Below are 72,089 nucleotides of genomic sequence, written 5' to 3' on the forward strand. Positions count from 1 at the left end.
GCAAATTAAAGGCCTGAGCAACAAAAGAATTGCATGGGCCATGCAGCCCATGCAAACTAAAAGAAGGGCAACCGTAGAAGTTTTGTACGCAGCATATAAAATAGGAGGAGTTGCAGCAAGAAAGGGAGGGCAGCAACAGCCGGAGGAGGAAAAGAAGCACCTTACGCGCAGCAAAGAACAGACACAAGAGGACAGCTGCTGGAAAAGAGAGAGGCAGCAAGGAGGCACAGCCATGCACCATCTCCCTCACACACAGCACACCCAGCCGTGCACCATCTCCCTCACACACCGCACACACTCTCCGCAGCCAACACAGCTCCAGCCCCAGCCCCACGGCCAGCCACCCTCTTCCTCCTCCAGTCCACGCAACACCCAGCTGTGCACCATCTCCTCCACGGCCACACCGGCAGCTCCCCTCCCTCACGGCTTTCCTGCACAGCCACACCAGCCACTCCACTAGCCACAGCCCCTCTCCAACCTCAAAGGTCGTATTTTTATGGTACTTTTAGTATTGGGTTGTTTTTTTTTTTATTTATTATTATTAGGTTTTTGTCATATTATTGTATTCTCTTGTTTAATATTTTTATGTTATTAATTGTGTTCTATGTTATGGTGTATATTACTATTAGGGTTTTTATTATTGTTTATATTTATAATATATTATTTTTAGGGTTTGATTATTCCCATATTATTATTATACATCATTTTTAGGGTTTTGATTATTTCCATGTTATTATTGTTTGATTATTGTATATTATAAGGGTTTTGACTATTCCCATGTTATTATTGTTTTATTATTGTATATTATTTTTAGGGTTTTGATTTGTTTCCATGTTATTATTGTATATTATTTTTAGTGTTTGATTATTTCCATATTATTATTGTATATCATTTTTAGGGTTTGATTATTCCCACGTTATTATTGTTATATATATTGCATATTATTTTTAGGGTTTGATTATTCCCATGTTATTATTGTTATAAATATTGCATATTATTTTTCAGGTTTGATTATTTCCATGTTATTATTGTATATTATTTTTAGGGTTTGATTATTTCCATATTATTATTTTATATCATTTTTAGGGTTTTGATTATTCCCATGTTATTATTGTTTGATTAGTGTATATTATTACGTTTTTTACTATTCCCATGTTATTATTGTTTGACCATTGTATATTATTTTTAGGGTTTTGATTTGTTTCCATGTTACTTTTGTATATTATCTTTAGGGTTTGATTATTTCCATGTTATTATTATGTGATATTATTATTAAGATTTTTTATTTTTAGCATGTTATTTTTATTGTATTTATTAGGGTTGTGATTATTATGTGATATTATGTTTAGGGTTTTGATTATTTGCATGTATTTTTATTGTAGTTATGTGATATTTTTAGGGTCGTAATTATTGTCATATTATGGTATTATTATTATTACATAGTTTATTATTACGGTATAATTATTATGTATATTATGGTAATTTAATATTATGATAGTTTTCATTATGGTAGTTTATTATGAATTATGGTATTTTAGTATTTTTAATATATCTAGTATTACTCATTAAGGTATTTTAGTATTTTTAGTATTTTTAGTATTACTTATTATGATATTTTTAGTATTTTAATATACATAGTATTACTTATTATAATATATTTAATATTACATATTATAGAATATTTAGTATTACTTATTAGGGTATTCAAGTATTCTAATATATGTGGTATTATCTATTATGGTATTTTAAAGTATTTTTAGTATTGTAAGTATATACATGGTATTATTTAGTATGGTATTTTTGGTAGTTTTAGAATTTAAATATATTTAGTATTAGTATTATGGTATTTTTTTATATTTATATATATAGTATTACTTATTATGGTATTTTTAGTATTTTTGTGTGTGTGTGTGTGTATATATGTGTGTGTGTGTGTGTGTGTGTGTGTGTGTGTGTGTGATATAGTGTATTATAGAATATATTGATTATTGTTATTATTACGTATTTTTAGCATTCTAGTTCATGTTGAAAGTACGGTGTAATCTCAAGAGAGGAGTGAATTGGGTATTTAAAATTTTATTATGCGGAAGCTTGATTTATTTTAGACCTTTCTAACAGTCTCAATCACCACACAAAAACTAATTAACGAACAACTATACCAATAAGCAATCCTAGCTATATATGAAATTAAAAAACACAATCTGAATTTTACCTTCAACATATTTAAATATCCAATCTGAATTTAGACAATGAACAACTATTTATTTAAAACGAGATTCAACAATATAACTCAAGCAAGTAGCCTTCTTACGCTTGAACAATCAACCAACAAAAATAACTTTACCTCAGCCAATCAAATTCAATTCGGAGTTTCAACAATCCTAATTTTCATCTAGAAATTTAAACCATACAAAGCATTCACAAACCGATTTAATTACTCAAAGTGATCCCAATTAAATCTCAAAATTCAACAGATTTTCCCAATAAATTTAAAACATACACAGCAGTTAATTAGTGCAGAAATTAAAGAGAGTTTGGGAAAGAAAATAAACACAAAGATTTTTTACAAGGTCCGACTTCCTGCCTACGTCCTTACCCTAAGCAACTTGCTGTGAGGATTTTCCTTACTTTCTCCTTTCAATAGGTGGAGTAGTCTCTCTCTGTTGGAAGGTGGAGACCCCTCTCTAGCAAGAACACCCTCTCGCTAGGCAACACCTCTATCCCCGAGTCGTCAGTTTGCAAAAACAGCAATACAATTGTGCGTACAATAAAATAACTCTCATAGTAGAGCAGATTTTGTACAATGTTAAAACACTATATACTCTAAACACCATTTTGCAATGAAGCTCACAAAGAAATTAAAAGTTTTCTAATTTGTGGTATGAGAATTTCTGAAGATTGAATTAGAAATCTATTTAGGGCTTGAGGAATGCGCACAACAGCTTTTCAGAGTGTAAATCAAAGAATAATCAATGTGTATTCATGAGTATTGGTTCCCTAATGCACATATAATAACCCTTATATAGTTTAGGAAAAAATCTTACCATTTTACCCAAGTTTGGAAACAATATCTCTCAAAATAGGAAAGAAATTAGCGCAGTTCGTAAGTTTGAAACATGAACTTCAGTCACTTGAACCACACGTTCAGTCACCTAAACCATTTAAAACATGCGCTCTAGAACTGTCAATAGCAATTCAGTTGCCTAAACGCGTGAGTTCAGTCACCTAACCTTACTTGGGTGACCTAAATTTACTTCAGTCGCCTATACCAACTCTGTTTTGATTTCTTCACACTAATAATAGCAGTTCAGTCAACTGAGTATTTTTCCTCAGGCGCCTAAGCACTCTGTAACTCAGTGTTTTTCCATATTTTTTTATTCCAAAACTTGTTAGTATTACTTTGAAAAGAATTTTGGACTTGTAAAAATATTTTCCAAATTTGTAAGTAGGTCTCTAAGTCCAATACTTATTCCTAAGAGTTTTATAAACAAATTTGAAGTTTAAGAGTACTTACATGAGACTTTCAAAATATCTAAACAATAATAAATCCTTAGTCTTCATGTGTAGAAGCTTTAACTTTGTCCAAACTTTGTCAATACTTCAACGTACTTGTTTTCTTCATGACTTATGAATTTAAGTTGAACTTCATCCAATCTTTACCAAGTCTAACCATTGTGCTTGTGAGAAATATAATACCTGAAATTTAACTTGAAAGCACAATTAGAATCCTTAGTTTGTTATCATCAAAACGAGATTAAGCCTTATTAGGCCAACAATCTCCCCATTTTTGATGATGTTGGTCTAACATGGTTTTCAAATTAATCTTATTTTGATGATAACAAATCAAGGTAAATTTAACAAGTTGTGGTTTAAGTAATGATGTTTCAGGAAATCAAGTATATGAAGTTCAAAAGTTCAAGTATTAAGAGTCCAAGATCACAAGTGATTATTAAAAGCTTATACTCCAACAACAAGTGAACAAAAGGAAGCTTAAAAGGTCAAAGACAGACAAATCTTATGGCAGCTTCAAGGATATTGAAGCTCAAGACAAAATGGACTCAAAGCAAACATATACATGAAGACTTCAAGTTTAGAAAGTTTTAAAATCTTAAGGAAGTCTTGTGTAAGTACTTCAATTAAATATCAAAATGAATGCTTTGAAACTCATTAGGGTTAATCGTGGACCTAGAGACCTTATTTTGAAAACCCTTGAAAATATCTTTCAAAAGTATCAAAACAAGTTGGCAATAGTTTTTGGAAACAAGGTTAAAAAAAACAATGTTTTAACTGCCTAGGCGACTGACCCTTGTCTGGTCAAGCGACTGACAATTTTGCTGAATTAAAATGGGAGGGTAGTATAGGCCCAGGCGACTGACCCCTGTGAGTTCAGGCGCCTAACCCTGTTCTGACTCTAATAATATGATGTATTTAAAGTCTAGGTGACTGGCCCCGATGAGTTCAAGCAACTGACCTTCATAACGGTTATTTTAAAACAACTTTTAAATGTTTCCAAATTAAGTTGCTTGTGCCCCAAACTTTATAAAAACTTGGGAAACACTTCAAGTAACTTGGGCAACACGAGAATATGACTTTTTAAACCTATAAATACATGATTTCACAAATAAAATCTTACCAAGAATTCATAACAGCAGTCAAGCATACAACTTTCATACTCTTCCAAAAGCTCTCTTACTCACATACTTGCTGGAGTTTTACTAAGATTTGCTGGGCTATTTTTCATTGATTTTTTAGCATAAAACTCTGAGTTTGATTAATCCAAAGAAAGATCTCTCTGATATAATCTATGAGCTTCAATTCTATTCTTCATTTATATTTAAATTGAAGTATTCTTAGTTGTGCTATAATTAACTTGTACTAATCTGCTCTTTTTGAGAGTAATCTTGTACGCAAGAAGTTCTTTTTTGTTTTTTTTTATTTTTTATTTTTTATTTTCTTAATGGTTCAGGGTTGTTGAATCATTGTCTCAAGCGTGGGGTATCGCTTGGAGAGGAAGGCTCCAACCTATTGAAGGAGTGTTGTAAGCAGGTTACTCCAACCCGTAAAGGAGTGGTATAGTGGAATCCTTAGGTGTGTTGCCTAAGGCGAGGACGTAGGCGGGTATAGCTGAACCTCATAAAAAAACTCAGTCTCACTCTCTTCCCTACTCTTTAATTTTCTGCATATATAAATTGTGTGGATGTTTATTTAAGTGCTGGAAATTAAATTGAGATTGAGATTGAGGAAAAATTTTAATTAAAGGGAGTACGTTGATTGATCTTTAGCGGAACCCTTAAAGGGAGTACGTTGATTAATCATTTGCGGAAACCTTGATTAAAGGAAGAACATTGATCAAGAAACCTAATTGATATCAAAGTTTGAATCTTGAAAGCACTGTTGCAATTCATATATTATTTAAGTAACTTGTGGATTGTGTTGGCTTATTGATTGATTGATTGATTGGGTGTGGATTTAAATTGCTACAAGATCAAGTTAATATACTTTCTAATTAAGATTTAAAAGTAAATTTAGTTTTCAGCTAATATTGTAATTGAAATTCATACTTCATTTAATTGACTAACTTGTGAATTGAGATTGGCTTATTATTTGGGTATTAAGTTAAAATTGCTGCAAGATAAATATACTTATTCATAAATTTTTAAAAGTAAATATTGATTCCTAGCTAATATTGTAATTCAAATCATCCTTGTGTGATTACTAAACTTACAATAAGTTGGAAATTTATAAAAGTTCAAAGAAATTTTTAAAAAACCCAATTCATCCCCCCCCCCCCCCCTCTCGAGACTACACCTTACTTTTCAAATGATGACAAATAAGAAGCAAAATAAGGTAGCCTTCATAAGAGTCCCCCTCACAATAAGCATTAAACACAAAATATAATCAATAAATGCATAATTGTTCAAGCTTAACCATGATTTGGTGTTTCTCCTTTTCATAAAGATTGTCCTCAACAAGTCATTTATAAAATGTATTAACCAAGAATAACAGGAATAACCAATTTAGCTTGCAAGTATAACATCAACTTAGCTTGTAAGTATAACATGTATAACCAACTTAGCTCTCAGCTTGCAAGTACAACATGTATTCAGCATATATCATGTATTCCAAAATTTTGACATAGCTTACACATGTATTAGCTTACGCATGTATTCCACTTACACACATGTATTCAGAATTTCAATCATAGCTTATTCTCCCCCTTAATATCATATTTTCATAAAATCAGCAATCAGCATATCAGCATTTACTACTTATCATTTTGCTTAATCTTCTCCCCCTTTTTACTTCAACAAAAAGGAATGCAACAGAAAAATTCAGCATGCAAGTCTCAATATGATCAATCAGCATACAGTTCACAATTTATAGGTCCAATAGTCAGCATTCAATTCTCAAACAATATATCCATCAATATTTCCAACAACAAGTCCATCAAATAGTATGCAAAGTATAATCAATAAGATCCTTTTCCAACATGCATTACACAATGTTCTGAATATTGGAGCAGGAGAAAATAGCATTGACATTCATAACAAGAAAATAAGTAAGAGTTCAAAGAACAAATAAACTGCTGACTTTTTGAGTCCTATCCCACTTTTGATTATGACAAAAATAGCATCTCATGGTTGTGCTTAGTTTTGAACAGGTTAAATCCTAAAAAAGCACAGATGATGTTATAATATGGAAGCCTTGAAAAGCTCTTACATGATCGTATTCTCAGGTGTATTCCATGGACACCAGAGAGCAAAGACAAAAGACTTATATAATTTTTGTGTTGTAATAGTAATTAGGGTTTGGATGTGCATGCATTTCACCTGCTTTAGATTGAAGCTCATAAAGACCATAGATTGACCTTAGGAACCCCAAAATTCATAAAAAAAACCTTTTTACTCAAAGTTGAATATTTTTTCCCCAAAACGTTTAAAGCATTTTTGAAAGTGAGACAAGGGCAAAAACTCATATTTATGAAGGCCCGGTCGACCAGCCTTTCGCACTATATTTGGCTCAGCCGACCGGAACATTTAAAGTGGCTGATTTTATAAAAGCTCGATAGACCAACCTTCACACGAACGCTTTAGCCCAGCAGATCGATGAGTAAGTAAGGGCACAAATTTCTTTTACATAGGCTCAGCAGATCAACCCCTTTACAAGGTGTTAAGCCCATTCGACCAACTATTAGGAATTTATACTGAAAGACATGCTTTATGTAATCGGTTTTAGTATTTATTAATAACTTCAATTATTCCATTTTAATGAGAATCTTTGTAAGCAATGTTTGCCTCACTTTATTTATTTAATGATTATGCATGTGTGTCTTTTATTCTATATAGTAGGTGATCTAGTGTGTAGAGTACGACTTATACATAGAAGATTAGATCATCAGTTCTTGTAGAATATAAGTTTATTGTTCACAATCTTAAATGAAATTGTACACACCATTGGTAGGATTGTAGCATAAGGTTTTAATAGATCTGTCTTGACTATTGAATGGTATAGTTCCAACTCCTTATGCTAGTACACTTTGTGTGTATTAAATAGGATCGTCTTGGGGTAATTGTTTTTATACTGACTATATAAAACAATTAATACCTTATGGTTATTATGAGTGCTTATGCTCTTAATCCTGATATGATTATTGGACACGTGTATATAGTGTTTATTACTTTGATTCATAGAAGAGTGAGATTCTTTATGGGTCAAAAAAACTTAGTGAGTTGGGTGATGACATTATGTTTATAGTGAACATTAATTATTGATGGAATCCACGTCCCAGTATCGGCATTAATGATACCCCATTGAGGAAGCTTATAAGTTTTGACTGTGTCAAACCCTGCAGATGGATTTTGAATCCAACACATCAAATAAGTTAAGTGGAAGGTCTCAGGGAATTAATATGTCAATAATTTAATTTAATAGACAGGTATCTATAATCTTTACATGGGGATATAAATAAGCTTTTAATAATAGGAGCTCGAAATTTAATTTTGAATATGACAGGGAGTGCAATTATAATTCTTTAGTGGTATGAATTATAATTAACGTAATTAAGGATGAATTCGGGTCAGATTAGGAAATCTTAATTACATGGACAGCCCTAACCATATTTGCCTAGAGGTCCCTACTGTAGCCTATATACTCGCACTCCATTCGGCAGTTAGGATGAGACGAATGAACTCTCACAGAGGCAGACATTTTTCGTGAGAGAAGAAAACCCTAGAAGCCGCTTACGAGCCCACTCTCTCGGGAGTAAGGCGTGTTCAAGGAATACAATAGAAGATTCTTGATCCTCTTCAAGAGCTTGTTTTCGTACTTGCATATTCGGGATCAAACCAGACAGATCTCCTAGGTATAATCCTAATCACGCAATTAGGGTTTGCATGATCAGATTATTTTTTTTATTATCTGTATGCACTATAGTCGGATCTTAGGGCTACTCCGCAAGTCTTTTCAATTGGTATCAGAGCCGCAATTGATATTGTATATGGATAATAATACCATGTTCTTCGAAAATTGAACCAATGCATACTTAGGGTAGAATGTGTGTATGCACTAACCTCTATTTTGCAACGTTTTGTCTGACAATTATGGTCACACGAATGTATGTTTTGTGATTGCGATTGTTTATTACAAGATTCATAACATGTGAACTCTGGTTATGGAGGCATAGGATTTTGTAATCTGATGCAGCTTCATCCGAGAATGAGGCACAGTTGCAGCGTGTGAATAGTGGTCAAAGACTGGGTGAAACCCTAGTTACGGAATAATGATTAGATGGTCAGTAGCGGCACATAGTAGTGCGAAAAATAGGAAAAACCTTAAAACAGTGATGCAGTTTTTCATCTAGGTTTCGGGGGCACCGCCCCCTAGACCCCTGCGACCTAATGGGATATTTTTTATATCATATTTCTTACATATATATGTGACTCACTCTAAAAATGAGCAGCTCAGACCAAGTATGGGAGTTTATTCATGTAATAATTAGCCCAAGGACCATATCGTCTCCTCAAGGAATGCAATTTAATTCCAAATTTTGTGTAATTCCAAAAGAATTAAGAAAAGGAAAATTTATAGAACACAGTTCAAATTCTGGAATTTTTGAGATTTTGCAACGAAGTTAAAACAACGTGAAATTTAATTTATGAACCTAACACGCACTAAATTAACGACAAGAAACAGAAAACGGACACAATGAAATAGACGATGACAAAATTAAATATCAAACACAATCCTATGTTTAATCATTCAGGTAAGAAATAAATCTCACGTTTGAAACTTTGGACAAAAAGCCTAATGATGATAACTTTACTACGTAACTTGAGCACACAACTCTAAAAACCTCAATCAAACACCCCAAAAAAAAAAAAAACACTAAACTAAACTTTAACATAATCAAGAACTTAAGTGACGATTAAACCAGATCCAACAAAAGACAATAACTTGACTCTTTAACAACTTAAACAATAAACTAAAACATAATAAAAATTCAGACTTTAAATAAACTGAACTTAAGATAAATAAAACCTAATAAAATTTAAATCTTAAAGAAGATTTTTTTTTAAGAGATCAACTCAAACTTTAATAGTGAAAAATAATTCAAAAAAAATTAACTCTAATAATGATAGTAAATAAGAAGAGTAAAAAAATAAATTGACTTTAATAATAATAACCCAACAGAAATTTAAAAGTTCAAAACTTTAATTAAAATTTAACTGAAAATTAACAATGATTAATCAAGTATTTAAATGCAAGAAAAAAAAAACTAGAGAGCAAGAGAAGAAGGAAAAAGAAAGGGAGAGAGAGAGAGAGAGAGAGAGAGAGAGATGCTTGCTACTAAACGGATTCCCCAAGCTGCTACGTAGCAGCTTATTCTCCAAAAGCCTAGCTAAAAGCTTGCTAATTACCCTAGCTCCCTTCCAATTAAATACCCCCAGACTCCCGTTTAATTCCAACTCAGTGCCCCCAGCAAAGACCCAGTGCATGCCCTTGGGTCTCTTTTTTTTTTTTTTTTTTTCCCTTTGCATGATCCAAGATCCTTCATTTTTTTAAACCCAGCTACCTCATGAACCCAACGGAGTTTTTTCCCGGATTATCTTTTTCTTTTTAAAATATATTACATAATATCTCTTTCTGGGAATATTTCCCACAATGACTCTAACGTAATCTCGCTACTCCAAGTAGCGAGATTTTGCCATGTGCATTAAGGCTAGGAATTGTAAATTACAAATTGTAAATTAAGCAAATCTCACTACTTGGAGTAGCGAGATTTCGCTGCCATGCACCTCCACAAGAATAGGGCCTCACCTTTAAATATCGCTACTTGGAGTAGCGAGATTTGCTTAATTTACAATTTTGTGATTTAGTTAAAATGTAATATATAACAATCATGCACTACAAATATACATTAACTATATTTAATTAAATAGGAAAATCTTTATATATTTTATTATTGAGTAGGAAATATTTAAATGTTATGTTCCATTTATTACCGTTATCTGTAGCACAAAGAGAGTCGATAATCCATCAATTTATCATACTGTTTTTTTGATCGAAAAGTAAATATATTGATCAAAATGAGTATTTACATGGAACACTGGGCAGATATAGGGGGGGAAATGAGCCCCATCAAAATTACAAGCAATAAAGTTAACACTCAAGATCTTAAGAGAGCCTGAGCAAATCTAGGGACCTTTTGGCCTAGTACTGTGTATATATGTTTCTGAATGGTCACAATCAACTCCATTGGGGATATGAATTTTCCTTCAAACCTTTTCCTATTTCTGGCATTGCATATGAGATAAACAGTAGAGGCCAGACCAACTCTCTTACCAACCAAAAGGAACAATACAGGTTTCCTTCAAACCCAATAAGCCTATCACAAGTAGGTAGTTTCCTTATAATTCCCAGCGAAAGGGTGAAAGCATGTATAGGGGTACTTCCACTCTTCCAAACTACCATGGACCAAGGAACTGTAGTTCCTTTAGTTATCCAGAAGTTATAGCAAATGAAAAAGCTAGAATGATCGAGGTCCCATTCCTCAAAAAGCTGAAGCAATGCATCCAGGTGGTTCGCACATCTTCACATAATCTGATTCTTAATTCTAATGAGCTTTTTGTATAGTGAGAATTCATCATTTGTTATCCTGGACTCCCACAGACTTGAACCTTTCAGGTAGATTTGATTGACGCATTTGGACCAGACAAAGTCTTTTTTAGAGTGGATATTCCAGAGTGTTTTTGTAAGCAAGGAAAGATTCCAAGCTTTCAGATCCAGCACACCCAGACCACCTATCATTTCACATTCCCTCTCCTTTCCCATCTATCATTTCACAGTCCCTCTCCTTTCATTCAGTAGTAGTTGCAGGTCACCATCCGAGGGATTGACGTGCAGTTTTTGTTGGGAGAAATGGGATGCATTAAAAGCCTTTACAGGTTTTTTCAGGCCCTAAAGTCTCCTCACCAATTTAAATTGGTCAAAGCCCTGGACCTACGCATCCCAACCTTGTTTGATAATGTCGAGAAATTTATGGTTTAGAGTCCACATGTTGAAAATTTTTAAAAATCGTCTTCCCAGAAACCCCTCTTCAAATAGGGAAATTAGGCACAACGAGTGATTAGAGAGAATCCTAGGGAAAAGGAATTCAACCTTAGCCCTCAGATCCCCCAGCATCCATCTCTGATTAGCAATCACCCTGGCCAATTTGCTCCAAACCGTACCATTTGTCCAAGTAAGGGAACACCCTGATGATCTCATATAAGATAAACTAGTCATTACTCGTCCAATGACTACTACAATTATACTTATCGAGTCTTCTGCTCATTTCAAAACTTATTGTTCTTGATGTTGGGAATTAACATGAAATTCCCCAAGTGCCAGCGAGGAAGAAAGTATCAAAGGCTACAGCACAGAAAAGTCGTTAACTGTTATAGAGATATCTGATGGAGAAGATGAAAACGATGATTTCAGAGATGAAGATTTTAAGGTGGATGTGGTAGCTGCTGGCCCAGAATTTGGAAAGAATGGGGGTAGAAGAAAACAAGCAGCAAAAAATGCCAAATCGGCAGCAACAGCTGCATGAAAGAAAAGAGGACAAGATAATAAGCGGCAGCCTCAGCTAGTAGGCCAGAAGCTGCTGACGGAAATTTTGAAGCCTGCAGAGAATCCATGGATTTCACCAAAGAAGAAGAGTAGTTCAGTGTTCGGCAGGGTAGGTGGTAATGAAGAGAAGGCAGTGAGTAGCTGAGAGAAGCTGAATTCTGATTCTGCTTCTCCTTCAGACGACAATCCCCCTTTGGATTGTCTTTACATTTCCGAATGTTAAAACGGTTTCACCCTTCATGAATCCTACAAAATTTAGAGATTTGTAAATTATTTCCTTCTTCTATGTTATTAACATGTTCTAGCATATAGATTTGGGACAACACTGTCCTGCATTTAATGTTTTTTAACTTTGACTTCTTCATCATATATGTATCCATGATCGATAGGAGTTAATAGAACTTCCTCCTTTACAGATCATAGGTTATTATTTCCGTCTGGCTCATGTTTAACTTTCTACATTTTGGATTGTCATTACATTTCTGATTTAATGATTGGTTCTATTGTGCCTTTGCTTGGCATTTGGTTTGTGCATTCAATGATTCCAAAGTATTCCAATGTTTTCCCTCATTTAGTTCAAATTCCATTATCGAGAATAAAGATTTTTCATTGAAGCTGTTCGTTCATATCTAAATTCGCAACTTGGTATTAATTAAAAAAAAATCTTAATTTATATTTAAAAAAATAAGACATACCCTCCTTTCCATATCAATCTTATTATGAACAAAAGATTAATGCTCCATGCCAAAGAATCTATTAGCAATATGTTTGTGGTCAAAACATTAAAATTCTTATGTTCATGAAAATTTTGTATCTTGAGTAACACAATTCTGAAGCATCTGAAAGTGGAAGGATACAATGATGCCACGAACCAAATGTTGTAGAAATACAAATGGCTCGGTATACACTTTTTAGGATTTTATTTTTTTTTTGGTAGTTCTAAAGATAAATCATCATATCATACAGCTCTTTTACTGAGTATACATTTCAACCCTATTCAAGTTGAATTGGACCTAATTGAATTCTTTCCTTTTTCCTTGGGCGCCCGTTTGGTGTTACTTTCAATATTGTGAAAATAAAAGTAGAAATAAAACCTAAGAAGCATACATAAAGAGACTAAATTATATTTCACAACGTTACCTTCACCAGATTCGTATACATTCAACCTATCAAAACACTGTACTAATTTTGGCAGAGTCCTGTTCAGAAATTGAGCATATCCATCCACGCACCTGTGCAAAGAAAACATTATTCAAATACAATTGATACTAGTATGTTCACAACGTTACATGAGATTCGTATACATTGAACCTATCAAAATACTATACTAATTTCGGCAGAGTCCTGCTTACAAATTGACCATATCCATCCACGCACCTGTGCAAAGAAAACATTATTCAAATACAATTGATACCAGTATATTCACAACGTTACATTCACGAGATTCGTATACATTCAACCTATCAAATTACTATACTAATTTCGGCAGAGTCCTGTTTACAAATTGAGCATATCCATCGACGCACCTGTGCAAAGAAAGCATTATTCAAATACAATTGATACCAGTATGTTCACAACGTTACATTCACGAGATTCGTATACATTGAACCTATCAAAATACTATACTAATTTCGGCAGAGTCCTGTTTACAAATTGACCATATCCATCCACGCACCTATGCAAAGAAAACATTATTCAAATACAATTGATACTAGTATGTTCACAACGTTACATTTATAAGATTCGTATACATCCAACATATCAAATTACTACACTAAATGATACCTGCTTGGCACTTTCCTAGTGCTGCTCTATAGATTCAAAATTAAGAAAATTACATTATGTACAAATGATACTCCAAACAATTACATTATGTACAAATGATACTCCAAACAAATACATTATGTACAAATGATATATTCTATATAAATAGATGATGTACAAATGAAGTCATGAATAAATACATTATGCCCAAATGAATAATGAATAAATACATTATGTACAAATGAAGTTGTAAACATATATCCGATGTACAAATGAAAGTATGAACTAATTAACAAATACATATATAGCCTACTCTCGGTACTGCATGGAGGTCGTCTCCGGTGTCAGGGTGGCTGCCGTCTGCGTCTGCCCTCACCTGGCTGCTCGTCCGCGTCTGGCATCCGGTCATGTTGAGGGGCTACATGTCTATCGTCTCTGCCCATACGTACTGGATAATCCATCTCTAGGTAAAGCGGACGAGGAGCTATGTCGTATGTAGTCTCTGGACGAGTCCAAGCTGGCAACCCGGGTGCGTCCACCTTCTCCGCATCAAGAGGGTCGTCTAGTAAGTACGACATCGACGGGGTCGCGGCAGAGTCAAATCGATAATCCACCGGTCCACTGGAGGGTCCCGTAAAATCAGCAACTGTCGATGGGGTATACGGTGCGGACGGCCCAAACACATACTTCTCATGTACAATGGGTGGTAAGAAGGTCGGACTTGATGGACGGCTGGAGGTAGCTGCTCGACCCCCTCGTACTAGAGCTTCTCGACCACCTCGTGGGGCCGAGGGCCAGGGTGGGGTAGGGATCCGTCTCCCGTCCTCGTAGACAATGTCCAAACCAGCTCTCGCTAAATCGCTCACAGCGGGGTCTGATGATAGCGAGTCGACCTGGTGTAATACGTCAGCCTGTAGCATACGAAAATAGTGCTTACAACATTGAACTACTAATGTAAACAGTAAAAAATTAGGTATACATTTGAGTAAGTGTACGAGGCTCATGTAGACCGCCGCAGTCCTATCTACGAAGCGACGTATGATCGACCTGTACCACGTGTAATACGGATCCTCCAGACGCATCGGGCCATCTGCCCGCACTCCCTCCACGATGTACTCCCGCCTATTTCCCCACATACTCACGTACATCGTGTGCTCCGCAACCCAATCTGTGTTCCCCCGACCGCGACCATCAATCTCGTGCAAGTCCTCCCCACGTATATCGACCCCCGAAGTACAGAAGCGACTAGGGATGCCCTATCGAAACCCAAACTGGCGCATCACTCGGTCTGGGAGATGCCACTCGACAATATGAAAACATATGAGTGGCACTCAGGCAACCCAGAGGTCCGACCCAACTGCATAGCCAGTCGGTAGGTCGGCAACAATGTCATCAGTGTAGGGCACCCATACGAACTGCGCGTATACATATAGTAAATGTAAGAGGTGGGATGGGAATATATGCAAATATTGAAAAATACTATCAATACACATAACCGAGACTACCTCGTGCTCCTAGTGCATGTCTAGCTCCAATCTATGCCACGGCAGCATGTGTTACACAACATTAGGCACCAACAACTGATCCTCCACCTCTACACAATGAAACGTAAGTTAACAAGGTGTAACCACTAGTACGTAGTACAACTGAAGGAAATGATTGTAAGTGGAGTTACTAACCTCCACGAGAGTGGAACTGGGTCAATCGGCCGTCCGTCCTCGTCCCTCTGAATAAGACGCCGGAGACTGCGGCGCATAGGAGATAACGACGTGAATCTCTCCCACGCCCAAACCTGCACTAAGTGGAGTGCTCCTCTGATTTTTGAGTGCAAAACGTCAGCAGTACGGCACATCTCTCGGTACAGCCAGGCTAACGTCGCAGAGCCCCAACTACAATGGCGTATCTCTGCTCGCTCTGCGAGCAGTGGAAGGAACATCAAGTGTCCGTAACTCCCCGATAGGTCACAAAACAGCGTCCCACATATCAATCGCAGCATGTGGGCACGTGCGTGACACGCTATAGTGTGATCATCGGCATCAGCCGGAAGCTGGCGAAACATCTCCCCCTCTAGAAACCGTATGCGAATGCAGGCACCAACAAGCTCACCATTTGGAGGTACCACTCCTAACAATCTCTCGCATATGCGGCGAAGTCCTCCCCCCTGACCGGCGCCTCCATCCTGTACTGGTCCAGCTGTACGACCAGTGATGGGCAACCCATCAATCGGTAGCCTGAACAACACTGCAACATCCTGTAATGTGATAGTCGCCTCCCCATGCGGCAAGTGGAAAGTGTGTGTCTCTGGCCTCCATCGCTCCACCAACGCGGTCACAAGATGCCAATCCAACTGGATATGGCCAATCTGATATATCCCATTAAAACTGTTGACCTTATAGGTCACACCCTGGTTTTGATAATGACAAATTCAATTGTATTTAATAAATATCCAGTTCATGTGCAGGTTTATACTAACATACATTCAAGGGCACGTGAAAGCTTGAAGACAATTTCATATTCCCAATTGTAATATCTATAAGTGAATTTTGTCTGTAATAGTAATTAGGCTGTCTGTAATAGTAATTAGGGTACTAGTTTGTAATAAGCTCACACACATCACATGAATGATTTACTTTGTAAGCTCAAACCGAACCATAGAAAGACTTTAGAGTGTACCTTCGGGCAACCGAAGGTCGACCGACACCGGACTTTTTCGGTGTCTTCAAAATTGGACCCCAAGTGGCCTTAGGACACACACATATGCACATATGTTTATTAGGCACTTAAAATTGATTGAGTTGGGTCAATTCGGGACCGAAATGCACACTTGGTGCACTTTCGGTCGACCGAGCCAAACAGTTCAAATTGGCCCGGTCGACCGAAATCAATCCGGGTCAACTATTTGACCCAGTCCCGGTCGACCGACCCCTTACAGGTCATTTGACCTCGGTCGACCGAACCACCTGGGAGTCAACTATTTGACCCCCCGGTCGACCGACCACTTTTGTACTCCAACAACTCGATTGACCGAAGCGCCTCGGGAGAATTCCCAACTACTCGGTCGACCGAGCCGTGCAGTTCAAAAAGGTCTCGGTCGACCGAAACTCGGAGATTTCAAAAATCGCCTTTACCCGGTCGACCGACCCCTTAGTTCAAAATGCCCTCGGTCGACCGAGCTACTTGAGTCCCGGTCGACCGAGCTACTTTTGGTCGACCGGACCTCTCGGGTTGCCCTGATTTTTTTTACCGCGATTAAATTTTTTTTAACAGGGTTAAATTTTCTTAAGTGTCATTAATCTTTTCTGAAAATTCCTAATAAGTCCCCAACGGTCAAAATTCTTGGTATGTCTATATATACTCCTTCATTTTGTGGATTAAGCACGGATTAGCAAATAAATTAAGAAAAATTTTCTCTCAAGCCAAATACTCATATTTGCCTCCTACTACTTACATTACTTTGAAAACCTACTCAAGCTTACACTCTTCATCTATCCAAATCATTTGTAAGTGTATTGAGTCTTTTATTTTTGGTTAGCTCTTCATATTGCTGTGTATTTGAATCGATTTTTGAGAGCATAACCTAAGTTTTCCTAGGAGGCTTTGCCAATAAGCCTGCCCTAAGAAAGACTCTTTGTGACATCCCAAGTATTGCACTCTAGTTGCAATATCTTAGGAAATTCATTTTTGTTTGGAGATTGCAAAAATACTTTCAAACATATTTGAATATCTTGTGGTGTTCATATTGATATATTTGGGAAAGGATATTCGTGTGTGTGTGATATATATAAGTCTTTGTGGTATTGTTTGTACAAGTTTTATAAATATATATCATTTACCGAAAACAAAGATTATCTACTTTGCAATACAAGCACATACGCATTCTATTGATTGATAATATTGAGGCTTGCTTGGTATTCTGTGTGAACACTCTTGACTGAATATTTTGAAGTGCACAGATTATTATTGACACTCTCACGTACGTGTTACACTGATAGAAAACATAGTTGAGAGATTGACATATTTAGACCACACAGAGCTTACATTTTAAATCACTTGTGGTGTTTGTGTTTGTGCGCATTTGTGGTACATATCTGCTTTACTTGAAAGCACAAGTGTATTGTACCTTTGATTGTATATCTGAGAGATTCCAGGCGTGGCCTGAGGGGGCGGTAATCCAGCCCGGTAAGGATTGGTGTAAAGGTTGAGGTCAGCCCCGCTAATTGACCTGGTTAAGGTTGAGGTCAGCCCTGTGGTAATTTGACCTGGTTTGTATAGGTGACGCTCCACCCGTTTAAGTGAGCAAGGTATTGTGATAATCCTTGTGCTGGTTAGCCAAGGCGGGGACGTAGGCGGTTGGCCGAACCTCGATAACATATCCGCGTGTCATCTTCTCTTTACTGCTTTCTGATACTTGTGTGATTGTTTAAACTGCTTCATCTGATCTCTGGCACATTTACATCATTTGCACTAGATTGACCCTAGGCTTGTGAACATACTGCTGCTAGGAGGAATACTTAGAAGGTAAAATTTAAAAATACCAATTCACCCCCCCTCTTGGGATCACGGTAAAGCTAACAAAAACCCATGTCACGTATCCAATCAATAATGCGAGGGTCTGTGCCTATCCTATCCTGTACACTCTGACTGCCTCCTCGGCAATATAACACGTCAGCATGCGAATCAATCCACACTCGACTAGATCGGTGTCGATCACCCTTACTCAGTACACTAGTATCAGACGGCCCTGGATCGATCCTGCAAACAAGCCAGAATATTGAAAGCATTAACATAGAAATCATCAGAATTGAGTATCTGTCACAGGTGCTTTGTATGATGGAACCGAACAAAATCTCAGGGTTTATCCTATATGTGTACAAATGAAAATATCTCACCAAGTTTTCATCTGAACATGCACTATTCTCAATTGATGAACACAGTGACTCAATTGCTCAGAGCCAAATTGAGCATGGAGCATTCGCGTGCTCACCAAAAAATGAAAGCGGTCTGAGGATCTTACATTTGGAATATAGGAAAAAGGCTCTCCTGACCCATGCCCAAGTTCATGAATCTTCACGTAGATGGATGCGGCTGACTTATTTACAATCGCCCTGTTCAGAAGGAGGGAGTAAAATGGCAGTTGAAAACTTGTCGTAACGCGAGGAATACGAGTACGCAAATCGCGTTAACCTATAAGTTATAGGTCAGTGCGAAGATCCAGCTGCATCCCAGGTTGTGTCCTTCTCGGACATCTTGTGCGGTTATGTCCTTCTTGACGGCATATACTACACGTGATATGTTTCCGACCTTCCCGAGCATCCATCTCGTTATGTATATGTGAGCTCCTAGGTCGACCTTAATGTCGAGCGTATGCAGGATTTGCCTGCAATTTTGGCAACAAGCAAGTTGGCCAATATGCTTCATGCATAATTGGATAAAATTCGGCAGCATATGTTGCATAGTGCTCGGCAGTGCTCCAATATGACTCAACATACTGGTTCTTATTTAGCCATGTCTTGGCACAGGTTGCAAGAAGGTGAGAGCAGGGATAGTGTAAAGATTGCCACTTCCCGCAGGAGCATTTGCGCCTCTAGATGCTCAAAGTTTGGACATTGTTTCCTTTATGGGGTCCCTGCTGCGCGATCATGATGTTAAAAGTACCCTTAGATCGATTGAACATCGTGACTCGTTTTCCGGTTGCCTTCAGCTTCCTTCTTTCCATCGCTAGCAATATATGCGGACTGAACGTATTTCATCCAGATATTGCGTTATGAGCAGCCTCCTGTCTACTATTAAAGTAATGTGCAACGCGATAAAATGTTAGTTGAATGAGAGCCATTATGGGAAGGCTACGTGCACCTTTTAGGACGGCGTTGAAACATTCGACCAGGTTGGTGGTTATGTTTCCATACCTCTTTCCACCATCGTGGCACTGAGTCCACATATGAGGAGGGATCTGATCGAACAACGACAGGGCTAGCTCTCCACCCTCATCGAATATCCTCTCCATCCACTTGTCAAATTTTCTCACCTGATGCTCCCTTCCCGCTCGCACAGCCATTCGCTTCATATTGACACTCTGCACTTTCGTATTAAAGTTGCTTATGACATGTCGAAGGCAGAATCGGTGGTGCGCACGTGGTGGTTGCCAATTAGGATTGTGCTGCACCGCAGCGATAATCCCTGGATGCCGATCTGATATGAGGCAAATGTCGTCCCTGTCGGTAATCAAACGCAGAGAACATAGAAACCAATTCCATATGTTGAGGCTTTCCTCTTACACAATAGCGAATGTAAGGGGAAATATTTTCCTATTTGCATCGGGGCACGTCGCAATAAGGAGTTTACCCTTGTACTTACCGTACAAGTGTGTCCCGTCCACACATATAACGGGAGGGCAGTGACGAAAACCCTGAATAGATGCTGCAAATGACCAAAATACAGATACAAAGGTTGCGCTGTTAGTGCTACCTGGAACGGGAGTTGACCTCCACCTGACTATAGTCCCAGGATTGTACGCGCGCATCGCTTCCATCCACTTCGGTAACGTTTCATACGATTTCTCCCAATCACCGAAGACTTGGTCTATTGCCTTCTATTTGCCCAACCAAACCTTCTTATAAGAGATTGAATACCCGAATCGATGATCAATGAACTCCTTCAATGTAGCGATCGACGTCGACGCATCTCCCCTGATCATATTCACTATCTCCCCAGCAATGAGGGACGACGTGATTTGGTTATGGTCTTGCGATATAAGTTCATTCAGACGCGTATGCGGACCACCATATTGGGTGATTTCAAAAAAATGGTGTATTATTCGATACATGGCATGCAATCTCCATGCGCAATCGTGGTCCTTACACCTAGCAACCCACAACTCAGGAGTAGATCGCACCATGTGGAAGTCATGGTGGGTGCGAGCGTGATATATTCGCACTGCGGCGATCAGCTGATCTTTCGATCCGAAAAGCATCCCCTTACTCAACTCAGAGGATTCTTCCCAACAAGTGACGCATATAGGAAGCTCATTGACCGCAATTAAATCTACAGCGGCTAGGTCAATATGACCATACATCGGAAGCTCGCCCATGAATTGCGCGTCAAACGTTGCGTCATCCATGTCATGGCGAGGTAAGTTCACATCATCGGGGACATCATTTAACCCTTCACCCATTTCCTGCTCGTGCATGTGTTCGTCTTCAATATGAACATCGTTCGTAATGTTCATGCCCTCGTCCAATGCGTCGTTTGCAATGGCGAGCAACGATGCTAGTCCCGCACTCGGGACGTCTTCGCAACCTCCCTGCTGAAACGTGTAAGGAACAAGTGCTTCGTACTCCGACGGCTGGAATGACAATCCCGGATATTCGTTAAACTCAACCGTGGACATAGCACGAACCTCCCCACCAACATCGACCTGATGTGTTTGTTCGGTGTCTTCACCGACTTCATCCAATTGTTCCGCGGGCGCGTCTGGCTACCTAACTGTGATTACACCCACTTGAGGAATGGTCTCGACATACAATTGCATCGTTAAATATGTCTCACCGACACAGTGTGCGTCCAATACAATGCGCAGCCCATAATCATCTGACATGGGAACAGCCTCGTAGAAGGCTGTATTATTTAACTCTCACGCAGGGTATCTTGCCGTCACCCGCAATGCATATTGATCTAGATCAATATGCAAATATTTATATATCTTCGTATATAATTTACTTAATTTACACCTACGGCTAATTCGAATAAGTCGAACTGGCCGACTACTATACCTAACACCATCTAATGCGGTTATAATGTTCCCCCCTATATATAAAAATACCGTCACCAGATCACTGCTTGAGCTTCCTGCCATTTAGATCGGCGATCAGGAAATAAAAAAAACCTACGCAAGACAAAATTGTATGTATAAGTGATATGTGTAAATGAGACGAAATAACTAATGACTATAAACCAAATAGATGTATACAAATTCTAATGAATGAATGAACTTAGAGTTTGGATCTAACTTTCCCACCAAGAAAATAAATAGATGAATTCAACGTCTATGAATAAACAAACTCTAGAGTTTGGAGCTAAGTTCAATTTCCACCAACAAAGCAAAATTATTATGAACAAAAGTGTAATGAATAAACTGTTAAAACATGAATATGTATTGATTTTCCCCATATAACATATACTTCGGATTTTCCCAAAATGGTAATTCAACTTAGAATCCAAAGAACTATGAAATGGTGCTCTTAAGAGTAATTTTTCCAAAATGGTACTTCATACTCTACCTCATTATGGGTTGGGTTGCCCCTTAATTTGAAGTTCAATTTTGTTCAGTAGCCTTTTGAGGATTCATTGCTAATCCGAACAACTACACTCAAAGGAGTTGAAGGGATCTTTTGGAAAAATGTTACTTAGGATGCATAACATCTCGATTCATGAAATGGGAATGGGATGGTCTTATTGCAAGTGCTTTAAAATGTGAACACTATATTTATATCGATATATTCGTGAAAAATACATAAATTCGGGGAGGAAAAAACTCATTACTACTCTCCTCTAATAATGTGACCTTTTAGCTATCATCTCTACGGTGCTCCCAGTCAGCGTCATCGACGGTGACTAGTCGAGGCCGGCTTCGCCCTCGTACCGTTGGATCTTTAATGGTGCTCTGTGGTCTGTGGCCTCCTCAGGCACCCCCCACCCTAGGATCTTATACATATGGGGCTTGTCTCATGATGAATTCCCCACCTTATCTGCTCTTACTTCCTTGGATATTTTTATTTATTTTTATTTATTTTAAATATAATTTTTGCAAGTTTAAGTTTTTTAGTGTGATTGGTGAACTAAATTATTAGGTAATTTTAATAAAGTATATTAATTTAGGCAAAGACACTAATCTTCCCAAAAATTTGATAAAAAGACAATCACATTTCCTAAGGTTTCAAGAATTTTAAATATCTCCCCAGGGGTTTTAAGAATTTGTAGGACGTCCGCTGACATTTCAAGAATTTCAAAGATCTCTCTTGAAATTTGTTAAAAATACATAAATCTAACTTTAAATTTTGCAAAAAGACAAGTTTTTTTTTAAGAGAAAGTTCATTTTCTTTTGACAAACATCAAATGAGGTCTTTAACATTTTTGATAATTTAGGAGACGTCTGTGACATTTTTTAAATTTTAGGAAAGATATTTGTCTTTTAAGCAAACTTAAAAAAAGATGAATATCTTTTTATCCTATTAATTATTGTATTCTAGTAATCATAAGAGAGGGAGAGGATACTTAATCCCGTCACTAGGACCTCTTATTTGAGAATAAAAATTTCACAAATGATACTCCTTATATTATAATTATAAAGTTCTATTCTAATCTATTCCAAATGTTTCAAACATTCGGCTCAACTTGAACTTTATTACGTGGTTGGTTCAAGGTATGAGCTTGATTCATTAGGAATTGAAACTAAAATTCAACGAAAACTAAAGTTTGAAATTAAATATAAGAAACATCAAAGGCACGTATATATATACTCTATACGTTATCTATGAAATCTATCATACGCATTACATTCTTAAATGAGCTAAAATTATTAAAGTTTGTGTAGGAAATAAAATAAGTGAATATTAAAATTCTAAAATTCATTAACTCGTAGAAAATTATATGTACGTAATACGATAAATGACAATACAATGTGCACTCACATTAACTCAAAGCATCAATTAAAATCATACAATTTACATGTTCTTGAAAAACTTTAGTGGATGTGCCCACTTATATTAAAAATAGCAGAAGGAAATTCAAGGATTGAATAACAAAATTTCCCATCGATCTTTTGAAGGTAAACCATATGATCTAATTATAATTGCACAATTATATTAAAAAGAGCAAAAGGAAATTCAACAAATTTAGTGAGTGGAGGAAACTTCAACAAATTTTAGGGCAGGAAAGATAATGCATTTTACAATGAAACAACAATCCAAAAAAAAAAATTAAATATTGAACAACAGTTTGAATGGAAAAAATTAAATATTCTCGGCAAAAATTCAAATTCAAATACCAAAAAAATGAAATACAAACCTTAAGAAAAATGTTTATCCACGAATCTTTCAACACAAATCACAAACTCTGTCTCTCCGCTTATCAAAGCTTTGGATAAAATAAAAATAATTTAAAAATCTATGCACCGAACATGGAAAACATAACTTACCCCATCTCATTATATAACTCTCGATTCGATGAAGCCCGCAACGGTCACCTGCTCCGGAGTCTCCTCTCCTTCAACGGTAACCTGCGCTCGGCTCTGCAGCAAAGGTATTGTCTGTTCACGCAAGAAAGGAGGAAGAACGGGCAAGGCTATTCTGAAGCAAATCTCGCTACTCCAAGTAGCGAGATTTGCCATGCGTCGAAAGTCGGGTGGATGGTCATTTAAATCTCGCTACTTGGAGTAGAGAGATTTACCACGCGTCAAAAGGCGGTTGGCAAGGCATTAATTATCCCATGAAAATCTCGCTACTTGGAGTAGCGAGATTTACCAAGCGTCAAAAGGCGGTTGGCAGAGCATTAATTATCCGAATAAAATCTCGCTACTTGGAGTAGCGAGATTTGCCACGCGTCAGCACGAGTCCTTCAGTCAAAAGTAAATCTCGCTACTTGGAGTAGCGAGATTACGTCAGAGTCATTCTGGGAAATACTTCCCAGAATGAGGTATTATTTAATATATTTTAAAAAAAAAAAGTTAAAACCAAAAAAAACTCGAACCCAACGCCTTCTGCCAAAGCCAAAGACCTCTCCGTGTCTCTTGCATAGCCGGGTCAAATCAAGGGTACATGGGCTTCTTCTTTTTTTTTTTCATCTCAATTTGGCTCCAGTTGCCCTTCACTTTCAAGCTCAATTTTTACCTAGTAAACGTCCAAATTAGTAAAAAGTTATTTCACAATGAATTGTAGATATCTTAGAAAGCTTTTCAATGCAACTTGAATCTCACCAATCCAATATCAAGTGGGAGAGTTATGATTAAAATACCGAAATATATTTAGATTGTCTTCTAGCGAATTTCAGACTTGGATTGCTGCCCACTTTTCATTACATGACACGGATTCATGTGCATGAAACCCATGTAATCTTCTCACACACAAGCACACACAGCATCCAATTTGCTTCCAATTAAAAACCCAGCCGGCCTTCCAATTTCAAATTCCAATTCTCCAAACTCATTATGCACGACCTCTCTAACACATTTAATTCTGGATTTAATTTCCAAAAATTCCTACAATAATAAAACATGAATATTTTTAAATTTTCAGCAAAGTAGGATAATTATCTTAAAATTTATCAAATGAGCTCAATGTTAAGATACGGGACATAATCAGGCATTTAAGTGAAATTGTAGTATTTAATTAAAAATTTTATTTGCCTAATTACGCATCTTTGACGTGTAATCAATATGCTTGCTTGGCGTGTTTGTTATTCTTGTGTTATGTCATTAGCATGTAAAATTTAAAATTTCAATGTTGGTTTATGCATGTGCAACTAAAGAATAAAATTAATTTCCAAGTTATAATACAATTTTTTTTTTTTAAATATTAATGGAATTTGGAATTTTATTTGTTGAGTGTATTTTAGTTACCAATATTGGAATATTAAACATGTGTTTGTATCCCTCATGAATTAAATAACTAAGTGGATGAGGGAATTTATTACATATAAATCTCATGGTTTTCATCACTAGTTTATAGGTGAAGTAATTAATTTTATGTGATGATATTAGTATCTTCCTCCCCATCAGATGGAATTAATTATAGACTCACAAAGTATAAACTCTAGTTATTGTTAGTATTGGGTCACCTCTCCATTTGGGGATTCACTACGAGACAATATGTCTAGTATTATGTGATGGTATACACTTAGCTATGAATAATAGTATTTTCACCATCTGAGTCACTGCTATTATTTATACAACCAAAGTTAAGTCAACAATTTAATTTTGCTTGGCGTAGTTACTTGCCTAGATAGTAAAATTAATAGGTCCTCACATGTCTACACAAATGTTGAATAGTAGACAACAAAGACTATCCACCAATGTACCAGAACAGATAAAACGTTTATTTAACTTAATAAAAATTGAGTTATTAAAATAAATGGAATATTTGTGATCAACCAATTTAGAAACTGAGATCAAATTCCTTCTAATGGAAGGTACATAAAGAGAGTCTTTCAATATTAAAATCCTATCTCTACCAAAAGAAATGTGAATATCTTCTACTACAACTACTAACACTCTCGTGCCATCTCCCAAAAAACGTACATCTCCCCATCACTTAGCTGGTGGGTTTGCTAGAGCCCCTTTATTGTTCTATTTGGTGAGATAAACTGGACATTGTGATTTCCAGTGCCTAGGGTGCATGTAGTGAAAACACTTGCCCTAAGGATTTTTCACTCCGTCCTGTGGCCCACGTATTACTGGAGGAGCTCCCTGGGGTTTTTTAGCCTTTTTCTACTTCTTTCAGCCTTTTGGCCTAGAAGAAGAACCTTTTTCAATCACAAGAGCAATAGTTGGCTTCTTGATGAAGCCCTTAACTACTTGAAACTCTTTAAGTAGTTATGCCAATGAGTAAGAGAGCTAATTCATGTTGTAGTTTAGGCAAAACTACTTCAAAGAGTCAGGCAGCGACTGGAGAACGATATTAACCTGGGTTTCCCCATCGATTTCAGCTCTAAGGATATCTAGCTCATTGAGAAGACCAATCATCTTTAGAACATGATCCCTGTAGAGACCCAAAAAATATAATAATTAAAATGAATAAAGAAAAGAGGAAGAAGGTTTGGGAATAGCCCAAATCGTCAACGGTTTCGTGGGGAGGTAGAAAAATCGTCGACAGATTTCTTTTTACCGTGGTAGGGTAACAAGGTAAACGGTACTTTTGGGCCGGTTAAATAGAAAACTAAAGACGATTTTTTGAGAGACTTAGAAAACCATCGACGGTTTTCCCTGTAGTGTGAATAATAGAAAGAACCCGCGAGCTTCATTCTTTATTCAACAAAAATCACTCTCTCTCATACTCTCTCTCAAACCCTACGGCCCTACCCCCTCCTTCCTTCGATTCTTGCTTCGTTAAACCCCATTTTGACGATCAGGAACTACCATGAGGTTCGTGGGAAAGTTCTTTGCAACTTCATGGAGCAGATTTTCAATTTAGGGTTCTGGGGCACCACTCCAAAACCAAGGTAAGTGAGTCAATTTAGAGCTTTATTGTTAATTTGGAGTATATAAAGCCAAGGAAAATATTGAATGATAAATATACTGAGGGTTGAGTTTATTAGAATTGGGAAATATGAATTTCAGGGTTTTGAACTTCAAATGTTGTGGGGCGTAGATATAGAATTTCAATAGGCTTATTAGGAAAAAAATAAGGGAAATATGTTATACCAGTCAAATTAGAGATTTTTGCCAGTAAAATATAGTATATGATTATGGATTTCCAAAGTAAGATTTTGAATAATTCAGAGTAAGAAATTATACAATTTTATAAATTATATTTAATGAGTTTTAATTATTGTATGGCATGAGAATATTGGTATAGTACAGAATTCTAGTCAGGTTTTACAGAACTACAATTATATAGCTTTTACAGAATCATGAAACACATATTATATATTTTTATTTACAGAATTATGATATTCAATTTCACAGTACCATGATATTCATATTTCAGAACCATAACATACAGATATTACAGCTTACACAAATCAGTTTATTACAGCGTTATGGTTATCACAGTTCACTAAGTAGATAAATATATTTATGAAATCATTCTTATTTTATACTCACGCATACAAATAGTTGAGGATAGGGAAGATTACCCGTCCATACAAGTAGCTTCCCTTTGATCTAACACTAATACAGCTATTAGGGCACTCACCTTTCTCAACAAACCCTCAAAATTATCTTATTAATTATTCATATTCACATAAATTAACAGATATGCATTTAAGACACTCATTGTGACAAACACGTCATTTACTTCCCCCATGGCATAGGTTGTGTGGCCCGAAGATTGGACTAAGCCTGGGTGATTAGCTTATATAAAGTCAAAAAAATAACATCCTCTGCAAACACATCTGCAGGCATCCACAGTAAAGCTACAGATTCGATGCCTTTACTTCAACCTCACATAGGCAGTCAGCTGGACCCCCTACACTTCTATCTAGAACAGTGTGGGTGCACATAGTCTACTAGCAACGGTACCGTGCTCACAATATACTGGTCCTCTGGATTCCTAAAGCATATCATGCAATTTAGATAATAGAAAACCTCATTTAAAATATCAATTCACATATATTTCCCTGTTATTCCAAAACCCTGGCCCCCAGCCACAAATACAATCCGACATATAGTCATTAATTAAAACTCGGTCCTCGGCCGTCAAATAATAATCTTGGCCCTTGGCCAATCAAACAATACCCGGCCACTGGCCTTTATTTCAAAATCCTGCATTTTTCACAAGCAGTTCTAGTATTTTCGCAAGCATGTCTAGTATTTATCAAACAATTCAGTGTTTCACAAACAATTCAATATTTCAAAAGCTCAAATCTAGATATACAATAATTCATACCAATTAAAGCATCTGCCACACGATTTTCCACATTTTAACATAACTATATAAACAAACAAGCTATCCACCGTTCATTTATTCAAAAATACCATACCATATATCCTAGGTTTGTAAAATCCATTTTGAACGGTTGGTTTTCAAAATAACTTTTAAATTATTAAATAAAATAAATAAATAAATAAATAAATAAATATATGTATATATATTTAAACATAACAATTAAATTGATTCAATTTCCACAAAATTACTGATTTAACTTAATCCCCTTACCTGGTTCCCTAAAACAACGCTAGTAGGGACCCCAAAATGATGCCTACGGCGCTCATCCAAACCCTGATTCAATAATCCTAATTTAATAAAATCAATCCTAAATAAAATATTATTTTAACATTTCCTATGCCCATAAATTTCAAATAATAATTAAACCCCCGAAAACAACCAATTTCCTTAATTACCTAAATCTCACTCTCGCTTTGGAGTGGTGCTTAGGACCCCCAAATTGAAAATTCGCTCTGGCAAAAATGATGATGATCGAGACTAGCACCCCGTGGTCGTGCTTGATCGTCGATTTAGTGGAAGATTAAAGGAGAAATTAAGGAAAGAGAAGGAGTATATCTTTCCCCAGGAGTGGGTCCTACGTCGCTCCCACAACAAATCCGCTCTGGTAGGAATGTCGGTGGCGGAGATAGGAACCCAACGGTATCTTCAATTTTTTAATCGACCGAATATTAATCGAGAAAATAAGAAGAGAGAGGAGGGGGAAACAGAGGAGACGAGGAGAGAGGGGGGGAGGGCTGCTCTCTGTAGGAAATGAAATTTCCTAAAGGAAAAGATCCTTTAGGATCTTTCTTTTCCTTAACTTATATTGTTCATATATATAATAACCTTTAACATATATAATAATAATATATTATATTATATAATTTAATTAATTATTATTATTATGATTATTTAATGATTTAATTCATTTAATTATTATATTATTTTTTTTTATTTTACATTCCCAAGCATATCATTTTCTGGGGCGTCACATTTTCCCTTCCTTATAAAAATTTTGTTCTTGAAATTTGTTGAATACAACCCCAGTAAAATTCATCGTTAACCTAACAAGTTTTGAGTTAATCTTTTAAACCACTCTATTAGAACTGGTAACTAACATAAATCGATGGATTACACATTTTGTCCTAATACACTTTATTTCAGTACCAATACACAACAACTTCAATTTTTATCTCCAGTCTTCCAAAAATCTAACACTAACATAACCTTAGAAGAATCAATAGATAACTATCCGTTGATTATGGCATGATCCATAAATTTCGAATTAATTGTACAAAACCCACATTTCCCGTTTAGCATATGACTGATGCTCTCATAATGTTTGTAAAATTAATCGCAAATGTTGTTCATGCTCTTCTTGAGTCTTTGAATAACCCAATTAGCAACACTAGAAAATTATTGCGACCTTTTTGTGTACTCAATCCTGTCTTTGGGATGTGTAATTCCAAATTCTTAATTGGTGAAAATTAGATTGCAAATCAATCTTTAAAAATTTTGAGATTTTACCCATTAATCAAATAATCCACCAATCCCTAGAAGTTGATACCAATTCTTAATGTAACACGATTCAACTTCCAATGATTAATGCATAGCCTCGAGGTCTCATTATGTTTCTTAGTGAGTAACACAGGTGCAACCTATGATGATATACTAGGTTGAACAAATTCCTTGTCGAGAAAATCTTTTAGTTGCACCCTAGGTTGCCTTAGTTCAGTTAATGTCATTCTATATGAAGTAGTTGACATAAGCTCCGTTCCTAGCACCAACTCAATATTAAATTCAATCTTCTCTTGGAGGTAGCCCTGATAAATCATCTTAGAAGAATATCTAGAAATTCATCACCAATGGGTAAAGAAGTTTGGGGATTCGTTAACTTGTATATTTCTTTTATTACTGCTACAAACCCTAGAAATGTGCCCAAATTCTATCCTTTCACAAGCACTCAAGATATCAAATATAAGAGCTTGTTAGTTAGAAAGAAAACCCTCACTCCATTTGGATCTCTAAGTACTATTTCTTTTTGGAAATAATCAACTAGGTTTATGATCAATAGATAACCACCAATAGTTAGACTCATATTTAAACAAAGAACTTGCATTGATGACTCATACTCATCAAGGACTATACCTGCTGGGACATCTCAGACCATAATGTGTCATCATTAGCCTGTCAGATAAAATGTATAAAAGGCACTTCAAACTCTCATCATAACTTGTGATTTTTTTAAGTAAAAATTATATGAGCTTCTAAACATTCCCTGTAATTCTAATCACCCAATTCCTTTTCAATGTCATACTAATGCACAGGATTACACGTTAAAATCAGGATAAAGTATTATTTTCCTACCAAATTGGTTTCTAAATTTTTCTTGCTTCAAATAGTTTTTAAAACTCAACTTCTAACCTATGTTGGCAAACGTTGAATATCAAAATATAGTTGAAAAATATCCTAAACGAAAAACAGGAATTGCAATTATGGCAAGTCTAAGTCCTAGTATACCGACTCAAGCCAACCCTGATCTTGCTCTAGTGATTGGACAAATATGCAATAAACACGTGTCTTGGTTTTTGGTATAAAATAAAATACTAATGAAGTTGTTTAGTCAGCTATGATCAATTATTGAACATTGTCTGGTGGCGAAATTCTTGTGTGAAATGGATCAGGAAGGAAAGGGTGATATTTATTTGTACTAGAGAGTTGCTAACGATAGAAGGACCAGATTCTAAAGATGGCTTCAAAAGTCACAATCAACTGCAAATCACCATAGAAGATTTCACATTAAGTTGTATACAAATCAAATCCCAACCGAGCTGATGCCCAAGCAGTTAAATTAGTGTCCCATTGCCAATTAGGATTCGCACAGGATAGAGCAAAAAGATAAAGCTCCAAGTCCTAGCATGTATGGTTTTCCTTCTAGATAGTAGTTTGCTAAAGATCCAAGCATCATTATAATTTTTCTTCAAGGTAAGTTGCTAAATATGATTCAGTTTGGTGTTATTTGGTTCACAGGATCCTTCGAAATACTTGGCAATGTGATGCCTATGACATCTTGTTCTCATGTTTGTTTTTAGGTTATGGCGATAACACAATTTCCCAGGGAATAAAGAATTTCCCCAAAACATAGGAGTCCAGTTGTTGCCCACTAGTGTCTTACATTCTTATAGGCATCTTAATTTTAGGATTAAATTGTCCCCACTATTTTAAGCGACTTATGGAAATATGAAAATATGTAGTTGATGCACATTCTCATCGACCCATCTTTCTTTTTCACAAACAATACCGGCGCTTCTCAGGGTTACACATTGGACCTAATAAACCCTAATCTAGTAATTCTTATAACTGGTCTTTTAACTCTTTCAATTCTTATAACTGGTCTGTACGGTGCTTTAGAATTCGGCAATGTCCCCGGAACTAGATCAACAGTAACCTCTACCTCACAATCAGGATGTGGTCCCGGCAAATCCTCACTACAGGGATATCCTTTAATCTCAACTCCCATTCTGGTGATCCCCTCGGGATGCCTGATTACCTCCTCGGTACTGATGTTGTTGAGGTGGATAATTCAATGTTGCGCAGCAATCTCGCGCCATATGTCTAGCCCCACTGCACCGATAGCAGACAATTGGTCCTCCCCTACACTCACCCCAAAACCTCTGATGGCATCTGGAATAGATAGGATGTTGCAAACTCCCCTGACGGGTCTAAGATCCTGTATCCTATCGCTGGCCCAAGAAATTACCACGCAGCCTCCATGAGCCCTAACTATTGCTGATCTGAAACACCTAAGGCAAGGGTCTCTTCTTCTGGTTTAAGGCTCTCTCCTCTTCTTGAATACTGGCTTCAACTACCATAGCCCTATCCACCAGTTTATAGAAACTCTGAGTCAACAATGCCACCACCTGTGCACGTATTCCCTACCTCAAATCTTTCTCAAACATTCGAGCTTTCCTCGACTCATTTGGGACCATATGAGGAACAAAATGGGATAGCTCCATGAACCTGGCCGCATACTGTTGTACAGTTATGGGTCCCTGGGTAAGATGTAGGAACCCTTGACCCTTCACCTCTCAAGTGGCAGTAAGGAAGTATCAGTCGAAGAAGACCTCCTTGAAACGGCTTCAGGTGATAAATGTATGCTCTAGACACTGTTCCTCAACCATCTTCGCCGATCTCCACCACCTCTTTGCTTCCCTCACTAATTTATAGGTGGCATACCGCACCTTCTGCTCCTCCGTGCACTCCAGCACACCCAGCAGTTCCTCTATTTTCTGAACCCAATCTTCAGCTACGACCGGATTTGCTCCTCCTACAAAGACCGGCGGATTCATCTGGGTAAACTATTGAAAAGTGCAGCCCTGAACAACCGGTGGCTGATCCTACTCTCTAGAGTCCCTTTGGTTCTCCTTCCTAACCTACTGCGCTATACTTCGTAGCACTACCAAAGCATCGACACCATCCTCAATGGAAGTATCCACATGATTATCCCCTCCAACTATGATGTCATTTCCCCTAGAATCCATCTCGAAGATAGAATAGAAATCAACTTAAAAACTCCTCATTTATCCTAATTGAAGCAAGTATGAAATGAAGAGATTACTAATGCGTATGAATTCTCAGTTTAAATATTCATTCCCCTAGTTCTGTCACAAAACTGATAAGATACTAGTCTCTAACATAACACTAACTCCACACACGTACTCGACCGCCCTAACGTTCCAACCTAAATTTCATAGCTCTAGCCCCTCAACCTAGAAATGAAACCATCGATGGATTTACCATGATTTTCCTGAAAACGTCATTCCAGGAAAAGCACAGAAAATTGTCAAAGATCTCCGCCCCCAAGCTTCCAAACCAAAAACCCAACCTAGTCTACCCACTCACATCCTTATCCTATCTCAACCTATACTTTGGTAATTATCAACCATCAAAGTCTACAGAACCTAGAAAACCTAGGCTCCGATACCACCTATAACGCCCCGACTTGCCATGTGGGGCCCGAGGTGCTACTTTAGTGATGTCTATGTACCTGATACCAAACTTATCATATAAAATGTAGGGGAAATAAAAGATACAATCCCAAAAAAATCTATTACCAGAGTTCTATACTACCTTTATATACAAAAAGGTTCCAAAACCCTTATTACAAACCAATGTACTATACTTATACAAAAACCAATTCAAACAACACTCACCACATACAAAAAAACTATACTACCATCTCAGCCCCTCTAGCCTGCTAGGAATGTTTCCCGAAATTTCCTGAAAGATAGTTTGTAAAGTAGGGGTGAGGCACAGCTCAGTAAGGGAAAGACTATACTAATGTCAGTGTGTGGCCAGCATGCATTTAGTGTACAGAAAATAACCAGTTAGGTAAGTAGATAAATATATTTATGAAATCATTCTTATTTTACACTCATGCACACAATTAGCCGAGGATAGGGAAGATTACCCGCTCATACAAGTAGCTTCCCTCTGCTTTAATACCATTACTGCTATTTGGGCACTCATCTTTCTCAGCAAGTCCTCGAAATTATCTTAGTAATTATTCGTATTCACATAAATTAACAGATATGCATATAAGACACTCCCTGTGACAAACACGCTATTTACTTCCTCCATAGCACGGGTTGTATGACCCGAAGGCTGGACTAAGCCTGGGCGATCAGCCTAAACAAAGTTTAAAAAAAATAACATCCTCTACAAACACATCTGTAGGCATCCATAGCAAAACTGCAAATCCGATGCCCTTACTTCATCCTCACGCAGGCAGTCGGCTGGACCCCCTACCCTTCTATCCAGAACAACGTGGATGCACATGGTCTAACTAGCAACGGTACCGTGCTTACAATATACTGGTCCCCAGGATTTCTAAAGCATATCATGCAATTTATATAATAAAAATCACCATTTAAAATATCAATTCACATATATTTCCCTGTTATTCCAAAAACCTGGCGCCCGACCACAAATACAATCTAGCATATAGCCGTCAATTAAAAATCGGTCCTTGGCCGTCAAATAATAATCTTGGCCCTTGGCCAATCAAACAATACCCGACCACTAGCCTTTATTTCGAAATCCCTGCATTTTCGACAAGCAGTACCAGTATTTTCGCAAGTATTTCTAGTACTTCTCAAACAATTCAATATTTCACAAACAATTTAGTATTTCAAAATCTCAAATCTAAATATACAATAATTCATACCAATTAAATCATCTGTCACACGATTTTCCACATTTTAACATAACCATATAAACAAACAAGTTATCCACCGTTCATTTATTCAAAAATACCATACCATATATCCTAGGTTTGTAAAATCCATTTCGAACGGTTGGTTCTCGATCATCGATTTAGCAGAAGATTAAAGGAGAAATTAAGGAAAGAGAGGGAGTATATCTTTCCCTAGGAGTGGGGCCTACGTCGCTCCCACGACAAATCCACTCCCAAAGGAATGTCGGTGGCGGAGATAGGAACTCAACGGTATCTTCAATTTTTTGATCAACCGAATATTGACCGAGAAAATAAGAAGAGAGAGGAGGGGGAAACGGAGGAGACAAGGAGAGAAGGGGGGGCGCTCTCTGCAGGAAATGAAATTTCCTGAAGGAAAAGATCCTTCTAGATCTTTCTTTTCTTTAACTTATATTGTTTATATATATATATATATATATAATAACCTTTAACATATATAATAATAATATATTATAATATATAATTTAATTATTTATTTAATTTATTAAATTATTATTTTTTTATTTTTATTTTTTACATTCCCAAACATATCATTTTCTAGGGTGTTACATCCGCTATATAGGTGTTTTGTTTCTATGAATAGGAATTCTCGGTGTCCACTTTGGGATCGAGACATTATAGTAGATTTTATAAGAGGAAAAAAAAATGGTATAAATTTTTGGGTCGTTACAATCCCTTACTAGGGTCCCTTCTACCATAGTAGTATTCATAAGTTCCTTCATCACAGTCTGCGTAGTAGCACGATTTTGATCCCCAAACATTTCTTTGAGGTTCTGCATTATATCATAGGCAAAAAGCATAAATCGATGCTGATGTTGCAGAACATTCAACATAGATGCCAAAATGTAACATCGTGCCCTCTCATGAGCCTTAATCCACTTCCGGTAAACCTGGGTTTCCTCATTGGTTGCCCTTTCACTGGGTTTCTGTGGACATACCTCTACGAGTACATAGTTGTACTCCTCTACAGTCAATACGATATTCAAGTTCCTATATAATTAGGTCCAACCAATTTGTTTTCTTTGAGAATAAAAGCCAAGGGATTGAAAGTCATTTTAATCCTGAGAATCACATATTATAACAAAATATGATGAGCAATAATAAACTTTTAATTCAATTAAAACAATATGGTTCCCTCTACCAATATTTTCTTTTAAAAAATATGTCAACAACCTAGCACATCGTGAGTAGTATACCTCGCACGATATCTCGTATCATGTGATATTTACGCTCGATGTGTTTTGCCCTCTTGTGGCTCTTGGGTTCCTTTGAGTTAGCAATTATCCCGCTATTATCACAGTAAAGTGTAATAGGCGATTGTATCGAAGGCACCACTCCTAGATCCAATATAAAGTTCTTGAGCCAAACAGCCTCCTTTGCTGCCTCAGAGACTGCCATGTATTCGGCCCCCATAGTGGAATCAGCAACACATGATTGCTTGATACTCCTCCAACTAATAAATCCACCTCGTACGGTAAACATATTTCCCAAGGTTGATTTTCTAGAATCCTTATCTAACTGAAAATTTGAGTCAGTGTACCCAATGGGTACTAGACTATCTGCATGATAAACCAACATATAATCCTTGGTTTTTTTCAGGTACTTGATTATATGTTTTACCGCAGTCCAGTGTACCCACCGTGGGTTAAACTGATATCTGATGACCATGCCTATGTCAAAACATATGTGAGGTCTAGTGCAAAGCATAGCATACATGAGGCTTCCTACTGCTGATGCATAAGGAACTGCCTTCATGTTCTCTACCTCAATCGATGTTTTAGGACACTGATCCTTGGATAGAGTGATTTCATGTCTGAAAGGGAGTAACCCTTTCTTGGAATCCTGCATGCTAAAACAGGCAAGAATCATATTGATATAAGTAGCTTGTGATAAGCCCAACATCCTTTACTTGCAATCTCGCAAAAGCTTGATCCCAAGGATGTGACTAGCTTCTCCCAAGTCCTTCATGTCGAACTTTCCGGATAACCATACCTTAACCGAAGATAATACCCCCCGCATCATTTTCGATGAGCAAGATATCATCCACATATATCACCAAGAATGCCACCATGTTTCCATTATGCTATTTGTATACACATGACTTATCAAGGCATTGATCAAAACCATAAGATTTAATGGCTTGATCAAAACAGATGTTGCAAGACCTTGACGTCTGCTTAAGTCCATAAATGGACTTCTTAAGCTTGCACAACATGTGCTGTTGGCCTACTACTGCAAAACCATTTGGTTGTACCATATAGATGCACTCATCAAGACTTCCATTAAGGAAAACTGTTTGGACATCCATTTGTCAAATTTCATAATCGAAATAAGCTGCAATGGATAAGAGAATCCAGATAGACTTTAGCCTGGCTACCAGCAAGAAAGTTTCCTCATAGTCGATTTCCTCTTTATGAGTAAACCATTTTGCAACAAGCCTAACCTTGAAGGTTTCCACCCTCCCGTCTACTCCTATCTTCTTCTTATAGATCCACTTGCATCTAATGGGTTTTATCCCTTCGGGTGGCTCTACAAGATCCTAGACTTGATTAGAGTACATGGACTCCATCTATGATTTCATATCCTTTAGCCAAAGTTATGCATCTTTATCTTGAAGTTCTTCACAGTAGTTGCCGGGTTCGGTATCCAGTTCATCAGGGATCCTGTCATAATACTCTCCCAAGAACATATACCGATCAGGCTAGTCATGCAAAACCCTCCCACTATGACAAGGCATATTTTGCTGTATTGATCCTGATCCTTGTGCACCATCATTCTGCCTTGGTTGTACAACCAACGTATTGATGGTAGTTGCACATGATGGGTCAGACTCAACTCGAGTTATGACATTCCTCCCACTACAACGAGGCAATGAGATGTCAATAACTCTGTCTTGCGGTGGTTCTTCTTGCTGGTATATCTCCTCTCAACTCTTCTAAAACAATCCTACATCTAGGTTTGTGATTCATTACATAGTCCTCTTCTAAGAATCGAGCATTGGTGCTAACAATGACCCTCTGATCCTTAGAATAATAAAATAAACCACCTTTTGTTCCTCTAGGGTTTCCAACAAAGAAACAGACATCTATCCTTGATTCCAACTTATATGTTTTCCCTTTTAGCACGTGTGTTGGACTACCCCATATCCGAACATACTGCAAACTAGGTTTGCGCCCAGTTCACAATTCTGTGGGTGTAGTAGGTACTAACTTGGATAGGACCAAGTTCAAAATATAGGCTGCTGTTTCTAGTGCGTGCCCCCAAAACGAATTAGGCAAATCCTTGAATTTTTCAAAGAATTCAGACTTACGACGCATCAAATAAATATACCCATACCTTGAGTAATCATCAATGAAAGTAACAAAATACTCAAAGCCACATCTAGTCTGGATATTAATGGGGCCACACGAATCAGAGTGAACTAGTTCTAATGCCTCTTTTGCTCTATAGCCTTTGGCCAAAAAGGGCCGCTTGGTCATCTTACCTTCTAAGCAGGATTCACAGACTAGTAGTGCCTCCACTTCTAGTGAACCTAATGGCCCATTCTGAACCAGCATTTAAATCCATCTTAGATTAATATGACCTAGGGCATAAGTGTCAAAGATAAGTTTGATTCAATTCAAAAGGTTTCTTTCTCTTACATGACTTTTTATCAGTGTTATTTAATTCATTTAGTTGCACTATAGGAGAAGCATGATTAATAATATAAAGACCATTCACCAATGTACCAGAACCAATAAAACATTTATTTAACTTAATAACAACTGAGTCATTAAAATAAACGAAATATCCATTATCCACCAACTTGGAAACTGGAATCAAATTCCTTATAATGGAAGTTACATAAAAAGAGTCTTTCAATGTTAAAATCCTATCTCTACCAAAAGAAATGTGAATATCTCCTACTACAACTACTGACACTTTCGTGCTATCTCCCAAAAATACATAAATCTCCCCATCACTTAGCTAGCGAGTTTGTTGGAACCCCTGCAAAGAATTACGAACATGATTAGTGGCTCCCATATCCACACACCAAGTACTGGTAGATATTACCATTAAACGTGTTTCAACTACTAGTAAATGAGATATACGTGTTGGGTAGTCCAGGGACTTCTCAACCCCAAACATTTCTTTGAGGTTCTACATTATATCATAGGCAGAAGGCATAGAATGGTGCTAATGTTGTAAAACATTCAACATAGATGCCAAAATGTAACACTGCGCCATCTCATCAGCCTTAATCCACTTTCGGTAAGCCTGGGTTTCCTCATCGATTGCCCTTTCATCGGGTTTCTGTGGACATACTTCTGTGAGCACATACTTGTACTCCTCTGCAGTTAGTACAATATCCAAGTTCCTTTTCCAGTCAATATAATTAGGTCCAACTAGTTTGTTTTCTTCGAGAAGAACAGTCAAGGGATTGAAAGTCATTTTAATCCTAAGAATCACATATTATAACAAAATATGACGAGCAATAATAAACTTTTAATTCAATTAAAAGAATATGGTTCCCTCTACCAATATTTTTCTTTTAAAGAATCTGTCAACAACCTAACACACCGTGAGTAATATGCCTCGATGGGAAGGTCGTCTATTACTCAACATTTGTGTAGACAGGTGAGGACCTATTAATTTTACTATGTAGCCAAGTGACTATGCCAAGAAAGATTAAACTGCTGACTTTACTTTGGTCCTATAAACAATAGCAGTGACTCAAATGGTGAGAATACTATTATTCATAACTAAGTGTATACCATCACATAACACTAGACCTATTGTCCCGTAGTGAATCCCCCATTTGGAGAGGTGATCCAATACTAACAATTACTAGAGTATATACTTGGTGAGTCTGTAATTAATTCCATCTGATGGGAAGGTAGATACTAATATCAACTCATAAAATTAATTACATCACCTATATACTAGTGATGGAGACCATGGGATTTATACGTAATAAATTCCCTCACCCACTTAGTTATTTAATTCATGTGTTTAATATTCCAATAAATTTAATATTCCAATATTGATAAATAAAATACACGCAACAAATACAATTCTAAATTCCCTTTAATTATTTAAAAAAAGAAACTTTTATAACTTGGGAATTAATTTTATTCTCTAGTTGCACATGCATAAACCAATATTAAAATGTTAAATCTTACATATGCTAATGACATAACATAAGAACAAAAAAAATGCCAAACAAGCATATATAAACAAGAAATATGATATAATAAAATCTTGGCTATTATGGTCTAGCAGCTCGCATCATAAAATCGTGATTCCTTGCTTGCCATCACGGAGTGTCGGCGATCAGTAGGGTCCAGCCTGTAGACTGTGGCTACTAGTCTATTTATAAACCCTCCATTTAAATCCAAATTCAAATTCAAATTCAAAATTCAAAATTCAAATTCAAATTCAAATTTAAACTGCAACACTATTCTAGGGTTTTTCTTCTTTTCCACCACTACTATGTGCCGCAACTGTGTCTGCCTCTCGGATGTACTTGCAACAGATTATAGAATCCTATGCCTCCATGACCAGATTTCACATGCTATGAATCTTGTAACAAACCATCGCAATCAGATTACAGAATCCTATGCCTCCATAATCCGGAGTTCACATGCTACGAATTTTTAAACAATCCCAATCATAAACTATACATTCGTGTGACCATAATAACCAGGCAGAACGCTTTAAAATAGAAGTTAGCGCATACACACGTTCTATCCTACGCATACACTGGTTTGAAAACTGAAGAACATGGTATTATTATCCGTATATAGTATCAGTTGAGGCTCTGATACAAATTGAAGGGGCTTGCTATGGAATTGCCCTAAAATCTAGTTGTAGTGCATACGGACAATAGCAAAAAGAAAAAAGACGATCTTGCATACCCAGGTTAAACAAAAATTCAATCTTTCAAACTCGGATCACAATAAAAATTTGATCTTGCAAATCCTAATTACATGATTAGGATCATACCTGTGAGATCTCTCTGGTTTGATCTCGAATCTGCAAGCATGAAGAAGAACTCCCGAATTTGCAAGCATGAAAAGGAACTCTTGGATCTATGAGAATGAAGAAGAACTCTTGATGACGACCAAGGATCTTCTACTATATTCCTCGAACACGTCTCTCTCCTCAGAGAATGGGCTCATCAGCGGCGACTAGGGTTTGCTTATCACGAAGACGTTTGCCTCAGTGTGTTCATTTTCGTCTAACCCTCGCCGCTGAATGGAGCGTGTGTATATAGGCTACAACAGGGACCTCTAGACAAATATGACTAGGGTTTCCAAAGTAATTAAGAATTCCTAATCCGACTCGGATTAATCCTTAATTACGTTAATTACAATTCATACCACTAAAGAATTATAATTGCACTCCCTATCATATTTAAAATTAAATTTCGAGCTCCTATTATTTAATGCTTATTTATCTCCTCACATAAAGATTACAGATACTTGTCAATTAAATTAAATTATTGTCAATTAAATTAATTGACATATTATTTCCCTGAGACCTTTTTCTTGACTTATTTCATATGTCGGATTCAAAATCCACTTGCAGGGCTTGACACGTACAATCAAAACTTATAAGCTTCCTTAATGGGGAATCATCAATCCTGATACCGAGACGTGGATTCCATCAATAATTAATATTCACCATACACATAATGTCATTACCCAACTCACTGAATTTATTGACCCATAAAGAATCTCACTCTTCTATGAATCAAAGTAATAAACACTACATGTACGTGTCCAATAATCATATCAAGATTAAGAGCATAAGCACTCATAATAATCATAAGGTATTAATTGTTTTATATAGTCAGTATAAAAACAATTACCACAAGATGGTCTTGTTCAATACACGCAAAGTGTACTAGCACAAGGAGTTGGAACTATACCATTCCCCATAGTTAAGACAGACCTATTAAAACTTTGTACTATAGTCCTACCAATGGTGTGTCCAATTCCATTTAAGACTGTGAACAATAAACTTACATTCTATAAGAACTAATTGTCTAATCTTCTGTGTGTAAGTCATACTTTACACACTAGATCACCTACTATATAGAATAAAAGACACATATGCATAATCATTAAATAGATAATGTCAGGCAAACATTACTCACAAAGATTCTCATTAAAATGGAATAACTGAAGTTGTTCATAAACAATAAAACCGATTACATAAAGCATGTCTTTCAGTATAAATATCTAACAATAACCTCTTGAGTATATTTTGTTTTGGAAAGTTGAGCAAAAAAGTCCTAGGGGAATGGGAAAATGAGAAGTAAAGAAAAGGTTTGTTATTGCTCTACACTTTACTTTTTGGTAAAAAAATTATAAATTTTAAGGCTCTAACTTATTTGTGGATTTGCTTTCAACTAAGTGTGAGCTATCGTCCCAACTCAACTTACAGCTTATGGTATATATGTGATAGGCTTAAACGTACGTACGAACAAACTCTTTTAAGATTACTACGCTTGCTGAATATGGGGTTTAAATCAGAATAAACAAAATTTTTAAGGCTAGTTTAATTTAAGTTATTTTGTTAAAAGCCCTAATTCAAGGTAAACGTTTAATTGTTATTTTTTTCATATTAATTTCATATTTTTTATGGTTCTTTTTTATTTATTTCAATATTTTCTAAAAATTTCATAAAACTTTTAAGAGTATTGTGAGCCCTAATTTGAACACATAACATTTCCTCTAATTTGATAATATATTAGGTTATGATAATAAATGAATAATTGTAAACACTTTTGTTTAGAAGGAATTATTATAAAAATTTAAATTTTATAAAATAGAAAAGCTTTAAGAAATACATTAAGCCAAAGCCTTGTCACCTATTAAATGTCGGTTGTGATCTCCCAGTGATCTAACTCCTCTTCGTTTTATTTTATTTTTTATTACATAAGAACTCCAGCCACCAACGAGCCCATCAAACCCCCTGGTGCAGCACCAAACCTACGGATCAACGTCCTTCGCCCAGATCTCACTGACCAAGGTAAAGTCCGGATGCGGACACGACTTTTGTGCATCAGTTAGACGTTCAGCCAACTCGACTCCTAGGACACATCTCTATTACCATCCACGGTCCCCGTTGGCTCACAGAAAACTCCTCTTCTTTGTACGCTATGGAGAGTATATATCCTAAGACTATGTTTAATTTGTAAAATTACTATTTTTGAAATATGATGAGTACAAGATTATTTTGCATCACCAAAAGGAAAGAAAATTTTTGAAATTTTGTCCTTTTAAAAAAAATTAAAAATAGGGTTAAAATTTTTCAAATAGCACATCAAAATCAATTTTTTCAAAGCAAAAGGGTAAATCTTAACTTATTTTAAGGAATTTTGTTGCAATTTTGAAAATGGGCTAAAAAAACCTCAAAAAAAGCATTTAGTTTACTTTCTAGGATGAATACATTATATTAAGTAAAAAAGAAAATTTAAAAATCTAAGCTTAAAAAGGGTTCGGGAAATGGACCATCGACAAGGAGAAAGGAGAATGTCAAAAAAAAAAAAGACAACACTAAAGGTGCTCATTCAGCAATTGGAAAGATCAGAGAGATGAGAGCTTGGAGAGACTGAACATGAATCATTTGGGTGATCGTGGGAAGAGAGCCAAGGTTGTGTAATTTGTGTTACTTTTTAGGGGTAAAAAAAAATCAAAAAAGCTTCTAATTTGTACTCTTGTTGAATCTACAATAGGGAGATTGTTGATTCTCTTTGAGGCAATTCAGAGCTATTTCATAGGCTGACCTAACAACACAGGTTCGCTGAATTTTTTATCATTAAGAACCCAACCTCTATTTAGATGTCATTAAATGCAAGTAAATGACCCCAAAAGAGAGGAAAACCTCAATACTAACAAAAACAACATAATGAAGCTGATTGGACCAACCTAGATCTTGCAAAGCAGATTGAATCTGATAATTCATGCCAAATTATCAGATGAGCAAATTATGTATATTTTATATATTATTCAATTAAGTGCAATTATCAAATAATCCATGGAAATTGGCAAACAATATGTCATTCCTAAGATTTTTTTCAAGTTATAAAATGTTTACTAAATAAAATAATTATTCTTAAAACCACAATTGTATATGTAAATCCATCTAAATTAAAATAGAAAATATAACTCTAAAAATTTGACAAAAACTCACAATTTAAATTGTACACACACACACACACACACAAGTATATATATTTAAATGTAAAAAACTAACTATTTTGAAAACTAATTTGTAAATAAATTGACCAATGAATATTTCCTTTTAATTCTACTGTGGAAGTTTGTATAATCAATTATAGTATTTTGATTCATCACATCATAGCCTCTACGACTGTTAAAATTTGGAGAAAGACATTTTTCTCTATTATTGATTATTGAATATTACAAGGGTGTATATATACATGAGAGAATGAAAAAAATGGAAAGAGAAAAAATGAGAAGTATATTTTGCTAAGATGGAAAGTGTATATTTCTCTAATACTCCCCTTCAAGTAGGAGTATGAAGATCCGTAATGCCCAACTTGCATGATAAGTCTTGGAAATGTTCACGACCCAAAGCTTTGGTGAAGATATCAGCAAGCTGATTGTAAGTAGGGATATGCTTAGTGAAGAAGAGGTTAGCCTGTAACTTTTCACGAAGAATATGACAATCGATTTCTATATGTTTGGTACGTTCATAGAAAATAGGATTTTGGACAATGTGAAGAGCCGCTTGGTTGTCACAATATAAAAGTATAGGCTAGGAATGTGGTACTCCAAGATCATGTAAAAGAGTTTTGAGCCATGTAAATTCACAAGTAGTGGAAGCAAGCGCCCGATACTCAGCTTCGGCGAAGGAGTGAGACACTGTAGGTTGTTTCTTAATGCGCCAGGAAATTGGACTAGTGTCCAACTGAATGAAAAAACCAGTGGTGGAGCGGCAAGTGAGGGTACAACTAGCCCAATCCGAATCAAAATTGGCTAAAACTTGAAGAGTGTTGGCAGTAGGAAAAAATAAGCCTTGTCCTAGAGATGCCTTAATGTATCGAAGAACACGTACAACAGCATCATGATATGGTTGCCTGGGCTAGTGCATAAATTGATTGAGAATATTGACGGAAAATACAATGTCGGGATGAGTGATGGTGAGATATATCAAACGTCCAACAAGTCGCTGAAATGAGCTTGGATCGAAGAGAAGATCACCATTAGTATTATTGAACTTCAGATTTTGTTCCATAGGAAAGTGGGCAGGATGAGCACCAAGATGACCGCTATCAGTGAGAATGTCAAGAGCATATTTTTGTTGATTAAGAAATATGCCAGTGGGAGAGCGAGCAACTTCAAGGCCAAGTAAATATTTCAATTTGCCAAGATCCTTTAGTTTGAATTTCTAAGCAAGCATGACTTTGAAAGTACTAATATCGGAGAGATCATTGCCTTCCATGAGAATGTCATCAACATAAACAAGTATGAGAGTAAAATACTGACTCGAGAGTGGTTGGAAAGAGAGTGATCGGCCTGATATTAGGTGAAGCCCTCAGCAAGTAAAATAAAAGATAATTTAGAGAACCAATTGCGAGAGGCTTGCTTAAGGCCATAAAGGGATTTCTGAAGACAACAAACATGAGTCTCCCTTTGTTTGCAATAACCCAATGGAGGGATCATATAAACCTCCTCATCGAGGTCACCATGAAGAAAAGCGTTGTTGACGTCCAATTGAAGGAGATGCCAATTCCGAGTTGCAGCCACTGCAATAACACATCTAACAGTAACAAGTTTAGCAACAGGAGCAAAAGTGTCATGATTATCCAAACCTTCTACCTAAGTGTAGCCCTTGGCTACCAAACGAGCTTTGTGTCGCTCTATGGATCCATCGGCCCAAAGTTTTGTTTTGAACACCCATTTACAGCTAATTGGTTTTTTTCCGGGTGGAAGTTGTTGAAGAACCCATGTATTATTGATTTCTAAGGCTAGGATTTCAGAAGCCATGACATCACGCCAATGGGAGTGTAGCACATCCTGAGAATATGAGGTGGGTTTGGGATGTTGGGACATAACAGAAAGAAAATCCAAATGTTGATTAGAGAAACGATGATAAGATAAAAAAGAGGAGAGACAATGAACTGTACTTGAGGGACATCTTGAAACCTGTGAATTCATGGAGGACTGTGGTAAACTAGGGCATATATAAATCAGCCAAGTAAGAGGGATGTATGACAGCTCGTTTGGGTCGTGAAGAGGTGGGTGGAGGGAGTGGTGGGGAAGGGGGTGAGGATGAGGGTGTTGGTGAGGATACTAAGGGAGAAGAAGAGAGGGATGAGGGGCTAGGGGTAGGTGTGGATGGTTGGGTAAGTAAAGAGTTGGAAGGGTGTATATCAGGAATAGGAAGTGGAAGGACTGGAGAGGATGTAGGAGTTAGAGGTATGAGATGATAGGGAAAAACATTTTCTTCAAAAGTGACATAATGGGAGATGAAATTTTTTTTGTTTTCAAAATCGTATATACTGCAAGCCTTATGATGAGTAGGATAACCTAAGAAAACACATCAAAGAGCATGAGGAAAGAATTTATCGCAATGTTGGTGAGCGGTTTGGGCATAGCACAAGCAACCAAACACTCGCAAGTGTGTATATGATGGTGGTTTTTGAAAAATATAATTGAGGCTGGGTGAAGGAGTGCGGTTAATTAAATAAGTGACTGTGAGAATGCATACACCCCAAAAATAGGTGGAAAGATTAGCTTGAAAACGTAAACACATAGCCACATTAAGAAGATGACAATGTTTACGCTCGGCAACACCATTTTGTTGAGGTGTATCCACACATGTGCGCTCATGAAAAATGCCTTGATCATGGAAAAAAGTTTGAAGTGGAGTGAATAGAACCATTATCAGTGCGCATGTGCTTAAGGGTGCAATTGAATTGATTTTTTACCATGGCGCAAAAAAATTTTAAGGTAAGAGAAAGTATCAGATTTCATGCACATAAGATAGACCCATATAGCACACGAGTAGTCATCCGTGATTGTTAAAAAATAATGTGCACCAAAAAGTGAAGTTGTAGGATAACCACCCCATATGTCATGATAAATCCAATTAAAAAAAATGTGTTATTATATGTATTCAAAGAAAAAGGTAAATGAGTGTGCTAACTCTAACACAAACATCACAAGACATATGAGAAGAAAAAATATTTAAAGTTTTCAGAATGCATGAGAGAGAAGGGTGACCAAGATGTTGATGCCAAAAAGTAGTGTCAGAAACGCGCTAAGAGTAGAAAATTGAGGCAAAGGGAGGTTTATAGTGGTAAAACCCATCCCTTACTTCACACGTTCCAATCAGCCTCCTCGTTGATAGGTCCTGAAAGATAAAAAAGGTAGGAAAAAATACAGCAACACAATTGAGATCAGTGGTAAGTTTTCTGATGGACAATAAATTAAATTTAAATAAAGATGCATAAAAAACATTAGAAAGAGAGAAATTAGAAGAAAACTGCATAGTGCCGATATGAGTTACAGGAACAATGTCACCATTGGGAAGCTTAATAGAGCATGACGGATTGAGAAGTTGAATATTATCAAGAGAAGACAAATTAAAAGTCATATAATCGGAGGCACCTGAATCAACAATTCATTCAATATTAGAAAGAGAAGCAGAATGGCAAGAGGCAAGGCTACCAGCAGCAAAATTGGTAGAGTTGGTGTTCAAGGGCGATAAAAGATCCAAGAGTTGATGGTATTGTTCGCTAGCGAGACCAGGGATAGCAATCTCAGAAGAGGTTGAAGAACTAGTGACAATATTTGCAGCCATTGAAGAACCAAATGCTTCCATAACGTCAGATCAGTTCAGATGAATCACACAGCCGAATCGGGTCAAATTCAATCTTTGCAACGACCAAAAATATAAACGTTAAATTTGATAATCTTCGAGTTTAATCAGAAAAGCTGAAGGTGCCATCGGAGTGTTGAGACCACTAAGGCGAGCCGAATTGAGACAAGGAATGTTGTCGACGACTAAAAAAACTGAATAGATGACGGAGAAGACAGCCGGAGGCTTGAGGGATACCCAAAGATGATCATCCAAAAAAATGTCGAAGAAGATGGGTGCCAGAGAAGAAACAGGACTGAGATTAATCGCCGGAAAGCTACAAACAGAAAACAATCGAGACGAGGAACTGGAACTGATAGAGATAATGCTAGAGATGGAAAAGAACCGCCGAATAACTGAGGAATGATAGAGACGATGCCGAAGATGCTCCGGGTACCAAAACTGAGAGCTGCAACTGAGAGATGGCAGAATGGCAGGAGAAGATGAGATTCCACCGGAGATGTTTGAAAGACGACAAACCGAGAGAGAGGCTGAGATATTGTGAGCGTCGGGAAGGAACCAGTCGAACCGAACTGAGAACGAAGAGCTACCGGAGAAGATGCCGGAACAGAGAATGACGTTGCCACAACTACAAAACGGTCAGGATGGCCAACCAAATGACCGAAAAAAATAGGGAGAGAAGAGAATGAGAGGACCTGCAGAGTAAAGAGCAGCGGCGAGCCGGCAAGAAACGGAGAGGAAGGTGGCACTGGTGTTGCACGCCGGAGAAGACGAGCAGATGGCCAAAAAGAGGGACTGCTGCAACTAAGACTACGTCGGACACGAATAAAAGACTGCGGCTATTGAAAACTGAGAGAGATGGGAGTCCATTGGAGAGCTGATGGAGATGAGAGATCTGAGAGACTAACGCTAGAAATGAATAAGGGTCCGCGGTTGCTGGAAACAAATTGAGATGGTAGAACACCGGAAAGATGAGTGGTGGACTGATGAAAACATCCGTGCGGCGAGCTCCTCTGCAACACACCCTGAACAACATTGACTCCCCCAAACCCTTGTGTCGATAAGAAGGACAGCGAACATGCGAGTCTGAACACGCTGGGCTTAAAGAGAACGTCAGGCTGAGAGAAAAGGAGCAGCCCGAACTGAAACACGAGTAGAGAGTGACGGCAGTGGCAGAGAGGAAGAGAGGAAGAAGAAGAAGAAAAAATTAGGTTAACACCTAAAACTCTGATACCATGTTAAAATTTGGAGAAATACATTTTGTCACGCCCCAAACCCGGAAACGGGACCCAGAGGTGAATTTAGGAACCTAACTTGTCTCTGTGTCAATCAAAACATACTTGATACAACATACAATGAGGGTCCGACCCCGTGGGGTACACGATTGCCCTATATACATACATACAATCATCCATACTATCCAGAATACGCAGCGGAACACGGTCTTTTATACAATAACAGTATCATGCCAGAGTCTATACAACTGAGACATACATTCCCATAATACAAAACATACCCTAGGTGTCTACAACTATCCCGATAACCTAGATACCAAAACTCGTACCTAGAAGGTACTAGCAGTAGCTACGACACCCTTGCTTCCACCCGCTAGGATGCTACTTACCGCTACCTGAAGGCCCTGAAAAATATTGTACATACATTAGGGGTGAGACACCTCTCAGTAAGGAAGAAAACAGTTTATATCAGTGTATAGCATACCAGTGTTATTTTACAAACGTCATAACACTATATATATGATACAGTTTGCAACAATTCATACAGTTTCATACTTTTCCATACAGTTCCAGTATTTTCACAAAAATCATTCCAGTTCATACGATACCCAACATACATACATACATACATACATACGGTCAGTGTCGTCACACTAGTTCGCAACTACACCAGGTCACCTCGTCTCACAGCGATTACATTACTACATACGCAACTACACTACGACGATCAAGGCCCAATGGTGAATCCATTGCATCATACGCAACTACACAAGGTCACCCAGTCTCACAGCGGTTACGTTTCTACACATGCAACTACGAAGATCTATGACTCAGGCCCAATAGTGAATCCATTGCTACATACGCAACTACACAAGGTCACCTAGTCTCACCCCGATTACATTGCCATGTGACAACTATGCTGCGACAACCCAGGCCCACTGTGAATCCATTGCTACAAACGGTGTAGATCACACCTTCGGTGACCAGCCGAACCATACTGGTGATATTTCACACCTTGGATATAAAGCCAGCCACTATCGGCGTACGGTAATTAGCTGCCACTAGCCAATTTCACAAAACCTGGAATCATTTTGGGAACTCACGTCCCTATACATTTCAGCGTACAGTAATAAATTGCCACATAACTGTTTCACAAATATCTGGAACAACATACATACATTCATACGTACCACACTTATTTGGTTTACTACAAATCATATCGTTTACAATTCCAAGTATATAGTTTATGCAGATATGGATTACGGTCACCTCAATAATACAGTTTTAAACAAGACAAGCGATTTTCCAACCAAAGTAGAGATGATACCCGAAATCCTCAATTTTCTCGAAAACTGTAACCCAAAAATCCCGCATTTTTTACCCGATAGATTTCCCCAAATAAGTAGTCAAAACATACATACAATCGTAGCCTACAAGCTTACCGATCCTGATTTCAAAAATGGACCGATATAAACAGAATCTCCTTACCTTAACCCGAAATCCACTACGAACTCTACGGTCCTCAAAACTACAAACCGAGACTCTGAAATCTACAAACCACAATGCTAAACATACTTACAATTCGTACTACTATACATATACCAAATCAGAAATGAAATCCGAGCCTTACCTCAATTTTGGCTCGAAACCCGAAAACGCTCGTATCGAGATTTCGATCCAGTAGAAACGTGGAGAATCCTTCACTGATCCTCGCTATCACTTTGGATTTGTAAATCCGGCGACAAACAGTGAAGGAATCGAAGATAGAGAGAGAGAGAGAGAGAGAGAGAGAGAGAGAGAGAGAGAGAGAGAGCTTCGAAATCTAAAGAGAGAGAGAGAGAGAGAGAATATCCATAGCTCAGCCAAGAAGAAACCCAAATATCTCTTTTATAGACCTTTGACCCGAGGGATTTCTCGACGAATTGGTCTTCTCATCGACGAAGTCTTCACAAAATTCGTCGACGAACCGGTGGCCTCGTCAACGAACCCTGATATTTCCAATTTTTACCGCCTCTTGGATTTTTCTCATCGACGAGGCTGCTCTGAATTTCGTCGATGAGAAATCCACTACCTTCATCGACGAATTATGGCCTCGTCGACGAAGTTTGCAGAATACCCATTTTACCCCTCTTTTACATACTTAACCTGTACAATACAAATTCGGGTTCTTACACATTTTTCTCTATTATTGATTATTGAATATTACAAGGGTGTATATATACATGAGAGAATTAAAAAAATGGAAAGAGAAAAAATGGAAAGTATATTTTGTTAAGATGGAAAGGGTATATTTCTCTAATAATAATAAACCTGACAAAAGGATTCAAATCAAATAATACATGACAAATTAGATGGATAGTCACATGATCAAATTATAATTCATATTTGACTTATTTAACAACAAAATTAAATAAAAATTAGTTTAAACTTATAGGATTGAGTTTGGGTTAACAAATTTTTATCTATTTTGTAGGTATAGACCAACCTCAGTTCAACTTAGAGTTAAATGTGGGAGTGTCAAATTGTCCGTATATGGTTTGAATCTACTAAAGAAAATGATGTTGATTAATTTGGGAAAGACTAAGGAATTGTTTAGAATCATTTACAAAAAGTAGTTTTCAAAAATAAGTACCAATCCTAGAAAATTATTTTTTTTAAAATACTTATTTTCGTAAGAGAATTAGTTTGAAAAGGTTTTTTTTTTTAATAAGTACTTATTTAAGCATAAATTAAACTCTTCTTATTAACACAAATATTTATAAAAAGGTACTTTTATAAAATAAAAAAAAAAATTTATTTATTTTTTAAGACATTTCAAACGAGCACTAAGTAGTCTCAATAGCCTAGAGAAAAAAAAAAAGAGCTTTTTATTTTTGCTTTTTCAATGAAGTATGGTTATTGTGTGGATAGCAAAGCTACGCTAGTTATAACCTCTCAGTGTATTTAGCTTTGGAAAGTTGAGCAAAAAAGACTTAGGGGAATGGGAAAATGAGAAGTAAAGAAAAGGTGTATTATTGCTCAACACTTTACTTTTTGTTATTTCAAAATTCCAAACAATAAAAATCATAATTTTTAAGGCTCTAATTTATTTGTGGATTTGCTTTTAACTAAGTGCGAGCTATCGTTTCCAACTCAACTTACAGCTTATAGTACTATATATGTTATAGGCTTAAACATACATATAAACGAACTCTTTTAAGATTACTACACTTGCCCAATATGAGATTTAAGACTAAATAAATAAAAATTTTAAGGGATGATATTCATATGTCATTTTCTTTAATTAATAGTTTAAATTCATAGAATAGTGCAATACGACACATGTCTGTACCGTCACAGGTCTCACGACTTTCAAATTTATATATTTGTGAAAGTTTTTGCTCAAAAAGTTAGTGAAGAGAAAACTGCGAAAGAAATGAAGCTCAGTGTACTAACCCATACGGCTATGTGTGAAGCAGAATTAAAGGGCAAAGCCAAGTAGCCAAGTGTCATTGGCTCATAGGAGCTGTGGTTGGATCCACACAAACCATGCCCCTATTTTCCAGCTTATTGCCTCCGCTAGCCTCTCTTCCCGCACTTAATTACAACTTGCCCAATATTTGGTAAGTTTGAATCAAATGAATAAAAAGCTATGCCAATCTCATTTGACTCTTACTTTTCAAATAAAATCTTTAGACTATAACGGTGAGAGTCGATTTCTTCTTTTACTTTATTTGCAGGGTGCGAGATCAACCTAAGAGTTTTATTTATTTTTTTAAATGAGTTCTTTATTTAATCAACACACTTTTACTTTGCATGCTTTATAAACATTTCCAAATAAACTAATACTACAAAATATATATAATTTTTTTAAGCTGAAAATAGATATATATATATATATATATATATAAATATATTTTTTTTTTCTTAAGTTTGACAAAAAGATAATGACCTTTCTTAAAATTTTAAAAATTCTTTTTAGAAACTGAAATTTTAAAATTTTTAAAACCTTTATTAAGATTTGTTAAGAAAATACAAACCTATTCTTGTATTCTATAAAACAATAATTTTTTTAAGTGAGGTGCGCATATTTTCAACAAATTTATCTCTGATATTTTTGAAGTCTCAAAAAAGGTCTGTCATTTTATCAAATTTCAAGAGATGTGTCTTTTGTCCAAAATAATGTTATGAGCATAGCATATTAAATCTTATGTTTGAACTTGCATAAATTTTAACAAAATTTAATAATTTTATGTTACATTTAATACAAATATAAATTTAAGTTGAAAATTTTCACCCATCTCTTTCCCTGCCGGATTCATCAAACCCCAATATTTTTGACAGGCCCACATGACGGCCCAAACCCAATTACCGGCCCACCCACGGGGACATTACATCTCCCCCCCACCCTTCAAAAGCTCAGTCTCCAACGCATCTCTCTCTTGCTCTCTCTCTCTCTCTCTTTCTCTCTCTCTCATACAAAGCAACAAACACATTGATGATGGAGCCATGGATCGACGACCTTGCCGACGACCTCCAGAGCACCAGCTTCAACTCCACCACCACCGACATCATCAACCGCAGCACCAGCTCCGGCTCTGAGACCACCTTCACTGCCACTTCCTCCTCCCTCTCCTCAGCCAAGCCCCACCGCTTCTCCCCCGCCGCCGACCCCCTCTCCGACGCCATCCGCCGCGCTAGATCCTCCGCCTCCCTCTCCCTCTCCTTCTCCGACCTCCGCCTCCTCCACCGCCTCGGTTCCGGCGACATCGGCGCCGTCTACCTCGCGGAGCTCAAGTCCGCCGCTGGCCACCTCTTCGCCGCCAAGCTCATGGACAAAAACGAGCTCGCCAGCCGCAACAAAGAAGGCCGCGCAAGGACGGAAAAGGAAATCCTAGAGATGTTGGGCCACCCGTTCTTGCCCACGCTCTACGCCGCGATCGAGTCCCCAAAATGGTCCTGTCTCCTCACGGAGTTCTGTCCCGGCGGAGACCTTCACGTTCTCCGGCAACGGCAGTCGGGGAAGCGCTTCGATGAATCCGCCGTCAGGTGCGTACTTCACACACACTCCCCCCATTCTCCTTCTTCCTTTTTCCTGTAATTATCCGGTGTTTCGAGCGTACGCCTGAATATTTTTTTCGCCGATTCTGCCGAAGTATGTTTACGGTGGTGACGATGACGCGTCGGGCTGGGACCCGCCACCTGGAAAGATCAGGTGAGCATCGGTTGTGGGGCGCAGGATTTGGTCTCTGTCGCGCTGATTTCCAATTGGAAATCCGGAATTTTACGACGCACCCGCGATGCACTGGATCCTCGTCAAGGAACGGGTAATAAATAATAACGAATTCGGGGAAGTTGGGTAAGTTTGGGGGAGCAGGGATCGTGAGTGGTCGAGTCCACGTAAGCTCGGGAAAGTCAGAATCTTTTGGCTTTCAAGTTTTAATCATAAGGTCAAAGTCTCCCATTTTTACATTTAACCTGGATTTTGTAAAGCCAGCTCATCCTCTTAGATGCGATCCAGTACAGCGCAGGAGAGGTAGCAATGCGTACAATCACCGTTGATTTTGCGGTAGATTGTGATGCAATATTTACTTCCTATATTTACTCAAATTAAATATGCGATGGTCGGCGATGCACCTCGAAGAAATCTGTTGTATTGTACGGGAAATCGGGCGGCGAGTTTGTCTTTTTCTATTGATAAGCCTTTTTTAATTTTTTATTAAAATGATTAATTGAACAATAATTAATCAGCTGTTTAATTAACTAAATTGAATTAAAAATAAATTAATAGAACAGGTGTTGTCGGTCTACAGGTTCTACGCATCGGAGGTGGTGGTGGCTCTGGAGTACGTCCACATGATGGGAATCGTGTACCGCGACCTGAAGCCGGAGAACGTCCTCGTTCGCTCCGACGGTCACATTATGCTCACCGATTTCGATCTCTCCTTGAAATGCGACACCTCCGCCACCCCCACTGCCCAAATCATCACCCCTCAAAACCCCGCCTATCCGCCCCCGCCCGCGGCAGACTACCCCGTGGACCCGCCCCCGTTCGCCGCCTCCTCCTGCATTCTCCCCAACTGCATTGTCCCCGCCGTGTCCTGCTTCCACCCCAAACGGAAGCGCAAGAAGAAGGCCGGCCACCGCGGGGTGCCGGAGTTCGTGGCGGAGCCGATCGACGTCCGTTCGATGTCCTTCGTGGGGACGCACGAGTACCTGGCGCCGGAAATCGTCTCCGGCGAGGGCCACGGGAGCGCCGTGGACTGGTGGACATTGGGGATCTTCTTATTCGAGCTATTGTACGGGGTGACGCCGTTCCGGGGAATGGACAACGAGCTGACACTGGCCAACATCGTGGCTCGAGCTCTTGAGTTTCCGAAAGAGCCGGCGGTGGCGGCGGCGGCGAAGGACCTGGTGTTACAGCTGCTGGTTAAGGATCCGGCGAGGCGGCTGGGGTCCACGATGGGGGCCTCTGCCGTGAAGCACCACCCATTTTTCCAAGGGGTGAACTGGGCGCTGTTGAGATGCACGAAGCCGCCGTTCGTACCGCCGCCATTCAGCAGAGACGTCGTGGTGTCGGACGACAGTTGTCCGGAAACTCCTGTGGATTACTATTAGTGAGGAATGGAAGGGAAAATGGTAATTATATGATTGGGGGGCATTTTTGGTATTGAGGACGAATTTGCGTGAGGGTGGATGAGGGGGCAGCGCAGCAGACAAGAAATGTGAGGGATATTTCTTGATTCGTTGGGCGGGAAAAGAGTAGAAAGCCATTTTTGTGAAAAATACAACCTAGTGAAATCCTTTTACATCTTGAAAGATTACTGCAAATATATAATTTGGGGGCATGCAAGTATGTTGTATCTACTCAACTTTTTCTAATTTTATTAATTCATTCTTAACAACACATTCTTTACATTTGGTCTTGTGTGAGTTATTAAGTTAAGTTGTCTTCTTATATGAAATTTTAGATACTTAATTTTTGAGATCGGAGTGATTATGTGGTGCTTGAACTGATGAAATAGAAGTAACAACAATAATAGCAAAATTTACTAAGCGGGATCTATTATATAAATTCTTTTCCGTCAATTTATGCAATTATGGATTATTTCTTTTGATAGATTTAAGAATATTAAATTTTTATTCACTATTTTCTTTTAAATTATTTTAAATCTATTCCTACCTTTTCTAACCTTTTAAATAGAAATAGAATTATTATTTTACATCATAAAATCCAATTCAAGACAGCTTATGCTATTACTTTGTCACATTGGACTAGTTTAGGAGTAGTTTGAGCTTTGATATCTCTTCCAAAAATTATAAAAATAAAAATTAAAAAAATAATAGAAGTAATTTAAAGAATACTTTTTTCAATAATATAATTTATATTTGTGTAATTTTATTACTCTATTATAATTTTTAGTTATTATTTGTTTCAAAAATAAAAAATAAGTACTTGTTCAATTAAGTTTTTTTTTTTTACTTTAAAAAATAATAGCAAAACAATTTTTTATTTTTAGTTTTTATTTTTGATATTTAGTTTTCATCTCTAATTTTCACTTTTATAATTTTTTTCAATAACACGCTATGTACTCCCTAAACATTTTCACTCTGTGACCTTTTTTTTGTTTTGCCAAATACTCCTTTAAATGTTCTCTTTCACAAGGAATCAAATCATTTTTTAAATATAAATATATTTGTAAATAGCATAAATCAAGGGCCATTCATGTATTCAAGCCTTGAAACGTGGCGAGTTACGACTGGACGGTGGCACGGACAATGTGGTCCAACAGTTCCTGGGGGGGAAGGATGGGGCCCAGGTGGGGGCTTGTTTTCTGTTTTCCTCCCCTCCTCAGCCACGTGAGGTGCTGTACGTATGGGGTGAAATGTGGGGACCAGGGTCCTTGGGGGGAAGTGCCTGTGACCCTCACCGTTGACGGTCACCGTCACTCAGAGATGTACGCCTTCCGCCCTTCCCCCTTGTTTTCTTGTGAACGCAGAGACGCGGCCGCCCACATGGGGACATCCTCGCTTTCCCTTTCTTCCATGCTATTTTCCTTTTGCCCTTTTTTCTTTTTTTCTTTCTTCTTTTTCTTTTCTTTTATTTCTATTTTTACTTTATTGTGCAAGCAAAGATGGACTTAGCCAAGTCGAGTAACATTAATGAAATTTCATGGATGGTAAATGAATGATGGAAAGGTAAAATAATTCATTTTTTAAACGTTTTTCTTTTTTCTTTTTTTACTAAATTAAATAAAAAAATATAATTGTTTGACAAATCAAATGTCAATGACGGCATCTAAATTTTTTAAAAATTTTAGGAGAGATTATTATTATTTTTGATTTTTTGTCAAACTTAAAAGATACGAGTTTCTTTTTACTTTTTTATGTATAGACAAAATGACTTAATAAATAAAATATATGTAGAGGTCGTAGGGTGAAGATGAAGCTCTTTCGAAATGAATATCGATAAATAAATCAACTACGCCTTAGAACGCCACCTAATGTTAGGGGTGTGTAGACGGTCGATTCGGTTAATTAACCGAATTTTTCGATTATGTTGAAAATTGTGTGATCCCAAGAGGGGGGTGAAATGAGTTTTAAAACCTTTTAACTAATTTAAACATTTGACGATTTACCACAGATCATATCACATTTGATATTACAACGTATATGTAAAATGATTGAACTATGAGTGTAAACATACACGTGCAACATATTTCATTTAAATAAAAGTATGCATATAAATAATTAGAATTATGAATAAACAAAATACAAATATGAAAATTTAAAGTGCAGTAATTAAGCACTACAAAAAATAAGGTCATTAGTGACGGTTTCCAATTAGTCGTTATATCTGTCGTTACTAATACTTATTAGTGACGAATTTTTCAAACCGTCATTAATACTAGAGTAATAGTGACGGATTAAAACCGTCACTAAAAACCTAAATTCGTCACTATAAATTCTACACCGGGTCGACTAAAATTCGTCACTAAATCCATAATATTAGTGCGATTTTAAATTTGTCACTAATGCTCTATTATTAGGGACAATTTTAAAACCGTCACTATTAAAATCATCACTAAAGTCATAGTATTAGTGACGGATTTAAATTCGTCACTAATGCTCTATTATTAGTGACGATTTTCAAACCGTCACTATTGCTCTCCAGAACCGTCACTACTACTATGGCTTTAGTAACGGTTTGAAAACTTTCACTCAAACTTTTTAAAAAGACAATTATTAGTGACGGTTTTGAAACTGTCACTAATATTAAGGCTTTAGTGATGAATAAAAGTGTCACTACCATACTATTAGTGACGGTTTTGAAACCTTCACTAACCGTCACTAATATTAAGGCTTAAGTGACGAATAAAAGTGTCACTATCATACTATTAGTGACGGTTTTGAAACCTTCACTAATACTTAAATTGGACAATTAGTAGTGACGGTTTTAAAATCGTCACTAATAATGTTAAATTAGTTTTTTCCCCAATTATTAATTCCTGTAAAAATCTATGATTACATTTTATTATACATAACATTAAACCATAATTGCTAAAAAATTCATAAATTATTCAAAATTCTAATTCAAATTTAAATATAAATACATTATACAAATTCAAATTCAAATATATTTCATCTATTCAGATAATAAAAAAAGTCAAAAACTGCATCCGTAGTGCATGACATCGTGCTGACGTTGTCACAGTTGCAAACCCTACAAATTAAAAAAGTTAAAAAAATTAATATACGCTTTTTGGAAAATTTTGGCAGCATTTCTCCTATAAATATGATATTTTTCATAGAGATATGCTCCAAACCTAGGTGTTTACAATAAACAGTTCATAATAATCCAACTAGTAATGAATTTTACGAGTGCACAAGAGTTTCATATAATAAGCATTAAATAATGTAACGTGTTCATGCATCCCATAAACAATATATATCAAAATATAATTCTATGAAAAAATAGAATGTGATGTTTATGTTTTACATGGCTTCTGTTGACCTTATAGGTCACGCTCTGGTTTTGATAATGACAAATACTCTTATATTTAATGAATATCTAGTTCATGTGCAAGTCCATATTAGCAGATCATTAATGATATGTGAAAAGCTTAAAGATTGAAGACTAGTTCGTATTTTCAGTTGTAATATATTTAATAGTCTATTCGGTCTGTAATAGTAATTAGGACATTCGGTTTGTAATAAGCACACACAACACATGCATGATTTAATTTATAAGCTCAAACCAAATAGTGACCTAGAAATGACCTTAGGGCTTTCCCTTCGGTCGACCGACACCAGATTTTTTCGGTGTCTTAATTTTAGACACAAAATGACTCTAGGACACTCACTCATGCATATATATGTTTGAATATTTGACTTAGGTAATTACATGCTTGAAAAAGGACAAAAATGTATAAGTATTGTACTTTCGGTCGACCAACCCACACAGGTCGTTTTCTCCTAGTCAACCGAAACCGGTCCGGTCGACCGAGCCCTTACAGTTCATTTGACCCTGGTCGACCGAACCACCTGTGAGTCAACATTTTGACCTCCCGGTCAACCGAGAACTTTTGTTCTCCAACTACCTAGTCGATCGGAGGGTCCTCGGGAGAATTCCCAGGGTCTGGTCGACCGAACCAGGCAGTTCAAAATGGCTTGGTCGACCAAACCTCGGAAATTTGGGAAATCGCCCTCTCCTGGTCGATTGAGCCCTCAGTTCAAAATTCCCCTGGTCGACCGAACCATATGAGTCTTGGTCGACCGAAACTGATCTGGTCGACCGGACTTCTCGGATTGTCATAATTTTTACCGTGGATAAATAATTTTTAAACAGGGTTAAAATGGTTTAAGTGTCATTAAACTTTTCCAACAATCCCTAATAGGTCCCCAACGGTCAAATATTTTGGTATGTCTATATATACTGTTTCATTTGGGAGAATTAAGGTGATTAGCAAAAACCAAAATCAAAATTTCTCTCTCAAGCTAAATATTTCCCATTGCTCATACTCTTCCAAAATCCACTCAAGTTTGCCTTCTTCATCTATCTACATTATTTGTAAGTGTATTGAGTGTTATTGCTTAGAAGGTTTGCTCTCACATTCGTTGTGTATTTGAATCGATTTTTCTTTGAGAGCATAATCTAAGTATTCTTAGGAGACTTTTCTAATAAGTCTACCCTAAGAAGAATTGTGTTAAACTTCCTAGTGTTGCATTCTCATTGCAATAGCTTAGGAGGTTTGTATTTGTTTTTGGCTTGCAAAAATATTTTCAAACTTACTCAAATATCTTCTGGAATCTTTATTGAAATATTTGTGAAAAGATATTTGTGTTTATTACATTAATCTTTGTGGCAATATTTATTCAAGTATATATCATTTGCTGAATACAAAGATTATCTACTTTGCAATCCAAGCATATACATATTCACGTGATTAAGATACTCTGCTGATTGATATTCTTAAGGCTTGATATTCTGTGTGAACACACTTGATTGAAACATTTTGAAATACACAGATTGTTGTTGACACTCTCACGTATGCATTACACGGATAGAAAACATATTTGAGAGTTGAAATATTTGGACCACACTGAGCTTACATTATTAAATCATCTGTGGTGTATGTGATATTGTGCGCATTTGTGGTACAAATTTGCTTTACGTGAAAGCACCCATACATTGTACCTTTTGATTGTATATCTAAGAGATTCCAAACATGGCCTGAGGGGGCGGTAATCCAGTCCGGTAAGGATTGGTGTAAAGGTTGAGGTCAGCCCTGTGATAATTTGACCTGATTTGTACAGGTGCCGCTCCACCCGTTGAAGTGAGCAAGTTAGTGTGATAATCCTTGTGCTGGTTAGCCAAGGCAGGGACGTAGGCAGTTGGCCGAACCTCGATAACATATCTATGTGTCAACCTTCATTTATTGCTTTCTGGTGCTTGTGCGATTAATTAAACTGCTTCATTTAATTTCTGATATATTTATATTATTCGCATTAGATTGACCATAGGATTGTGAACATACTCCTGTTAGGAGGAATACCTAGGGGTTAAATTTTAAAAATACGAATTCACCCCCCCTCTTGGGATCACGGTAAAGCTAACAGCTTCCATAAGACTCTAAAACAACTATAATAATCAAATAATGCAAATGAGTCCATGATTGATAGAATTTTCACTTAGCATATGCAAAAGTAAATTTCGAGATGAAGTTCACTCATTCTTTCAAAAATGTTTTAACATTCAGCACACTATAACCATATGAGCATATGGTATATGACTATGATTATTTTGGGAAAAAGTCAATAAATTTTCAGCAGCATGCCGTCTATAAATAGAACATTTCTCAAACCTGCAAGTCACAAAAGCATGCAATTCACAATATTTTTGCATCATACAGATGTCATTCAGATTAAGACATGCAACAACCTAAAAGTGTCTACCAGCAGGCAATACACATCACTGCATCAGCCATGCAGGTAGCGTTCCAATCAAGCATGCAGTCCTAATGTCCACTACCAACATGCTATTCATAAGATATATCAATCCAAACATGCAGTCAAGAAGTTAAATCATCTATTAAACTAAAGTTCGAACTTTATGACATAATATATAATTTGCCTATACAAGACAAGCTCGATCTAATATTACAGGTAGCTGATGAGGATGTGAGTATCGGTTCATCTAATTACATAAAAGATTAAACTACATGCATTGCTATTTTTGTTCAAAGATTTCATGTTTTGGATTTAAATTTGTCTGAATTTAGATAAAAATTAATATAATTTTATATTATATTTTGTCCTAATTCAATTTAACATTACTAGATTTGTTAAGCATGTGTACCACAAACAAAGTCGACAACAACAATAAAACTTAAGTCCCACTAGGTAGGATTGGTTACATGAATCATTTTATGCCTACACTTGGACACGCACACACAGATATATATTTGATGAAGCAACCAAAAAGTTTTTCCTTCATTGACAAGCTCTTTACATTGGGTTGTTCTTTACATACATCATTTTTTACACAGCCTGGACTAAATATATGTCTGCCAACAAAATACATGCTTAATATCTATAATATCTTCTTGCCAGCCTGTAATACATGTCAAAATGGCAATTTCTTGGAAAACTTAACTGGTGGGGTTCTCATTCAATTTGAACCTGAAAATCAACCATCAAGAAGGCTTCCAAAGAATAAGGACTCTAACACTTTCCCAACAAACCAAAAAGCAGCTACCAAGAGGTTTCGTAGGCCAAATGGGCGGACTTTTAACCAAGAGGTTTCTTATGAAAATGTGCCAAAATTCTGTAAATTCTGTAATATGCTTGGTCATGCAGAAGTGAATTGTAAAAATAAGAAAGAAGTTGAGCAGAGGAGGGGAAAAAAGAAGAAAGAAAATGATGCAATTAAAGAGTCGTTGGATGGTTGCCTGGACTCTTGTAAGTCCAGTGATATGATTGCTAAGAAGGTTAACACTGCAGGGTCCATTGACGCAGTTAAGATTGGTGCTTCTTCTTTCTGGTAGGGGGGGAGAAAACCTGAATTGTGTAGGGGAAAAGGTAACGCTTCCCATGCTAGTTTGGTTAAAACTGGAAAGTCCATCGACAATGGAACTGCCCCTCCTGGGCCTTTGGTCATTGGTACTTCCTATGGGAGTGCTTTGGTACAAGATAAGGAGTTCCAAAATGTGAAAAGGAAGAAATGGAGCAAGGGATCACGGCCTCCTTGAGGCCTTAGGTTCTTGCGTTTTCTTTGTATGCTGGGTATGCCCAGTTTTGATTGTACTTGTTTCTAGGTTTTCCTAGTTTTGTTGCTACTTTGTTTGTAAGCTTTGTGCCCTGGGTATGCCCAGGTTTGATTGTATTTGTTTCTAGGCTCGTCCTAGTTGTGATTGGGAGTTGTGGCCTCCCTACCCGGTGTATGTGTCAAATTTATCTATACATATCCTTTTGATCAATATACATTTACCCTTTTGATAAAAAAAAGAAAAAAAAAACAGCTACCAAGAATGCCTTTACTTCAATGGTCTGGCTTTGGGTATTCTTGTTATGCAGTGGTAGACCCTGGGAAGGGTAGAAGAGTGATTGAAAAGCCTTCTCCTGTAAATTATATTGAAATTTTTTGAGGATGCCAGACTATTGTTTGTGTCCTTTTGTCAATTATTGAATTTTTAAGGGAAAAAAATATCTTTTCAGACTTTAGCTGTCTCATTTTTATGTCACTTAGGTAATGGACAGGTTGTGAATAAATAGCTCAAATAATAATGATTTTAAAAAAAAATTATAGTACTTTTTGGCCCTCTATAGGAAACCAGAGGATAGCTTGACCAATTGGATGAACTTGTTTTGTTTATTTGAAACAGATGCCTTCCCTAAGCAATAAACAACAGCAGCAACAAGCCCTAAGTCCCACTAGATGGGGTCGGCTATATGAATTTTTTTCCTCTAATTCAGTTGACCAAGGACATTTTTGCTACACTAGAGTGGTGTAAATGCAACGCATCACTTATAGAGGACTTATAGAGGATGCCCAGTGAATTTTGAGATGTTATTTTTTATTTATTTATTTTGGTTGGGTGGGTGGGTGGGGGGGAAGGAACAAACTGTTAAATTTTAAATTTTGAGATGTCTCACCCTAGCAAAGGGTTTTCAATATCCAATACAAAAAGCAATATGAACCATTTTACCAATTAAGTTGAAGCGAGAGGCAAGCAAGAGACAGCAACAATCTAGACACTACTATTCCTAGCTAGCTAACATCGGAAAAGTAGACAGTATCAGTTAAAAAAAGAAATAAAAAGAGGTAAAATTAAAACCATGTCTAGGCACTAAGCAACATCTAATTATTGCAAGGTTCTGATCCTTTGGATCAGAAAAAGGAAATGAAATTTCTAACCAAGAAGTATAGCCAAAGAAACTACAGAGTCAACTCCACCATTAAAGAACATGGCATCACTGTCTGGTGTTGCAAACTTCCTAACATTGCGATCGGGCAGCATTGATTTCAGATTTTAAATTTTAATTTGAGTGAATTTTAACAAAATTCAATACAATTTTATATTACGTTTTATCCAAACCCACTGATCTACACAAATCCAAATTCAAAGTCTTTCTCAAACATAAGGAAAGGAAAACTCAGGAAAAGCACAGTTAACGCCTAGGGGTGAACCGTTTCTACTCTAAGGCAATGTAGGCTATAGAATGCCCTGAATATGGTCATTTAGAATAATCACCATGCCAAATAAATGTAGTAGTTTCCCATCACTAACACGCTAAAGAGGAAGACATTCTGAATGTCATAAATCTATAATCACCAGTACATTAAACTGAGAACATAAGCAGAATTAATAAGAAAAATGGCATTTGGCGGCTGCTCATAACCAGGAAAACATGCCCCTGCAACACAATTGGAAAGAACCAAAGAAAGAGAAGACACCATACATGTTGCTGACAACATTTTCATGTTGCCATTAAATTTCGTGAGCTATTAAAGACCTAAAGGCAGAAACTTTGGTGACCACTAACTGTCACTAACATTGATAAAGCCTTCGATCCTAATTCCAGCTTGACAACATGCCAATGCAGATCATTAACAATTACAACACATAAATAACTATAAATGCCCAAAATTTAAATTGTTATACACATTAAAAAGAAAACATACTTTCTATATCATATTTCAAGGAAATTGGAAGATCCTAATTTCAAGTCCACCACATCCTCGAAAAATCCAAATCATAATTACAAAACTAAAGCTTTCAATCCACACAGAATATATCTAGTAAACTTACTGTACAAACAAACAGTAAAATGAAGCATATATTTTGCAAAAAGTAAAAAAATCAGAAAATGAGTTGCCAAAGTGCAGTGTGAAAAAAGTCGTCTAGAAGGTCTTAGTTAGTTGCTGGCAATGGGTCTTGGACTCATTTCTGGGAAGACTCTCGGGTGGGTCTTGGACTCTACCCAAAAATCTCAACTAAAACCAAGCATCACAGTGAAGAAATTAATTTTTATATGGTTGAGAAACTTAGAAATTGAGTAAATCGCAAAAAGGGAGATTAGGCAAACAAGGATTCTTCTTACCGAAAGAAGGATTGGGCGGAGAAGGAGGGAATGTTGTGGAGTGATGCTGTGAGAAAAAGCGAGATTAATTGGGAAATGATATTTAATCGGATATCAAGATGGCATTAATTGGCACAACATTGATGGATAGTTTTTTCGCTATTCATCAAATTGGGAAGTCTTCTTTTTGACAAATGGTTGTGTGTTAAGTTGAGTGAGGGGTTATGTTTCTTTATATTTTGGATAATGAATGTCCATAAGATATCAAAGTCCCTTCTTTATTCCTACCTTTTTCAATAACTGATATTAATTCTATTTTTTTCTATGTAAACTGCAATAAATTTTATTTGGTAAACAACATTAAGTCATTTTCATTTCAGCATTATGGAAGAATTCACAGTCTCAAACTCTATCTCTCATAATGGATTAAAAAAACATAATTACTTAGGATCACCAAATTGTTCTTCCGTGAATAGCTCCCCAATCTCAAGCTTGTTAGAGAGTAATAACAACATAAATTTGAAAGCTATAGAGCCAAGGCTTGGTCTTCTTGGATCTTAATCATTGAAACACTTAACATATATGAATAAAGTGTACAACATGCCAATCAATTTTTATTTTTTTTTATAAATGTATTTGGATGGATGAGGGTTTAGAATCAGATAGATCTGGAAAATGTATTTCTTGTGCATAGGAAGCTTTGTTACTCTTTGTACGAAGTGATTACTAATTAGGGGAATTTTCTACAAGATTTGTCCAGGTTAAAGGTTGAATAGGGACAACCATAAAATAGGGATGATAAGCATTCTTATGGTATGACTCCAATGAATGTAATCAAAATAAAACAATCATATTATGCCCCAAACACAAACTACCTTTTACATACCTTCTAATGAGAGGAGTCATCCGCATCATCTGGACTAGATTGGCACATCATTTGTTCAATCTGCACCTTCCAGTTCTTCATGACTTCCATCTCCGCTTCCCAGTTCGACATCTTTTCTTTCAATTGCTAGTTCTCCGCTTCCATCACTTGCATCTGGATAACCATCTCCTCCGCTTGAGCTTGGGCGGCTCGACGCTCTTGGTCAATCTTAGCACAAGACGTCGCACTAAAATAAGATGATGATGTTGGGGCGATATATCCACTCCCAAGACCATTCAACCAGCCACCCGTTCATTGCCCAAGCACCTGAGTGCAGATCTCGTCATCCGTCATCAACTGACTGCCCTCTAGAATGGGTGCATCCCTCAACTCAAGAATCTTTGCCTATTTTCAGACATGAAAATGAAGAAATAAGAATACAACTGACGTTTTGAATAAAATAATGAACTAAATAATCTTCTTGACTTACATGTTTCCTCTGCGCACCCTAGCACCACTACCCCGATGGCCTCTAATGTGTTCTCTGATAAAGATCCGACCTCGTCTCCAGTTCGCCAATGACGGGATCACGCTACATTATCATATAAAAGTTCATTAATATTAATTCAACGGTGTCAATATAAATAACACTTGTCAGGTAATGGTCAAATAGTTTTGTAGCAATTACCTTTCGATGATTGACGAATAATTTTGAGCCACCGCAATGCGTCGTATCTAGTTTGCTGCGATTCGCAGCATTTTTTTCACAGATAGCCTATAAAATAGATGTAATGACCTTTTATTAGTCACATAAATATGAAAAAGTAGTTATTGTAATTAATAGAAACACGTCACCTGATAGTTAGGGTCGCAAAAATGGCGACACACCACCCGCCAATCCTCTAGGGAGATCTTATTGTATGGGTGCGCTTCTGCCTCATCTCCCATCTTCCTAAAATGGTTGCGCATTTTGCTGCGATAGGTCTTAAACCGAGAGCACAACTGTGTGTTCACCGCCTTTTTGACATTGTCTGCAGTGAAAATGTTCATATATATCTCTTCCTGCATATGAAATATATATTGAATGTTAGACAATCTTTTGGGTAATATATTAAAAGTTAAAGAAATGTTTTAGGGTTACTTACCAAGATGCGCTCATATAGAACCAAGCGCTGAGCCACTGTCACCTTTATCCAGGTGAAGCAGGTGACTAGAGCATATTGTCGACATATAATATCAAGCTTCCGTGACCAAACTGTGCACCAATCGTCAAGTGGGACTATAAAGTTTGGAGGAATATCGATACGGATCCGCCGCCCAGTCCTCCCCAGGTGCTTCTTTAGCGCAATGTTCTTCGCTGCACCACGGCCTGAACTCATTGTCTGCGTCATAGAGGTCGATGCTGAAAGAAGAGTTAAAGAACAATAAGATAAACATACACATGAAATGACAGTAAATATATTATTCTAAATCAAATACTCGTAACCTTACCAATGTTGCTCATTATGGTCGGCAACTCACCGTGGGCTTGATCCCCAACTGATGGATCCATGTCGAGTTGGGGTCTCGAGGGCTCAGATGGTGTCGCATAAGCACTAACATGCTTAGTCGCTCTCGAGAATGACCCATCATCCTCACGGGATGATGTCGTGGATAGCCTAGACTGAAGTAAGTGACGATGACCTCCTCGTGCCATGTCTACAAAATAATTCACAAGTAAATATAAGAAGATTGGATATTAAATGGATGCATAGTAAATATATTTTCACTTATTTTCACATGTCAAATACATGGTGACAACATAACATGCTTACCCCCTTTACGTCCCCAATATCAATATCATCCTCACTTTCTAGAGTGTCTTCCTCTTCACTACAGTACTCAACCATGTTTTCATCTTCCCCATCAATTTCATCACTATCGATGAAGTCAACGTGTACAAAGGGTTCAATTCTAATGTCAGCAGTTCCTACGTGTTCTGCCATGGCACCAACCCTATTTAATGGTATAGGATTGGCTCCTTCCTCGGCAACATTGATTGCAGAGTGCGTTGCTACACTAACAGATGGCTAATTTTCTTGGAAAGCATCATCACTGACACTCTTCTCCCCCTCTACGACTTCTGTAATATCATACAAACTTCGAGGAGGAATTTTTTGGGTCACATGCCCTTCACCCTTCAATTTTGTATCCTTAAGGTATAACACTTGTTTGCCTGCGTCACAAGCACAAAATGGTCGTTTTGATACCATGTTTTACTAAAATTGACACTAGTAAAGTAGGCATCCATATTTATCTCACTCTTTTTATTGCTAATGTCCCACCATGTACACTTGAAGATGTAAACAAGTTTGTTAGCTCCATAGTGAAGCTCTAGAATGTCATCCAACACACCAAAGTAGTCAATTTCCTCATCTCCTTCTGTGCCTAGCACCGCAACTCCACAATTTTGGGTTCTTCTATGCAGTTCGAGGGACTTCGTATGAAATCGTAAGTCGTTGACAATGCAACCGTTGTAGCGGTTAACTCGTTGATCAGGGCCACATGCCAACGCATACAAATCTTTACTTGCTGTTGGTTCTTTATTATAATACATGACTTTCATTTATTAATTACAAAGGACTTTAGATGAGTAAACCACCAATATTGAAAATGTACATTGTAGTGAACTCGGGCAGTAGTTGTTACTTACACGGCACTCAAACCAATTGACAAATTCCTTCCTATGTCTTTCGTCAACATTCCTTTCATTTTGAGCCAAAAGTTTAGCTTTATGTTCGCTATATGCAACAATAGTACATGTTAATGTCAACTAAGTATATATGCATATGTAAACACAATGCAAAGTAAGGAGTTTTGAACCACGCACTCGATATATATAATAGTTTCATCACAATTATTGAGGACGTAAAAATGGGCCTTTCATAGGTCGTCCATATCAATGAAATCGTAAACCCGTGCACCGAACGACCGAACATTTCCTCGAAATATAGAGCTCCTCTGTTCTTCATCTTCGACATTAATAGCATGAACGTCTGCATTTCGCTCCTCACGAGTGAACCTTGTTTCAATACCATGTAGATACATTGAGCAAAATGCAAGACATTCACTGTCAATGTATGCCTCAATGATTGAACCTTCCGGTCATGCCTTATTGCGCACATACCCCTTCAAAGTGGATAAAAATCTGTGTATTTTACATAGCATTAGTGACTTGTACACAAAAAAAAAAAAAAAAAAGCGAGGAAATCACGTGAACATTGTAGGACTTTATAATTTACCTCTTAATAGGATACATCCAACGATATTGGACCGGTCCTCCAATTATGGCCTCCATTGGTAAATGGATGACTAGGTGGACCATCACATCAAAGAATGCTAGCAGAAATATTTTCTCCAGCTTGCATAGTATGATCACAATGTCCTCCGCTAACCGTTCAAGTACACTTACACTCAATTTCTTGGAGCACAACTGTAAAAAGAAGATCCTCAATTCAATCAGCACCGAGCGAACATCTTTGGTCAAGTGTCCACAAAGGAAAACGGGCAGAACCCATTGCAAAAGGATGTGACAGTCATGGCTTTTCATTCCTAACATCTTCCCTTCCTTTGTGCTTATACATCGAGTTATGTTCGATGCATATCCATCTGGGAACTTCACTGATTTCAACCATTCGAAGAAATTATTCTTCTCATCTTTCAAAAGCTGATAGCATGAGAAGTTTTTCCCCATCACAGATTAAATGCAACTCAGGCCGTATTCCCATATCTTCCATATCCTGATGAGCATTTGCTTTATCCTTTGTCTTCCCATTTATATCCAACAATGTACAAATGACATTCTCATAAATGTTCTTCTCGATGTGCATGACATCCAAGTTGCGGCGTAGTAAAAGATCTTTCCAGTATGACAACTCAAAGAAGATGCTTCTCTTTGTCCAATTTAACTCCCACTTAGCACGTTTCCTTTTTCTACTGCTAGGTGATTTCCCAAATTTTATATCTCTGATCAACCTGAGCTGGTTTAATATCTCTTCCCCACTTAGTCGGTTTGGTTGCAACCTTCATTCAAGTTTTTCATTAAAGCTTCTGACACTACCAGTCCTCCAAGGATGTCTAAGTCGTAAAAAACGACGATGACACATAAAACATAACTTCCATCCATGCTTTAAGGATAAGGACCCAACATCCTTATTACATACTGGGCATGCTAAGTAACCTTTTGTGCTCCAGCCTGACAGATTGTCATAGGTGGGGAAATCATTTATTGTCCACAATAGTACAGCATGCATGCGAAATGTTGTCCCAGTTTTCACATCAAATGTCTCCACTCCTTTTTCCCATAGTTCTTTCAACTCATCAATTAATGGCCTCAAGTAAACATCAATATCATTAACAGGTGCCCTCGGTTCGAGAATAAGCAGAGACATAAAAATGAAGGATTCTTTCATACATCGCCATGGCGGCATATTGTATGGCATCATCATAACTGGGCACATGCTATATGGGTTGTTCATGTTACTGAAAGGATTGAACTCATCTGAAGCAAAGCTAAGTTTGATGTTGCAAGGATCACTAGAAAACCACAGATGCATTATATCAAACTCTGCCCATGTAATGACTCAAATAATAATGGTATTTAAATAATAAAGAGGGAGGGAAATGAAAACATAAACAAAAGGAGGCAGCAGACTCCGTCGACGAGGATAACACAGGGTCTTGTCAACGAGGGTAAGTATCGTCAACGAGAAAATACCGAGAGAATTTTTGGACAACTCTGAATTTCTTCGACGAAAGGGAGAGTTCGTCGACGAATTTCCAGTTGACCTCATCGACGAGGTGATGTGGCTCGTCGACGAAGCCTAGTGTATAAATAAGGCCAACTTTCATTTTTGGCTGAAATCTTGCGCAAACATTTCTCTCTCTCTCTCCTCTATGCCCTTCTTACCTTTTCTATACGATCTCGGGCCGGATTCTCGCCGGTTCGATGATCTAAAGCCACCACGACGCTCCTAACGAAGTTCTCGCCAAGTTTACCTGGGTGGATCGTCGGTGGGGCTGAGTTGGAAACCATCCCAAATCTAGGGTAAGGATTTCTACTCAGTATTTGGTTATTTGACAGTTGTGGAAAGTGTAGTATGCATAGAAATACTAAACTTTAGTTCTGGGAAATGTCATTTTCATCGAGTTGAGTGGGAAACCTTACGGTTGCAGGAGTATTTCTTTTAAAAGCTTTTCAGGAATCAGGTAAGGGGATAAAGTAAGCTAGCATTTTATGAACAATATGTATATTGTTACGACATTTGATTTCAGGAAAAATAAATATATTTATATATGTTTTATATTTGGAAAATACTGCTGTAAATGATGGTATGTTAAATATACGAAAAACCTATTTCGTGTGGCATGAGTTGAAATTAATAAGAAATATTTTTTTCTGGGAATATGATAAAGATATGGATTTTTATAATGGAAAACCGGCGTACGGGCCGATATTTTGATATATTTGCCGGTGTACAGGCCGAGCTATGTGTATGATTTACCAACGTACGAACCAAGCTATGGATATGATTTGCCAACGTACAGGTTGAGCTATGTATATGATTTGCTGGCGTACGGGCCGAGTTATGGATGTGATTTTCCAGCATACGGGCTAAGCTATGGATATGATTTGCCGGCATACGGGCCGAGTTATGGTAAAATGTGAAATACCGACGTACGGGCCGATGATTTTCATGATATATGTATATATGCAAAATGATATGATTGATTTGATAATTAATGGTATGAAATATCCATGTATCACAGTTTCAGTATATGCTATATGTTATCAGAACCTGGTTTGATCTAGGCTAGCACTTGTACGGTACCAATGCTATATGTTCATGATTTATCATAATATTTGTGTTAACACCGCTGTACGGAATGGTGTGAGATTGGATGGTCAATGTGATTTTAAGAAGTGTGTGAGCGCCCCTGGTGTATGAACCAGGTCTGGCAGACCTATCGGACTTACAGACTGCACTCTTGACTTGGCAGTGGTCGGTCAACCATTGTCAGGTCCCGCCTTCGGGCCACACAACCCAGTCATGTGGGGGTAATACATGACAACAGCCAACTAATTTTCCAGGATTGTTTTTGTATTATTATTATTATATGAGATGAGTTATGCTATGAGAATACAGTATGTTCTGTCATGTTTTGATTATACATGTTTTCCCATAAATGTTATATATACTGTTTTACTGGTTATGTTTATGAATATATGTATACCACATAAATACTTATGTTGCCACACACTA

General features: G+C 37.1%; 1 protein-coding gene and 1 pseudogene across 1 annotated transcript; one reads left to right on the forward strand and one right to left on the reverse strand.

Moving 5' to 3' along the window:
* Nucleotides 1-26,281: 26,281 nt before the first annotated feature.
* Nucleotides 26,282-39,216, reverse strand: LOC131148155 (uncharacterized; annotated as a pseudogene).
* A 14,049-nt stretch (nucleotides 39,217-53,265) lies between these two features.
* LOC131149130 (serine/threonine-protein kinase D6PKL2) lies at nucleotides 53,266-55,755 on the forward strand. Its single transcript, XM_058099247.1, has 2 exons — nucleotides 53,266-53,888; nucleotides 54,653-55,755. Exons 1-2 carry the CDS (start codon nucleotides 53,338-53,340, stop codon nucleotides 55,455-55,457), a joined length of 1,356 nt encoding a protein of 451 aa, XP_057955230.1. The 5' UTR covers nucleotides 53,266-53,337; the 3' UTR covers nucleotides 55,458-55,755.
* The last annotated feature ends 16,334 nt before the right edge of the window (nucleotides 55,756-72,089 follow it).

Source organism: Malania oleifera, chromosome 2 (genome assembly GCF_029873635.1).
Source record: "Malania oleifera isolate guangnan ecotype guangnan chromosome 2, ASM2987363v1, whole genome shotgun sequence".
NCBI classification, from domain to species: domain Eukaryota; kingdom Viridiplantae; phylum Streptophyta; class Magnoliopsida; order Santalales; family Ximeniaceae; genus Malania; species Malania oleifera.

Excerpts from the sequence above, each read along its gene's own strand:
- LOC131149130 (XM_058099247.1), top strand. The coding sequence starts at position 53,338 with ATGATGGAGCCATGGATCGACGACCTTGCCGACGACCTCCAGAGCACC. Across the intron at positions 53,889-54,652 it reads TTCGATGAATCCGCCGTCAG|GTTCTACGCATCGGAGGTGG; the intron begins GTGCGTACTTCA and ends GTCGGTCTACAG.